At 36.7% G+C, this 72,089-nt stretch overlaps 5 protein-coding genes across 9 annotated transcripts in view; 1 reads left to right on the top strand and 4 right to left on the bottom strand.

Moving 5' to 3' along the window:
* The window catches only part of LOC306880600 (estrogen-related receptor gamma-like), a 13,506-nt gene extending 12,480 nt beyond the window's left edge, over positions 1–1,026 (top strand). The window contains exon 7 of the mRNA XM_079434227.1: positions 1–1,026. This exon is cut by the window's left edge and continues 1,207 nt beyond it. The gene's annotated coding sequence lies outside the window, so the exon portion shown is untranslated.
* An 18,740-nt stretch (positions 1,027–19,766) lies between these two features.
* On the bottom strand, positions 19,767–27,478 carry LOC306880572 (fasciculation and elongation protein zeta-2-like). Of its 5 annotated transcripts, XR_013785088.1 has the most exons (10): positions 27,206–27,467; positions 26,206–26,314; positions 25,988–26,104; positions 25,720–25,861; positions 24,248–24,513; positions 23,531–23,606; positions 22,647–22,712; positions 22,507–22,534; positions 20,761–21,832; positions 19,767–20,491 (listed from the first exon to the last, which is right to left on the bottom strand). XR_013785088.1 is itself a non-coding variant. In XM_079434185.1 (9 exons), exons 1-8 carry the CDS (start codon positions 27,430–27,432, stop codon positions 22,524–22,526), a joined length of 1,014 nt encoding a protein of 337 aa, XP_079290311.1. In that variant the 5' UTR covers positions 27,433–27,467; the 3' UTR covers positions 19,767–21,832; positions 22,507–22,523. The 5 variants fall into 5 exon arrangements, 3 of the variants coding, with proteins under 3 accessions (XP_079290311.1, XP_079290310.1, XP_079290309.1); XR_013785087.1 differs by lacking the exon at positions 22,507–22,534 and having other exon boundaries at positions 27,206–27,478; XM_079434185.1 differs by having other exon boundaries at positions 19,767–21,832.
* Positions 27,479–28,081: 603 nt separating this feature from the next.
* Positions 28,082–43,527, bottom strand: LOC306879864 (WD repeat-containing protein 26). The gene is made up of 14 exons (XM_079433085.1): positions 42,969–43,527; positions 41,643–41,742; positions 37,765–37,821; positions 36,434–36,570; positions 36,139–36,236; positions 34,990–35,146; positions 34,772–34,910; positions 34,475–34,615; positions 33,208–33,327; positions 32,974–33,119; positions 32,808–32,886; positions 32,081–32,210; positions 31,806–32,000; positions 28,082–30,335 (listed from the first exon to the last, which is right to left on the bottom strand). The coding sequence occupies exons 1-14, from the start codon at positions 43,172–43,174 to the stop codon at positions 30,310–30,312; spliced, it is 1,731 nt and encodes a 576-aa protein (XP_079289211.1). The 5' UTR covers positions 43,175–43,527; the 3' UTR covers positions 28,082–30,309.
* A 2,207-nt stretch (positions 43,528–45,734) lies between these two features.
* Positions 45,735–59,573, bottom strand: LOC306880405 (adenylate cyclase type 3-like; the record flags this gene model as incomplete). The annotated part of the gene is made up of 20 exons (XM_079433893.1): positions 45,735–45,911; positions 46,724–46,848; positions 46,970–47,096; positions 47,182–47,298; positions 47,395–47,541; positions 48,388–48,546; positions 48,632–48,713; positions 49,171–49,442; positions 50,231–50,347; positions 51,362–51,449; positions 51,568–51,729; positions 51,806–51,903; positions 52,778–52,849; positions 52,924–53,092; positions 53,181–53,339; positions 53,899–54,026; positions 54,189–54,300; positions 55,414–55,547; positions 57,688–57,837; positions 58,941–59,573. The coding sequence occupies 20 exons, from the start codon at positions 59,571–59,573 to the stop codon at positions 45,735–45,737; spliced, it is 3,228 nt and encodes a 1,075-aa protein (XP_079290019.1).
* A 2,574-nt stretch (positions 59,574–62,147) lies between these two features.
* On the bottom strand, positions 62,148–70,189 carry LOC306880009 (basic leucine zipper transcriptional factor ATF-like). The gene is made up of 3 exons (XM_079433271.1): positions 69,870–70,189; positions 67,409–67,513; positions 62,148–63,056 (listed from the first exon to the last, which is right to left on the bottom strand). Exons 1-3 carry the CDS (start codon positions 69,933–69,935, stop codon positions 62,853–62,855), a joined length of 375 nt encoding a protein of 124 aa, XP_079289397.1. The 5' UTR covers positions 69,936–70,189; the 3' UTR covers positions 62,148–62,852.
* Positions 70,190–72,089: the final 1,900 nt, after the last annotated feature.

Below are 72,089 nucleotides of genomic sequence, written 5' to 3'. Positions count from 1 at the left end.
GTGTAGCTACATCATTCACCTGATTAGCATAATAGATAATGGACTAATGAAGGATTTGTTTTTGTCTCCAGATGCTTATTTAGATCTGCACAACTAAAGCTGATTGCAGCTTTTATTTATTCCATAATTGCCATGTTTTACCACAGGAAACTTTTAGCTCACCAAACTGGAAGGTTCTTGCGCCATAGCAATATTTGTTCTCAGCCATTCACGGAGATGTGAAAGTATCTTTTTGGTGCAATTCTGACTTTTTTTTTCAGAATTGCATGACATTAGCTTGCAGTTGCATGTGGAAAAGTCTGAATTGCAAAGTATAAACTCGCAATTCTGAGAAGTCGGTACTGCAAGATATAAACTTGCAAAAGTAGTGACTTTCTCAAAATCGGACTGTATAACTTGAAATTGCGAGTTTATTTTTCATAATTCTGAGAAGTATAAACCTATAAATATCACGTAATTTTGACTTTATTTCACAGAATTGCGTCTTTTTATCTTGCAGTTCTTTTTTTGTGAGCAGTGTTGGGAAAAGTTACTTTTGCATTACTTTCACGTTACTTTTTAAATATGAGCAGGGCTTGATTGTTTGTTTGTAATATAAGAAGTTCTATTTATAGTAAATGTAAAAGCCCTTTCACACCAAAAAGTGTAATGAATAAACCTCAGGCTGAAGGAAAAGTAAATTTACATCTGTACAGTAGAACGCAGGAGAAGGTTCAACACTCTTCAGCATAATTTAATGTTATTCATTAAATATGAATAACAGAGCAGACTGATCTCTACTGTGTGATAGTCACATCTGGCACGTTCTTCCTTCAGTCTCTGAGGAATTCTGCCTCTGTTATTTACTGTTCTGTGTGTGTTTTTCACTATTTCTGCTTGTGAAGGTTTGTGGATGTTGTACGACACTTAATTTTGTCTCCTCATTATCTGTTTGATTATATGCAATAACTTTTTTTTAAATAAATGTCAAAAATGACAAATACGTTCAACAATAATGCATTAAACAGTGGACTTCACTTTCATTCTGACACTGACTTGAGATGTTTTTCCAGCAGGAATGAAAACACTTCTGTTTGGAGAGCAAACACCGGTCAGGGTTATATTCACAAAAATCAAACTGATTATTCAGCCTATGAGCTGCATCACATTAATTTGTGTTCAAACACAAAATGTCAAATTATATGATTTATTTGTAGATTATGGAAGTCTGATTGTTTTCTTTTGAAATGAAGTACTGCATGACAAATATAAATAAACATACACAAGCATATATTTGACTTCAAACGCCGAGATTAGTGAATATTCATGTACCGTAAAATGAATTGAAGTAAATAATTACTTTGTGTTAGATATCATGGATCCGGTGTGTTTTGGCTATGCGCCATGGATTTAATAAGAGTATTTTAGGTGGTTACAAGGGTATTCTGGGTAGTTAACTGGTCTGTAGATCCATCTCAAGTTCCTCTCTCAGTGTAGGACTTTTTTCTCTGAGAAAGAGAGATCATTGTAGCTTTATGTCTATGAATAATCAAGCTAATCGATGCAGATAAATTAGCAGGCTGTCAGATTCTCCACCTGCATAATTTCACAGGCCATCAGAAACCATCAACACATTAGTGTCTCCTCACTGAGAGACGCCACACGAGTCATTAATGAGGCTCGGACAAAAGTTGCTTACACTGGAAGAACCCTGCTAACAGAATGAAAATCCAAGTGTGTGTGTTGAGCTTGCAGGACAGATCCTGCTCTGAATTTCTGAGACTATCTTTTTGTAGCTGGATTTTGTTTTTTAATGTATATATATATATTCTGAAGATTTTGAGTTGTGCATATCTGTTCAAAACTCACTGCTTTTAACCTTTTTCAAGCCTGGGACCCTGTTTGGACAAAAAGGGACCCTCGTTATGTGTAAAATTGAGTGTTACATTTTAAGCGTGGCTTATAATTACAAATATTAATATTAAAGTTTTTACATTATTATGACACTTACAATGCAATAATAATACACTGAGATGGACACTTGTAAAATAACCTTGGTTGAAGTTTATTTTTTTATATATAGTAGTATTTTTCATAAATTTTATAAAATTGAAGTTTATTTTTTAAGTGTATACACACACACACATATATATAGTCAAACCAAAATTTATTCAGACACCTTCAACATTTTTCACATTATCAGTTTATACGCTATAGTTTAGAAAATGGTAATAAAATATGACAAGAACTATGTCAGAACAAATTCATCTGGATAATGTCAGTATGTAAAGCATTAGGTTAAATAGCTCTCAGCTGTTAAATTGAAGTACACAATTAGATAATACCAATTTAGGTCAACCAATTACCAAGCAATGCTTAATATTGTTCAGTCTGTGGTGTAAAAAGGTCACAGCAATTAAAGAAAAACACATGGTTCGGTCAAATTTTGGTCCCACATTTTTATCAGTTTAACTGGTAGTCCACTGTATGAAGAATTTTTGGGTATAATGTGTCACAGTTTACTTTATTTTGCTATCCTCACATGCATAAATTAACTATAGTGTCCTGCACCAATACAAATGTATATCTGGTAATTTTTTGGTTTTGCTATATATATATATATATGTGCATATCTATATGCATAAGTCATTTTAAACACTGCAATAGGCCTACTACATGAAAATAAGACCCACTTTAGGGTCTCTTGCTAACGTTTTAGCCTAAAATTAACACAGACTTCATTATCCTGTGTGTGTGTGTGTGTGTGTGTGTGTGTAATATATAGCCATACACTCAGGATAATGAAGTCTGTGTGTAATTTTTAGGCCAAAACTTTAGCAAGAGAAAATAAGTGGGTCTTATTTTCATGTAATAGTGTAGTGTTTAAAATTATTTATGCATAGATCATTATTTTTAGTCGTAAATGGAAAACCGCTATTCTAAAAGCCGAACATTGCTGGTTGATTTAGCAAGGAGGAGAGGGGCTCATATGCGCTGTTTTCTGTCAGGCTGTAAGTGAATCAGTCTGTGATTAATTACATCTGCAGATGAGTGCATTAATTCACTAATAAAGCCTCGATGTCTCAAACGCGGCCGGGCGAAACATGAATACTGAGCAGGGAATTAATGGATTAGCATTTCAGCTTCATGATAAATGAAATCCGCTTGGTTTGATATAGTGAGCGTCTTACATCAGGAACTGACTCATCCAGTGGCCTCATATATCTGATCATATGTCAGCAGATTGATTATATCTCATGAATATTTCAGTTTAATACTTGATGAAATTACTAGTAAATGTGATTCGTAGGCTAAATGTTAAGGCAAAATTGTTTAAAGAAATTGTTGAAACGATGATTAGGCTACTTTAATTCTGTATTTCTCTACATCGCTTTATTATCACAAAGACTGCAGAGACCTGGGGCTCGTTCTTCGTACGTCGCTAACTCAGTTAGCTGGATTTGATTGTTGACGATTTGATCTTGGATTGTTTGGTTCTTCAACGCTCATCCTGGACTTGCTGTCATAGCAACAGGTGCGCAAGCTTAAACCTGCTCGGGAGCAGGCTTATTTCATGTAAACAGGATTAGATCGCGGCTTTATAAGCGGAGGAGATAGGGAAGTCTGTCGCAGCCATGTCTTGCCCGTTTTTACGAGAGCAACCTGTTGCGGAAGGTGCGAGGATAATTCCCAGAGCTTTTAGAATTAATCGCGTTTTGCGACACAGACAGGATCCATTAGCACAGCGCGATAGTGTACTTTTTGAAAGATATCGTTTTTCACGTGAGGGTGTCATTTACATAATAAACTTGTTAGAACCTCATATTAAAAGTTCTACTCGTCGGAGTCGGGCTTTAACCACAACACAAACGGTGTGCATCGCGTTGAGATTCTTTGCGAGTGGCACTTTCCTGTACACTATTGGGGATGCGGAGAACTTGGCCAAAAGTGCTGTCTGTCGTGCCATTCGTAAAGTTTACCTGGCGCTAAAGCAGTTTTTAGGTGTTTTTGTAGTCTTTCCAAGCCACTTAAGACCCCAAGTTGTAAAACAGAGCTATTTCGCAATTGCAGGTACATTCTACTTGTTAATGAAGATCGTATGAATATGACCACACTAGTAAATATAAATCGATTGTCCCCCAGGCTTCCCTAATGTGATTGGTGCCATAGACTGCACACACATTCATATCAAGGCCCCACCAGGCCCCAAATGAAGGGGATTTTGTGAACCGAAAGGGGGTTCACAGTATAAATGTGCAGGTGAGTTAAGTATCACTATTCTTAATGTTTTATATTGGTAATATATACAATGTATTCCATAAGTATGCAGTTGATTGACTACAATGTCTTAGATGGTGTGTGACTCTATGTGTCATCACAAATGTGGAAGCCAAATGGCCAGGATCTGTGCATGACTCAAGAATTTTCAGAGAGTCACAGTTATGCACATTATTTGAACGTGGTAAGGATATTAATGTCATGCTCACTGTATTACACACACACACACACACACACACACACACTTATTGTGGGCCTAACAGAACTGCATTTTACCATTGTACAGGTGATTACGATGGGATCCTGGTTGGAGACAGGGGCTATGCCTGTAGGCAGTATTTTATGACTCAATTCCCTGACCCCAACCCTGGACCACAAACCAGTTACAATGCAGCTCTAGCCAGGACAAGGGCACGCATTGAAATGACCTTTGGGCAACTAAAGGGAAGATTTCAGTGTCTGAAAAGTCTGAGGGTTGCACCTGACAGGGCATGCGACATTGTCGCATGTGCTGTATTACACAACATTGCCACCATTAGAAAGGAGAGGACCCCTGTGGTGGAAGTGCAGCCTGATGATGACCTCCAGCCAGTGCACTTGGAGCAACCTAGTGGCAGAGCTGCACGGGACAGGATTGTGGAACACCATTTTTTAGAATAATTTAATAAAAATTAAGACAAATAAAAATAAAAAAAACAGACAAGGCAAATATGGATTCAATGACTTTTATTAGTTGTTCTTTGAGAGAAAAAAAAACAAATTAGGGTCATCTTTTGCCTGCAAAGAGATATTGTTATGCAAGGTCAACAGTAGTGCTCTGAAATGTGAAATGTTTTAGTACTTACTCTGAAGTTCCTTTTGCAGCAACTCTATTTCTAGAGCAATTTTCTTCTTCATTAGCTCTTGGAGCTCCATTTCTCCCCTCAGTTTTTGTTTTTTTAAATGCAAATATTCAACCTTATGCTGTAGGCTACGTTTATAGAGGGAACGGATGTCACCCTGTGCCATTTGCAGAGAAAATAAATTAGACTCAACGCATACAAAAAAAAACAATGCAACGCTGTCCACCTCTGTATCAGTTCTCTGTGCAGACTCCCTCTCTGCAGGCCTCTGTGCAGACTCCTGCAACTCATATTGCGGTCAAAAATATAAAGGACATTAGTTGATAAGTTTATAGGGTATATTATATAGTGCATTTTTATGTGTAGTTATGCACTTACAGGTACTTCCTCCAAAGGACACTCATCCGAGAGGGTCTCTTCACTGTCCTGTGCAATGAAAATAAATGGTATGACAAAGTGATACGGTGTCTCCACTATTGATATTGATTTCACTATTGAGAAAAACAAAAAAAAGGACAAGTCCACTTACTGCACATGCTTCAGCCACCACTTGCATGGGAACAGGTAAAAGTGTGGGCGTGTTATATAAAACTGCACAGAAATAAATTAGTCCCCCCCATTTACTCAAAGTAGGTTTAACTGCCTTCCTTTCATGTCAATGCAATTCAGCACTACTCAAGATTTACCAGTTGAAGGGTGTAGCTGACATTTGAATTACACCAAATGCAAGGTAGCTACCAATTATTTTACAGTAGCCTATACAAAGTGAATTAAAAACCTCTTTACCAGTAATGAAGGTGCTGCTGCTACTGCTTCCTGGCTGTGGGTCTAAGGAAGAGCTGCTCCCAGGGATGCCCTGAACATTGGGTCGGTTCACATTTAACTCAAGGGCCAGCTCTTCTGCCAGGGTGTGACGTGGGGGTGCAGGACCACCGCCTGTTTTTTTTTGCTCTGCCTTTTTCCTAGTTGCTGATATAAACAAGCACATCATTTCACAGTCGTTTAAAACAAAAACAAAACAAAAAAAAAGACTAAGAACAACATATGTAGTTAATTATTACCATTTTGTAGAATATTCTTGTATTTCACCTTTACTTGTTCCCAATTTCTAGTGGGTCCTGTGGAGGCTCTAATATGAAAGATTAAAGTATGAAATTGTTTAATGTACATATACTGTCATAACTGATTGAAAACCTCTAACACAATCACTACTTACGCATTTAATTTGTCTGCAACTTTTTGCCAGCCCTCTCTCCTGGCTTTTGCAGCCTTTGAGGTGTTCCCTGTCGTTTTTATTAAATTTTGGAACTCCCCATAGCCCTCCATCAAGAGTTCTTGTTCTGCCGCAGAGAAAAAGTGGGCGCGCTCTTTGGCCATTGTGGGCAACCAATAACAGCGTTGCTGATCAGTGTTTCTACTATCGATACATATCCCCTTTTAAACCAGCGCATGAACGCGCAATTATCTCAGATAACTCAATCCAGCGATACTAATCATCAACAACAGGTGTGTTCGAAGAACCCAATTAGCCGGATCATGATTAGCACGATGACATAATCTCGGATGTCTCATTTGATCTCGGATGTTTTAAGCAACGTACGAAGAACGAGCCCCTGATGTTTGGCGATCACTTTAAACTGCACTATATATCTATGATCTGCGCGCTAATCTGCACTGTCTCTAGTGGTGGAAATACGCCACTACATCAAACCGCAATATTCACTCACTGTGCTTGAACGCACGTCAATCAATCAAAAATATTGTTTTTATGTTAGTATTTAGTATCTATGCTCTTCTTGGTGTCAACCTTTTCATATTTTAGTGAAGTGAAGTGACATACAACCAAGTATGGTGACCCACACTCGGAATTCGTGCTCTGCATTTAACCCATCCAAAGTGCACACACACAGCAGTGAACACACACACAGCAGTGAACACACACCCGGAGCAGTGGGCAGCCATTTATGCTGCGGCGCCCGGGGAGCAGTTGGGGGTTTGGTGCCTTGCTCAAAGGCATCTCAGTCGTGGTATTGAGGGTGAAGAGAGCGCTGTACATTCACTCCCCCCACCTACAATCCCTGCCGGCCCGAGACTCGAACCCGCAACCTTTGGATTACGAGTCCGACTTTCTAACCATTAGGCCACGACTTCCCAAATTTTCATGTTTCAGTTTCATATTTTATGCTTATTTTTAAGCTTTTTTTATGCTTACTTTTTATTTAATTTTTGTGTTCACTGGGTCACATCATAATGACACGGTTTTACTGTGGTAACTGATCTCTCTGTCACCTCCTGTTACCATAGAGCTCAGGAGTACAATTACAGCTGCAGAGACACCTTACACACAGACACAGTTTCTGTCCTTTCCCCACTCACCTTGAAGCGCCTGCACAGACCAAACGGCTTCACTGAAGAAGTGTTTTCTGAATGTACAACTGCAAAATGTTTGAGGTCAGCGTTCACAGTTGATGTTTGAGGGCCTCGTTTCATGTCACACACACTTCTGGGGTCCCTGAACCCCCATGAGAGGAACCACGGAAACAGACACCAGTGAGTAACACTCCTCCTGTCTCTCTGTGATGTTATTCTTACCGTAATTTTTGTTTTTTGTTATGACATGCTGTTAATTTGACCTCTGAGTTTGGACACAGGTGAGATGTGTGCAGCTTTATCATGTTTCTGTTGCATCAATGAATAAAACATTTTGCACACGTGCTGTGCGTCATTTGGACTAAAATAAAGAGAAGAAAACATCAGTCCATTAGATCAAACCTTGTTTCTGCTAGGTAATAAAAAGTAAAAATAACTGCAACTTTATATTTTATATATAGTTTATAACTCACAGTTTAGACTTATTCTGAGATATAATCTCAGATTATATTACAGTTCTGATTTTTCCTAACATTCCTGAGTTTATCTCAGTTCTGAAGTTTATATCTCGCAAACATGAGTTTATATCTCTTAATTCTGATATTAAATCTCACAGTTCTGACTTTTTCCTCTTTGAGATATAAACTTGCAATTGTGAGAAAAAAAGTCACTGTTAGGCCTATCATTTTATTTATTTATTTTATAAAAATTGGCTTTCATATTTATATGTACATCTCAAAAAATGTGAATATTGTGAAAAACTTTTTTTGTAACATTTCAAAAAGTGAAACTTTCATATATATATTTTACATTCATAACATGTAAAGTAAGACATTTCAAAAGTTTTTTTGTTTTAATTTTGATGATTAGAGTTTACAGCTCATGAAAGTCAAAATCCAGTATCTCGATATATTAGAATATTTAGTTTCATTAAACGACCATCTCTACAGTATAAATTAAGGGTATCTCTTGTTCTTTGAAACCACAATAATGGGGAAGACTGCTGACTTGGCAATGATCCAGAAGATGATCATTGACGCCCTCCACAAAGAGGGTAAGTCACAGAGGGTCATTACTGAAAGGAGTGGCTGTTTACAGAGTGCTGTATCAAAGCATATTAAATGCAAAGTTGACTGGGAGGAAGAATTAGGTAAAGGTGCACAAGCAACAGGGATGACCGCAAGCTTGAGAATACTGTCAAGCAAAGCTGATTCAAACACTTGTGAGAGCTTCACAAGGAGTGGACTGAAGCTGGAGTCAGTGCATCAAGAGTCTCCACGCTCAGACGTCTTCAGGAAAAGGGCTACCAAGCCACTTCTGAAACAGAAACAACATCAGAAGCATCTTACCTGGGCTGTGGAGAAAAATAACTGGACGGTTGCTCAGTGGTCCAAAGTCCTCTTTTCAGATAAATTAAAATTTTGCATTTAATTTGGAAATCAATGTCTTGAGTCTGGAGGAAGACTGGAGAGGCACAGAACCCAAGCTGCTTGAAGTCCAGTTCGAAGTTTCCACAGTCAGTGATGATTTGGGGTGCCGTGACGTCTGCTGGTGTTGGTCCATTGTGTTTTATCAAGTCCAGAGTCAATGCAGCCGTCTACCAGGAGATTTTAGAGCACTTTATGCTTCCATCTGCTGACAAGCTTTATGGAGATGCTGATTTCATTTCCCAGCAGGACTTTAGTACCTGCCCACAGTGCCAAAACCACTTCCAAGTGGTTTGCTGACCATGATATTACTGTGCTTGATTGGCCAGCCAACATGCCTGTCCTGAACCCCATGTGGAATCTATGGGATATTTTCAAGAGAAAGATGAGAAACAGTCGATCCAACAATACAGACGAGCTGAAGGCTCAATAGTGCCTCAGCAGAGCCACAGGCTGATCGCTTCCATGCCATTCCTCACTGATGCTGGAGTTTGTGTTAAAGGAGCCCCGACCAAGTATTGAGTGCATAAATCAACACACTTTAAAGAACTTGAACTTTTCTGTTTTGCAAATCCTTTTTTTTTATTGATCTTAGGAAATATTCTAAAATTTTGAGATACTGGATTTTGACTTTCATGAGCTGTAAGCTCTAATAATCAAAATTAAAACAAAAAAACTTTTCAAATGTCTTACTTTACATGTAATGAATCTAAAATATATATGAAAGTTTCACTTTTTGAAGTAAGTTACAAAAAAATGCAGTTTTTCACGATATTCAATTTTTTTTAAATGTACCTATAAATGCTAGATAGCATTATTATGGACAACTGTCTAACATCCTCATCTGAAAGAGATATAGAGAGCAAACGTGTCTCATTACGGAGATCTCTGGCTATGTGATTACTGCTAAGAAAGATCAGGACGGATCCTCTGTGAAACTAGAGAGATGTGACATTCAGCCTCTTATCAGCATTCAATAGAGTACTGCATACACTATGAATCACTTGTGTTCAAGTCCTCCTGGGAAGTTTGTATTTCTGATTTGGGAAATCATAATTACGACATCAGACGCATTAACATCTAACTTCAACAAAATTATTAAATAATATGCATCAGTGTTCTGTGTGTGTTGTATATCGTTATAGTGCACACTACTAGCATAACTGTGACCCTCTGGACTACAAAACCAGTCATAAGGGTCAATTTTTTTAATTTAAGATTTTATATATCGTCTGACAGGTGACCAAATAAGCTTTCCATTGATGTATAGTTTGTTATATGACACTATTTGGCCGAGATACAACTATTTGAAAAAATAATAATCAAGATATTGAGAAAATCGCCTTTAAAGTTGTCCAAATTAAGTCCTTAGCAATGCATATTACTAATCAAAAATGAAGTTTTAATATATTTACGGTTGGAAATGTACAAAATATCTTCATGGAACATGATCTTTACTTAATATCCTAATGATTTTTGGCATAAAAGAAAATCAATCATTTTGACCCATACAATGTATTGTTGGCTGCTACAAATATACCCGTGTTACTTTTGACCACATGACTTCTTATGACCGTGCTACTTATATTTTGTGGTCCAGGGTCACAATCTTTTAATGTCACTTGGCAAGTTTTATGCAATATATATATATATATATATATATTATATATATATACTGAACAAAATTATAAACGCAACACTTTTTTTTTTGCCCCCATTTTTCATGAGCTGAACTCAAAGATCTAAGACTTTTTCTATGTACACAAAAGGCCTATTTCACTCAAATATTGTTCACAAATCTGTCTAAATCTGTGTTAGTGAGCGCTTCTCCTTTGCCGAGATAATCCATCCACCTCACAGGTGTGGCATATCAAGATGATGATTAGAAAGCATGATTATTGCACAGGTGTGCTTTAGGCTGGCCACAATAAAAGGCCACTCTAAAATGTGCAGTTTTACTGTATTTAGGCGGACCAGGGGAGGGGTCTGAAAAACCAGTCAGTATCTGGTGTGACCACCATTTGCCTCACGCAGTGCAACACATCTCCTTCGCATAGAGTTGATCAGGTTGTTGATTGTGGCCTGTGGAAAGTTGGTCCATTCCTCTTCAATTGCTGTGCGAAGTTGCTGGATATTGACAGGAACTGGAACACGCTGTCGTATACGCCGATCCAGAGCATCCCAAACATGCTCAATGGGTGGCATGCCCGGTGAGTATGCTGGCCATGCAAGAACTGGGATGTTTTCAGCTTCCAGGAATTGTGTACAGATCCTTGCAACATGGGGCCGTGCATTATCATGCTGCAACATGAGGTGATGGTCGTGGATGAATGGCACAACAATGGGCCTCAGGATCTCGTCACGGTATCTCTGTGCATTCAAACTGCCATCAACAAAATGCACCTGCGTTTGTTGTCCATAACATACGCCTGCCCATACCATAACCCCACCGCCACCATAGGCCACTCGATTTACAACGTTGACATCAGCAAACCGCTCACCCACATGATGCCATACACGCTGTCTACCATCTGCCCTGTACAGTCAAAACCAGGATTCATCCGTGAAGAGAACACCTCTCCAAAGTGCCAGACGCCATCGAATGTGAGCATTTGCCTACTCAAGTCGGTTACGATGACGAACTACAGTCAGGTCGAGACCCCGATGAGGACGACGAGCATGCAGATGAGCTTCCCTGAGATGGTTTCTGACAGTTTGTGCAGAAATTCTTTGGTTATGCAAACCGATTGTTGCAGCAGCTGTCCGGGTGGCTGGTCTCAGACGATCTTGGAGGTAAAGATGCTGGATGTGGAGGTCCTGGGCTGGTGTGGTTACATGTGGTCTGCGGTTGTGAGGCCGGTTGGATGTACTGCTAAATTCTCTGAAACGCTTTTGGAGATGGCTTATGGTAGAGAAATTAAGATTCAATTCACGGGCAACAGCTCTGGTGGACATTCCTGCAGTCTGCATGCCAATTGCACACTCCCTCAAAACTTGCGACATCTGTGGCATTGTGCTGTGTGATAAAACTGCACATTTTAGAGTGGCCTTTTATTGTGGCCAGCCTAAGGCACACCTGTGCAATAATCATGCTGTCCAATCAGCATCTTGATATGCCACACCTGTGAGGTGGATGGATTATTTTGGCAAAGGAGAAGTGCTCACTAACACAGATTTAGACAGATTTGTGAACAATATTTGAGTGAAATAGACCTTTTGTGTACATAGAAAAAGTCTTAGATCTTTGAGTTCAGCTCATGAAAAATGGGGGCAAAAACAAAAGTGTTGCGTTTATAATTTTGTTCAGTGAATATGTGTGTGTGTGTGTAATTTCAATGTTTTCTCACTGACAGGATCTCAGAAACTCTGGTCTTAAAGAAGATACTGATTTTCTCAATAGTAAATTAAACTTTCTTTGTGTGTTGTTCAGCGGATCACTCTCATTCCTGACTATAAGTATAAATATTTTCACTCATAACTTCTGGAAAGAAATAGCGCAGACACTGAACAAGGCTGAATATTTACAGTGTGCATGTGTCGAAAGGCTGTATGCATGCACTAATTGTTCTCATCATAATGGAAGTATTCTCTGTGCTTTCAATCGGATCTAAAGCAGTGCTCTGTTTTGTGTCTCCTGGCTGTGCTCTCAGGTGTGGAGCCTCCCACTGCTGCCGGCGGTCGGCTGGGCGCAGGTGCAGGGGGTTCGCCGTTCTACCGTGAGCTGTGGTTCATTGTGCTGATGGCTGGAGTCGTGCTATTGCTGCTGGCTATCATTCTGGCTATAGTTTTACAGAAGGCTCTCAATAAACCGCCGTTCACCAGAGAACGGCCGCCCCTCGTACCAGTGCCGCTCCAGCGCCGCAGCCCGCTGGCCGTCTACCCACCCAGCAACTCCTACCTGGTGAGGACAAAACATCCTTATTTTACACTTTGCAGGTTTGAATAGGCAAGCGGACAGTGTGCGGATTAAAGAAGCCGAAAGATTCAAAATATCCCATATGCCAAAAGTCGGAGGAAATATACAAGGAAGCATTCACCAGAGCTGGGTGGATTACTGACAAATTGTAATAATCCGTTACTGATTCCAAATTTCATGACAGAAATTGTAGTTAGTATGTAATCCATTACATTACACATTTTAAGTAATATAATCAGAGTACTTTTAGATTACTTTCGACCTAACTCGTTTATCACATTGATTTAAAATAGGATAATCTTAATGATATAAAAAATACAAAGTATGAGAAAATATCGTATATTCCATTTGTTGTTATCAACAACTTAAAGTGCATTAAACACTAGGTTATATTACATCAAGGTTTCCCAAACTGGGTTTGTGAAGGAGTTTATGAGTTTAATGAAAAGCTAATAATTAAATCATAAAAATGTTCAGTTAAAACTATTTTAAAATGAATAAAACACTAACTGAAAAATGAAATATTTTATTTGTTTACCTGCATGTCATGTGACCATGTCACAGAACCAATGAACATGCAAATGTGATACTTCATTATTAAAATATTTCTTTTAAAATCTCAGGTGTAGCCTACTTCAAGTAATTATATTAGGTGAAAGAAAACAGGTGAATTTGTGCATTTTAATGTGTTTGAAATGGTCTGTGTAGCCACCTGATAGACTGAGATCTGTGTGAAGGTCCAGAAAACCAGAAGACTTTCTGACTGTATAGCGGTGGGGTTTTAGAAAGGAAAATTAAAAAGATGAATAAGGGAGACTCAATAAATTATGAATTATTTTTTGTGTAAATAATATGTAATCCATAATAATAATAATTCATTACATTATATAGTGCTTTTCTGCTTTTTCCAAGCACTCAAAGTGCTATACATTGTCAAGGGTATCTCCTCGTCATCACATTAAAAAGTAACTGTAGTCCGATTAAGAGGATTTAAAATTTAATTTAATCTAATTACTCAATTTTACTAAGTACTCGAAGTAACTAAGTTTACTTAGTAAATTTACTCTAAATACTCTAAGATTACCTAACCCAGATTGCATGTAGGCCTAATCAGTTATACTCAGCTCTGGCGTTCACACAGAACCAGTTTTTGCATTCCATTTGGACATTTTTGACCTTTTCGCTTTTGTATATTGCTCACATTTCCATTAAGTTATGAAAGCTTTTTTTAATTGATTTTTTATTGTGAACATTAAGTTTTTATTTTATTTTGCAAACATTATAAGAACATTTTGAATGTACGTTCTGAAACAAGTAACAAGCTGTAACATACATTTGATGCCTGATGTATAAACAATGTTTACAGATTAATACTGCTTGATAACTTTGATCAACGTTCTATAAATGTTACTGGAGGAATGTTTGTTTATAACTTTGGAAGAACCTTGTCAGAACGTTCTGAGAACATTCTCTATTAGGTCTTAAAGATATTTCAATTTAAACGTGATAACTGATGTCTTTGACTAGGGAGCTTGCGATGTGTGACTTGCTTTACACTCACATTTATCGCATTTATAAACAAAAAAAAGCTTTTCTTAGGGAATTCTGTTCAGTGTCCTTCTGAAAGGTGTTTGTCTGTGAAATAACACTGACAGGTTTGTTCCTCACAGTTCGACACGGTTCCAGAAACGGTGGGATCTCCGAACAGCGTCACACTGAAGGCCTTCACCATGCACATGGAGGTCAGACATTTATTTACATGCACTAGCGGCACCTGGTTGAAAAAGAAAAAAATCACCCCAAAAATAAGCCGTCTCTGCATATAGACTACACAGTAATATGGTAACAGGAGGTGCAATTTTAATGTACAAAAAAAAAACATTTTAAATCAGCGTTTTAATATCATAGACATGGTACTGTTTCATTATCTATATCTTTTGTTTTCATAATTTTGTGTTTTTGTATTTTCCCCCCAAATATATCCATAGTCTTTCTTAATTTAAATTTTAGAATTATCTTACTAGCTGAAATATAATTGAAAACAAAAAACTTTACAAAATTTTATTTCAGCCAGTGTTTATTTCAGGTGATTAAAAAGTATTTAGTTTTAATTAATAGTAGCTCTGCTTTAAACAAACATTTATCAAATAATATGGATCTAAATTAATGTAAATCTAAAATGTAATTCAGGTAATGGAAAAATATTTAGTTTAAGGATTAGTTTAGGATATAACCATGCTTTTAGCATATTTATAAAATAAATACTACATCTAAATGAACAGAAGTTTAAAACTTAACCTAATTTCATCTTGAACCTTTTTTTTTTTATATATATTAATATAGTTGTAAATGCAGTGCTTTATTTTACAATTCTGTCAGATGATGAAGAATTGCTGAAGCCTCTTCTCGTGTTCTTGTGTTGTTCAGGAGGTGATTGAGAGTAAAGTGATGGAGGACGATTGTTCGGCTGAGGGTGAGGGGGGTTTGGTGACAGTCTCAGGTCTGTACACACAAAACCCTTTACAGCGCAGCGTCAGCCAGCTCATCGACAAGAAAGATGAGGAATCATGGGAGCCGCACTTCAGACGCCTCGACAGCGGCCTGGTGAGATCATCACTCACTTCTGCTGGACAAATGCTTTTTCTTCTGAAACATGATTTGGATAACCTGTCATATGTTTTGTCAGTTTGAAGGTGAGGAGTTTGTGGACACCATCAAAGGCTTCAGCACAGTCAGGAAGGAACACACCATGTTCACCGACACCAACCTTTGACCTTCATTGTGACCTTTAACCCTCATCTCATGTCATTAGCACTTTTTCCAAACATCATCTCAGAACTGAGCTGTTTTGGTGAAACAGAACAGCTCTGGGACTCTATGGACTTGTACCTGTGATACCGACAGGAGGAAACCGGATTATACAAAAAAAAAAAAAAAAAAAAAAAAAAAAGTTCACACCAATTTGAAACCACTGACTTGAGATGAATAATGCTGTATGATGGCAAACAAGCATAGTTTAACATTAGCTTAGAAAACTGCAACTTCTTTGCTGAAACACATTGCTTTTGCTTTATTTGAAAAAAAAAAAAAACACAAAAAAACGTGTTGTAATTTTATGATGAATGTAATGTTTAAGCAATAAGCACAAGACCCTACTTCATAATAAAAATATTAAAGACAAAACTTTTCATTAAAACGTATTATTTTAAAAGTCACTATCCATAACATTTAAACAGACGTTAATATTTGATCTCTGCTAAGTAAAGGACTTTTTGTAGTAATAAAATAATACATACATTTTTTTTTTTTTTTTTTTCAAAACAACTTTCAAGGGCTGGATTCATGAAACATTAAGAATGAAATTCTTAACTGCTATTACTTTCTAACATAATATTCTCAATTCTGAAAATGCTTAGTCTTAAAGCAAGATTACAGCCAATGCTATTGCTTTTCAAACACTGATCAATGTTGAGATACTTAGTACGTTTCAGATAAATGGAAAGAAAATATCCCAAAGAAAAGAAATTAAGTGTTTATTATGAATGAAGGATGAATGATGCATTTATATAGCGCTTTATTGTGTGTTGCTGTACACCCAAAGCGCTTTACAATCATGTGGGGGGTCTTTCCTCAACCACCACCAGTGTGCAGCATCCACCTGGATGATGCGATGGCAGCCACAATACAACGGCGCCAGTACACTCACCACACACCAGCTACAGGTGGAGAGGAGAGAGAGTCATAGAGCCAATCAAGTGTATGGGGATTATTAGGAGGCCATGATTGATAAGGGCCAGTAGAGGGAATTTGGCCAGGACACCGGGGTTACACCCCTACTCTTTACGAGAAGTGCCATGGGATTTTTTAATGACCACAGAGAGTCAGGACCTCGGTTTAACGTCTCATCCGAAAGACGGTGCTCTTTTTGACAGTATAGTGTCCCCATCACTATACCGGGGCATTAGGACCCACACAGTGCACAGGGTGAGCACCCCCTGCTGGCCTCACTAACAACTCTTCCAACAGCAACCTAGTTTTCACCGGAGGTCTCCCATCCAGGTACTGACCAGGCTCAACCCTGCTTAGCTTCAGTGGGCAACCGGTCTTGGGCTGCAGGGTGATATGGCTGTGGCGATATCACCCTATTACTTTTTATCTATTTGCATCTGTAGATTTCATACATCTTCAATACATAGCTTTAATGGCTGCGAGTTTTATTCTGGTGAAAATGATTTGTTTTTTTATTGGTTGTTGACAGGATTTTCGCATTTAAAAAGAGATCCAATATCCCCCCTCTCTAAAAGACTTTAATATGCAAGCCGAATTCCAGAAATGTTGGGACTTTTTTACATTTGAATAAAATGAAAACTAAAAGAATTTCAAATCACATGAGCCAATGTTTTATTCGCAATAGAACACAGAGAACATAAAAGTTTAAACTGAGACATTTTACAATTTTATGCACAAAATGAGCTCATTTCAAATTTGATGTCTGCTACAGGTCTCAAAATAGTTGGGACGGGGGCATGTTTACCATGGTGTAGCATCTCCTCTTCTTTTCAAAACAGTTTGAAGACGTCTGGGCATCGAGGTTATGAGTTTCTGGAGTTTTGGTGTTGGAATTTGGCTCCATTCTTGCCTGATATAGGTCTCCAGCCGCTGAAGAGTTTGTGGTCGTCTTTGACATATTTTTGATGCGCCAAATGTTCTCCATAGCAGGGCCGTTTCTAGCCATTTTGACACCCTAGGCGAAATCCCTATTAGCACCCATCCAACTCCCACACCCAAACAAGATAATCAAGATTACATACAAAATAACATAAAACTGATTATGTAAACACTCAAATCTTAAATAACAACATTGATACATTTACAAATTATATTTGTATATAGGTTAGCCTATATATAATTTCTTTTTCAGACATCAGTTTCTTGTCACATTCAAATTGGTTGTCATAGTAACGACAATAATTTATGGAAATTCAGTGCTTTGTGAGCGCCACAAATCTGAACGCATTAGGCCTATTTGTAAATTGACTGTTAATATGAAACATTTTGCACAGTTTATTTCTGTGATACCATTATAGCCACTGGATGCCTGAGTAGCATGTAACAATCCCTAGTTGCTAAGAAATTGTAATCACACATAAATAAATTTTATTCCATTTGGATGCATGTTTAGATATTATCAATGGCTACTTTTTGACTTTATCTGTTTTTTTTCAATTGTTTTGTGTCAGTTATTGCATTATTATTTCAGTCAAACGAACCTATAACACCATTTGTTACCCCAAACTACATATGACTATAAAAGCCTGAGCAGTGACATAAAAGTAATCAGAATGCAGCTACTTGTTCTTTTATTACTGTTTTATTTACTATTGACGCTTTTATAAATATGACAACTTTTGTTTCTAGCGTTTGTGCATACGTACACTTTTATGATGAAATCTACGGAGAGTTTTATACATGAGGCCCCTGGACTGCAGGCAGGCCAATTCAGCACCCGGACTCTACTACGAAGCCATGCTGTTGTAATAGCTGCAGTATGTGGTTTTGCATTGTCCTGCTGAAATACATATCCTCTGGAGGGGAGCATATGTTGCTCTAAAACCTATATATACACCTTTCAGCATTCATAGTGCCTTCCAAAACATGCAAGCTGCCCATACCATAAGCACTTATGCACCACCATAACATCAGAGATGCTGGTTTTTGAACTGAACGCTGATTGCACGCTGGAAGGTCTCCCTCCTCTTTGGCTCGAAGGACACGGCGTCCGTGATTTCCAAGAAGAATGTCAAATTTGGACTCGTCTGACCATAGAACATTTTTCCATTTTGAAACAGTCCATTTTAAATGAGCCTTGGCCCACAGGACACAACGGTGCTTCTGGACCATGCTCACATATGGCTTCCTTTTCACATGATAGAGCTTTAGTTGGCGTCTGCAGATGGTACGGCGGATTGTGTTTACCGACAGCGGTTTCTGGAAGTATTCCTGGGCCCATTTAGTAATGTCAATGACAGAATCATGCTGATGAGTGATGCAGTGTCGTCCTAGGGCCCGAAGACCATGGGCATCCAACAAAGGTCTTCGGCCTTGTCCCTTATGCACAGAGATTTCTCCAGTTTCTCTGAATCTTTTGATGATGTTATGCACTGTAGATGATGAGATTTGCAAAGCCTTTGCAATTTGACGTTGAGGAACGTTGTTTTTAAAGTATTCCACAATCTTTTTATGCACTCTTTCACAGATTGGAGAGCCTCTGCCCATCTTTACTTCTGAGAGACTCTGCCTCTCTAAGACATCCCTTTTATAGCTAATCATGTTACAGACCTGATGTCAATTAACTTAATTAGTTGCTAGATGTTCTCCCAGCTGAGTCTTTTCAAAATGTCTTGCTTTTTAAGCCCTTTGTTGCCCCCGTGCCAACTTTTTTGAGACCTGTTGCAGGCATCAAATTTGAAATGAGCTCATTTAGTGGATAAAAGTGTCAGATTTTTCCCTTTAAACATTTATGTTCTATTGTGAATAAAATATTGGCTCATGTGAATTCAAAGTCTTTTAGTTTTCATTGTATTCAAATTTAAAAAAACCTCCCAACGTTTCTGGAATTCGGGTTGTATCAACAAAATCAAACAAATTTTCAACCTGGCATTCAGATTTCTCTTCTGGAAATGTATAGTGCATTTTTAAATTAGATAATGCCATACTGGATCACTCATTTGAATATTTAAAAAGATTGTAAAAAAAAAAAGTCCATGTACTTAGATTAATCAGCAGAGGAAATATGGTGATTTCCATTAGTTACATTTTTTAAAATGGTGTCAAAATTAATGAACAAATGTATTAGTTACCAGTGTGAAGCAACCCCAAGACAAGTATTTTATACATAGAAAAGACAACAGTAAAAAAAAAAGTTTTACTGAAAGACAAATGCACAGCAGGTTTGATGAACAGATGCTTTTATTTGAAAACTGCCCTGCTACATAAAATGCATTGCTTATAAAATGGACCATTAATGCTGCATTAAAAATAAGGTCAGTTTCAATGTACAAAATGTCATGCATTCAAAAAGGCAGCGTTTCATTATTGCTTGTATAAATATATAATCTCTAGTTATTATAGTACGTGTACCCTGATTTACTGTGCACTGCTAATGTTTCTCAGAATCAGGCCACGACCGCCCGACGACACCAACAAGAGCTGTAGTTCAATGCTTCCCGCTAACGTCGTGCTATACAAAACCGTTCCCTTTGACACCAATTGAAAGTGCATGCAGCCTTTTACTTTCTGAACGCTTTACAAACATGAAAACTATTTCTACCCTTTAATCAAACCTTTTGATAAGTTTCAGAACAGACTGATTTAGAGACCTGTGAGAAGTCCTCGCATGCAGAAACTGCTGAGTTTAAAGGAATAATTCCCTCAGAATTTCAATTCATGTTCCAAACCTGTATGACTTTCTTGCATGGAATAAAAATTAAAGACAAAAAGCAACTGAGCGGCTGCGGAAGATTTGAAATATGGCACATGATCCTTATGGACTTCTTTCATGCACAGAAGAAATAAAATCATACAGGTTTTTAGAGTGAAATAATCCTTTAAAAGGAAGTTCATCCAAAAATGAAAATTAGCTGAAAATGTTCGCAACCTCAGGGCATTTATCTCACTTGCTCACCAACAGATCCTCTGCAGTGAATGGGTGCCGTTAGAATGAGAGTCCAAACAGCTGATAAAAATATAATATCACAATAATCCAAATTAATCCACACATTTTGTGAAGTGAAAAGCTTCAAATCTATCATTATCACTTAACAAGACATTAATTGATGGTCTGGAGTGGTGTGGATTATTTGTGATGTTTTTATCAGCTGTTTGGACTCTCATTCTGACGGCACCCATTCACTGCAGAGGAACCACTGGTGAGCAAGTGACGTAATGCTTAATTTCTCCAAATCTGTTCTGAAGAAGAAAAACTCATCTACATCTTAGATGGCCTGAGGGTGAGGAGCTTTTCAGCAAATTTTCATTTTTGGATGAACTATTGCTTTAAGGTCGAGCATCTACAAGACTCTACAAAATCTCAATCTCTCCATCAAAAAATGACATTCAACTTTTATAGCCACACATACAAAAATATCACCTCCAAAAACTAATAAACAAGAGACAATCATTTAATCTTCTTACAGGACCTTAGTGAGGACAGACAGACGTGTTTCTCTCTTTATGAGTGTCTCAGCTGTTCATACCTTAAAACCAGACATCTGATAAGTCAAACATGTCCTTCCTCCACTGCTGAGATCTCACAGATTTCACTTCAACTGGTAGCAAATACTCGTGCCGTTCACTCCTAATCAACTCAATATTAATACTGTTACAGAGAAATGTTAGAAAGCTGGTCGAACAAATCAAAAACAGAGTTTGATAATCTAGTAAATGGCAATGAAATAAATGTTGTGTTTTTAAAAAAAAAGTACCACTAAATCTGTTCAGCATGACTTAATTATTTCATTCCGATATGATAAACCTTTAGATTTTGCAGCTACATAAACTTTTCCTACACAAACATTTGTACCTGCCTCTGCGGGAGAGATTGCTTTTAAATAATTTCATTCTATGATTTTCAGCCATCAGCATCTTAAATCTCATTTCATCTGATGGAAAGATCAAAAGAGGGAAATCTTGCATCTAGATCTGCGCTAAAAACAAACTGAATATGATGCAAACGTGCATGAGTTACGACAGCTGCTCTGTGATAACTGGTGGAATCTGACAGTAAGTGAAATGTGAGCTGCATTAGGAAATAAACTAAATACTGCACTCAAGCTCCCACCCACAATAACATCTACACAAAACAAAACACGTTCAGAGTGAAAAATAAATGCCACTAGTGGGTCAATTGTGTGCATGATTAGACAAGAACATCATCTGGAGAGATGCAGATGATCAGATGCCCGACGTACCGATGATATTAGCTGCTTTTCAGCTCCAGGAACTCTAAGTGGGACACAGCACTGAAAAAACAGACATGAAAAGATAGATCAGTAAAAGCCTGAAATATATTACACTAATGGTCAAATGTTTAGGATCAGCAAGTGTGTTTTTTTTTTTTTGGTTTGTTTAAAGAAATTAATTATTTTATTCAGCAAGGATGCATTTAATTGTTTAATAGTGACAGTAAAGCCATTTACTAAGCAGTAAATCAGTATATTAGAATGATTTCTGAAGGATCATGTGACATGTGAGACTGGAGTAATGATGCTGAAAATTCAGCTTTGACTCACAGAAATAAATTACATTATAAAATAAAAATGACTGATTTTACTGTATTTTTGATCAAATAAATGCAGCCTTGGTGAACAGTAGTTTATATTGTTGTGTTTTGCTGTATATTGTATAATATTACCAGCGCAATTTCTTCCTTATGAGACAAATAATGTTCACTAACACATCACAGAGAAGACAACAAATAACACACACACACACACAGATGACAAAAATCTATTTTACATACACTTGTGTGTCTAGGAGGGTTTACTTATCTTTGGCTTAAATATAAAATTATCCCCTGAAGTGAGGGGAAAAATCCCTTTAGGGATGTCTTCATTTGAAATAACAACATATAAATAATTTTCTTGTCATTTTAGTCTGTAGTCATTACAGTTAGCGATATATAAAAGCAACACACCTCTTTCACCTGTTCTCTCACACCAGTGCTAGAGGTCAAATGCAGCGAGAGCAAAAATAAAACACATAAAACACACAGAAGATCAATGAGGCTCAGACTGACGGTGATGGAGACTGATGAGTGATTCAGATGTCTGATACCTTTGAGGATGTAGTCGGTGAGAAGAGCAGGAACTGTGTCACTGTCCTCACGCATGGCATGAAGAACTACAGAGAAACACAGAGACACATTTATACATGTACAACACGACACATGCACACCCTCAATATATTTCACATCAATATTTTTAAACTGATTTCAGAAGCAGTAACATTTTTAAACTAAAATAATAATAATAATAATAACAATAAAGTAATTTATAGAATTCAAATAAGCACTACAACTCAAAAGTTTTTTTGTTTTTGAAAGAATTTATTTGATCAATATTACAGTTAAAACTATTGTGAAATATTATTAATTTAAAACAACGGTTTTCTCTGTTTTAATGTTTTTAAAATGTTATTTATTGCTGTGATGCAACAAACATTTCTGATTATCATCAATGTTAAAACAGTTTTGCTGATTCATATTTTTGTGATCAAAATTTTAAAGAATTCTTTGATAAATAGAAAGTTGAAAAGAACAGCACTTATTTGAAACAAAAACTTCTGGTAAAATTATAGACAGTCTTTACTGTCACTTCTGATCAATTTAATGCATCATTGCAGAAAAAGAAAAGTATTGCTAAAAGTATCATTTCCTTTCTTTGCAAAAAAAAACAAACAGCAAGGATGAACCACTGAACCAACTTTTGAACGGTATTGTATTTTTTAATACAATTGCATATGTAAATAATTCTAAATTAAATGTTTAAATTATTAATTAATATTTAATGACAATCATTTATACTGTTCCAAGTTACAGTTTGAAAGATTGTGTGAAGTTACAGTATCTGAAGTGCCTGACCAAAGTCTCATTTGTGGTCAGATTAAAATGAAAGTACATTTGTTATCAGATCACTTTGAAGGGATGTTAATAAACTCACTCTTGGTCAGGATCTGCAGGTCTTCAACAGACGGCGCTCCGTTGCTCCTGTCGTACGGGATCACCGTAGTCAGATACTGAAAAACAGACAAAGGTGTTCAAAAACATAAAACAACAAAAGTACACTTTTATAGATTGTGTAACCAATTTTTAAAAAATGTCAGAACATGTACAAACAAATATAATAATTCTAGCGCTGGGCAATGATTAATCGTATCCAAAATAAAAGTTTTTGTTTATATATATGTGTGTACTGGGTATATTTATTATGTATATATAAAGACACACACATACGGTATATTTTTTGAAAATATTTACATGTATATATTTATTATATAAATATATTTAATATATAAACAATGTATTTTTCTTATACACACACACATATATTGTGTACACAATATATTATGTACACAAATCTTTTATTTTGGATGCAATTAATCGCGATTAATCAATGCCCAGCGCTAAATAATTCTAATACAACAGATGTGTTTAAGATCTGAGAGACTTTCTTTGTGCTGATTTGGAGAAAAAGGTTAGGTTGCCCTCGAATGATTTTAAACATGGCAAAATGTGTAAAACGAAGCTGCAGTTGGACTGATATTTGAAAGCATTATGAATTCAGCCAAATTATTGTTCCAGTTCTACTGCGATCTATGGAGATTTCTGTGGATGTAGATTTTATGTGGGCTTGCTAATGAGTAATTAGCACCCTTACGGTTCCTGGCACATGCGAGCGGTTGGCTCTCTGTTCAGCGCCTGAGGTCTTTATCTTCCTCTTTTTCTTCAGCAGCTCTCGATGTTCTTTCTGTCGGTTCTGCATGCCGATGAGTGCTGAGATGAAGGTGTTCTTCACCTCCTTCTCATAGTCCAGCTCCTCCCTCACCGCCAGCTGATCTATCAGCTCCTCAGAGAAACCACGGATCTGCCGCTCCACCTCCTCCAGACGCTCCAGCAGCTCAGACACGCACAGACCACGCAAGCCTGAGACAGAGACCAGCGAAAAGATCAAAGTCTGAAGTCATTCAAACACAGGCTTACTTCCATTTCTACAGCACCGTTATTTCATAACACGCTCATTGCGACATTCCAGTTCTGTCGGAGATATAAAAGATACGTGTCAACTTCCAACATAACAGCCCTCAAAAGTACTTAAACAGTTACCATTTTGGCAAAATAAACTAGTAAAATACGCTAATGCAGAGATTCCCGAACTTTTTTAATCAGCTGAACCTCTCAGACATTAAAGAAGAGAATTTATGCTAATATTTTAAGAATTAATGACACATTTGCATGCTCACTTTTCTCTGATATTGGTTAACGGTCAGATGGCATGCAAGTAAACAAAATATTTAATATTTTTTATTAATTATTTTATTTTTAAATTACCTACATATGGGGCTGCATGACTTGGCAAAAATATTGTAATTATTTTGTCATATATTGTGACTGCGATCTGAAATGCAATATGACATTTAATCTCAAATGAAAACTATATATCAAAGTATATTTATAAATTATATATCAAAATAGAAAGAAAGATTTCAATTAATTGTGCAGCCTCTTAATTTAAATAAATACAATTTAATCAATTAAATTCTTTTGATCAACTCACAAACCCTCTGCAGCTATTTGGGACAAATATTAACAGTCAAACACAAGTACAACAGGCTCATATAATTAACCATTTTATACAATTATTTAAGAAAACGGTCAGGAATAAAGAACTAAGACATATTAAGAGCAGTGAGAGGTTTTCTAGTTTTCTATTGTTTTGATGTTTGATCATTTAGAAAGACTGACATCATTACATTATATTTTTGTAACGACTTGGATAAAATCCATACTTAATATTTATACAATAATCACTTAATTATCTAAGCAAGGGTTTCCCATAGTGGGGGTTCATGAAAGAACTCGCAGTGGATTCTGAGTTTATGAAAAACTAAACAATTATTAAATATCTTATATGCAAATAATGTAAAATAAAATTTTATACAAACATATTTAATATAAAATTCAAATAAAACGACAAAACGATTGTTTACCTGCATGCCACATGACCATTAACCAACACAGAGAACCATGCGAAAATGTTAATTTATTGAATTATTAACTTTAAGTAAATATTTTAGGTCAAATAGAGTTGGCTGACAAAAAAAGCTGTGAATACACACATGCAGTACTTACGCGCCTCGTAGCTGCTGCTGGATGTGGAGTGTGTGAGTGTGTGTAACTCATGCGACATCAAGGAGAGGTCAAACTGAGACGGACTCTCGTGATCCTCATCATCTGGAGACTGTTGCATGATCTCTTCAATCTCCTCTATGACCTGATTAACACGCGGGTTATGGAGTGAGTGTCAAAGAAAACGCATAGCAAATATATCATTATGAAAATTATTATTGCATCAATGACTGGCCCTCGCTTAAATAGTCTCAAAGTGGATATATTGTACCTGTTCTGCAGTAAACAGCGGCTCCTCGTTCACACATGAGATGATGATGGTGTGCATGTCCATCTGATCTCTGAGCTCCTCGTCATCAGAAACATCAAGATTATTGACCTCCACCCTCTGAAAACACACACACACACACACACACACACAGTGTGTGAGATCTGTCTGCCACGACTGAAAGAAATGCATGGATGAATGGATGGACGGCCAGATCTCACCTCCTGAGGTCGGAGGTTCAGCGTGGGCAGGTGTAGTGAACGCGTGTGAGAGGTTTTCCAGTCCACTGGCATCACATTGCCGTAGTTCTCCGTCAAAGTGTTCCATATCCTGCCAAACAACAAGAAAACAGAAGAATAAATGAGAAAGACAGTATCTACAAGATTTCCTATATACAAGTTTTAGCTTCATACTCTTAACCCTGTAAAGCCTGACATATGAAATAAAAGTCAGTTCCAAATGGAACAGTTTATTGTACCTTTAGCCAAAAAAAACTTTGCATACATGTTTGTTTGTGAGACATATTTGATAAGTCAGGCTTCTGATATGCAAATATATGCAATTTGATGCAGTTGCTGATATTTATACGGCCAAATATAAGCTTAAATTCTGTTAGATTGTAATGTAAATCAATAAGATTTAGCAAACAGTATAGCAGACAATTTATATAAAATATAAATATCAGCTTACACACTTTATCTCTTAGTATCATGTCTCAGTAAGATGATACTAATATTTAGTTTTATGATCAAAGACCTGTGGTTTCAAAACATAGTGCAATGCAAAACAATACTGACGTTTGAGAGATGAACAAACACACATTCATTAAACACTGTTGCATTATATTCACATCTTAATATGATTTATTCAACAACAACCCCCCCCTAAAAATAAAAAATAAAAATAAAAATATATATATATATATGGATGGATAATTTAAATTTAAGTTGTAATAGCACGGTACCTTTTTTGTAGAAAGATTTTATGAAATTAATATGACCTTTTCAAAATACCCTTACAAAAATGGTACTTTTCCAAGAATACCATGGTAAATTATGGTACTTTATTGTAGTGTAAATAAATAAATCACAGCCAAATTATGAAACCTGACCACTAATTCTCCACAATATCGCGAGCAATTAAAACTGGAGCGAGTTTAAACATATTAAATACTATATGACATGCTTTGTTATAATATTTGAGTATGTTTTTGTCACTCACTCGTCATCGCGCAGCAGCTCGCGCTCACTCACTGCACTCACAGAGACGCTCGTGCACGCGCTGCTGGAGTACGGGAAGCTCGCGCTCAGCGTCTCGTCGAAGGATGCGAAGCTTTGGGTCTGCGGTGAATCATCCGGTCCCGCGGCCCAGCTGCTGTGCGAATCTGCCGCTTTGAATTCGTTAAAATCCTCCCAGTCTTCATCGAGCGGAGCGACCGGGGCCGCCATGACTGTGGCGGACGACGGCACACAGAGAACGCGCACGCACTAGAGGACGGAGGGGGCGGGGCGACGCTGCCACGCAAACACACGTAATCAAAGCCGCTTTTAAAAACTTATTTAGGAGGATCTAACGTATTTGAAAACTTTGCACCTGTAAGAAAAAAAAGTTATTAAAACTTGCACTGTTTGCTGTCATTTTGGTGTTTTTTTTATTTTTATATATAAAATATTTATTCGTTCGTTTATGAACTTATGTTGCCTAGCTATATTATTTTTACGGGGTTTTTTTTCGCTGTTTTTCGAGTTTACATATTATTTTAATATTTTTTTTCAAATTATAAAAATAATGGAACATATCAACCTAGAAACGCAATCAACAAAAATAAAATTAACTACAGTTTATAAAAAAAAAATTCCTTTCTTAATGGTATTATAAAAGCAGTATTCTTTGTAGTCTAGATTCTAGTATAATTTAAAAATCATTGTACATGACGGTAATTTTACAGTAGTACCTATACTATTACTATACCATGGAACCACTTTTTGAAGTACTTTCTGTAGAGGATTATTCTCGTCACAAAAGTAACCAAATATTCTGTAAAGTGTTAGGAATTGGTCGCAGTTTAACCCATGCAGGCCAGATGAAATGCTTCAATATGTTTCAAAACCCTGAATGCTTTATTGAAAATATGCATACATAACACATCTCCTACACAACAATACAAAACAGTACAATCACTTTTGAAATAACACATTTAATGCAAATGGATGCCCTTTGTACAGGAGCAGTTATCATGAAGGAAACCTCTCTCGTGTCTGATTCAGTCAAACATGAGAGCAACACACCTGCGGTTAGCTGGAAAAGAGAGACCCTCTTGCATATGGTTAGTAGAGTACACAAACCCCACAGTACAAGAGTAACAATACTACCCCCATCATCATAAGCATTATTAATATGTCCACTGCTGTAACCAGCAGGCGTGGTTTTAGTTCTTTAAAACAACGAGGAGGAGGAGGAATAGCCAAAGAAACTGCTCTCAGATCAGCTAAATCAACAGCAAAGATGTGTCACAGTGCACAAGCATTAGCCTGGTCCGAGCAGCGACCAATTATTGAGATTTTATTCGATTCTGTTTTGCTTATGGCACAAAATGGTCCTCAAGTAAACAGGCAAAAGTCAATGAAAACCAAAACAGGCAGATGTTGCTGACCAATTCAAAGCCATTCGATATCAAAACTGGAACAATCATCCATGAATTGCTCTCAAATAATTGCTTTATGTTGATTTAAGTTGGCGAGGATAAAAATGTCTCTATAATAAAGTGACGTAACTTTAGAAAAGTTTTTCTGGATAATTTGGATTTCCGATTGAACTTCCACCTGCGAGGCAAAGGCCGGAGCGTTTAGCACCATCTTATGACTGCGGAAAGCATATGCGGATGCCATTAAAACTATGGTTAATGCAACTATCTTTTTTATGTTTTTAAATGGAAAGGCGGCTAATAAAGCTTAAATAAAAGATTTTAAAAAAGAGGAGACAATTTATCTGGTTATAGTTTAATATAATGATACAGAGAATAAAGTCAACCAAAAAAAAAAAAAAAAAAATGAAATATTGTAAACCAAAAAAAGTAACAAAAACTTCCATAAAAACAGGCAGAAAAGCATTTCTTTTCAAACATTTAATATCAGTCCATAGCAAATATTTCTCTCCAAAAATGGGATTCAAAAGCCGGATATTTGGTGTAAACAGCTCAGGGAAGGTGACCGAGTGGATATAACTGATCTAGCGTACAGGATGAAATCGTTGTGGATATGTAGTGCGGTCAGAGATGGTTTATTTGAATGCTGGTATGGCTGCTGCGAGAAACATTATACGGGGCTCTCAGCTCAAACGTTGCTGCATAGGTCATTTATACGCCACAAACTCCTCATCAGGAGCCGAATATCTGATTGACAGTTTGAGTGTCACAGTATCTTTCTGTTTAAAGCTGTGCGTTTGCCCTCAAAGTCAATTTAAATTTCTACTAATATAACAAAGTCTCTCTCCTGAACGCCACATCTAAGGTAAGTGGTGAAAACAAGGAACTTCGCTAACAGCTTTCTTTTTTTTAAAAAGGAAAAAAAAAATACAAAATGGTTCTCAAGTTTTTGTTCCACAGATGAAGGTCTCTGAGGCTTCGATCAGATTCTGTTAAAATGATTCGTACGGCTAAACAAGGGACACACTCACGCTGTGTGAAAACAGTGCCACATGCGAACATACACCAACTTTAGGCACATTTGAACACTACACACACACAGGGCTGTGCTACAGGAGGGAGGCTGAAGCAGAATTCAGTCGAACACTCAAACTCTCAGAGATCTCTGACCCCTGCTGATGTATGGGAGTCCGGTTGAAACCAATGCATGTGATGTGCTCTGAAAGATTAAAAAAACAAACAAACAGAAAAACTACAGCACTCCATCATCAACACTAAAGCCCAAGCTGATCAACTGCTAAAGGAACAAAAGAGAGAATTGCTAGGACTAGGATTTCTTTTCTAAAAAAGTGCTTCCTCCTCTGCCGCTGGAGGATCGAGAGCGAGAGAGAGAGAAGAACATTGAGTGTGAGTTTATACACTCCAGCTCTCATCTTCAGGCCTAATGAAAGGATAATAATGGGAACCGCCACAGGAATCCCGTGGAGGGAAAGAGATCAGATCCGTCGGTATGGAAGCGGGTCGGATCAGCGTCAGGTCTCTGCTGCCTCCGGACTCTTGAAAGCGAGGCTCTGGATCTCTTTCACGTTTGCACTCGTGTGTCGTTGTGGAGGAGGACAATGCTGTAATCATGTTTTTCTCAGTTGGATTTCGCGACAAGTCATCTGTTCCAGGGCTGCCATCAACTGTCCATACTGCTGCAACTCTCTGAGAAAATGAGAAAAATCGCCTTTTATTCATCGAAAGTGACAGTACAGACATTTATAATGACACAAGATTTGTTTCAAATAATGCTGTTCTTTTGAAGTTTGTATTCATCAAAAATATGAAGCAGCACATCTGTTTTCAACATTAATAAATAATCAAATGTTTCTTGATCAGCAAATCAGTATATTAGAATGTGACACTGAAGACTGGAGTAATGATGCTGAAAATTCAGCTTTGCATCACAGGAATAAATTACATTTTACAATATATTCAAATACACAAGTTATATTAAATTGTAATAATATTTAGCAATTTTACTGTTTTTTACTGTATTTTTGATCAAATAAATGCAGCCTTGGTGAGCATAAGAGACTTATAAAAAAATAAAAAAAACTACAAAGTTCTGAACAATAGTGTATAAAATAAGAGTGATTTAGACTCACACACAAAAAAAAAAAATTAAGATATGGTTACTTGATTTTTTTCCAGACTGTTTCTTGGGAGAGTGATGTACTAACAAAAGTCATTATTATGACAAAACAGTGCAACTATTCATTGGTACTTCAGTCACATCAGAACAGTGAAAAAAAAAAAAGTTTGACAACAATTGGTCTTTTGCAAGTCTCATTCTCTAGAAATAGTGCAGTGACAAAATAGTCTGTTCCTTATACCAAAGACGACGCTAGTTAGTTTGGCATTCATGACAATAATACGTAACGCACTACTGGCTGAATGTCTAACAGCCTCAAATAAGATTAAACTAACACAGTAATTAAATAGTTTTTCAAAAATGTTTAAAGCCAACATAAAAAGGAGTCACAACCCATTTTATTTCTGTAACATGCATTTTAATATGAAACGGGACATTCAATTAGAGAGGACATGTAAAAAAAAAAAAAAAAAAAAAAAAAAAAAGTAGAGTGGTATTTTCTTATTATTGCAATGTTACAATAAAATAACTCAGTAACTCAATATTTTTAAAAAACATAAAAAAAAAATAAAAAAAAAACCCCCAAAAGTTCTCATTTATTTATTTATAAAATATACTGGATTGTGAAGAGTTTTATACAGCAGGTGGTGGGAAGTAAATTTAAAAATAACAATACTAGTTTTAAAATTTTAAAATGATTTTCCCAAAAAAAACAAAATACTAATGGATAACATTACATATTATACAATTATAATTGTCTATATGACAGGTATATGGAAGTCAGGAAAAGTGTAAAAATATCAAAATAAGAATGTTTTTTAAATGCATAATACATGCACAATGAGACCAGGAACGTGTATTAAGTCGTGCTCATTTTAAGGACATTATTGAAACTCAATAACGATTGAGAAACTCAATAATAAACTCAACTTAGATTATAGATGTTTGTATTACCATCAATGAATCTGAAGAATGGAAGCTCTAACTCTCAGTGTAATTACACTTCCTGTTTGTTCTGTGATTGGATAGCATGTCTGTACCATTGAGGCCATCCAGTTCTTGTGCGTCCAGGAAGGGTGCGGGTCCCCAGATTCGGACTGTGCCGTCGTCAGAAGCGCTGGCCATAAGACTGGGAATACAGGGGTTCCAGCTGACACAGTTCACTGTGCGCGTGTGTCCCGTCAACTCCACGATCGGCAGCTCGCTGCGCTTGTGCCAAATATATACCTTATGATCTGAGAGACAGCTTGATTGAGTGAGAAAGATTCATATGAAATGCACCTGAAGAAAGAAGCTGAGAAATAAACCAAAGTACCTTCACTGCCGCTAGCGATGAAATCCTCGTTGTGTCCACCAAAGCAGGAGTGAATGGTGTAGAAACCCTGTGTCACACCCTGATACTTCCTGACCAACACACGGTCCTGTAGGTCCCAGAGATGGACGCCCTGCGTTACGAACAAACATGACATTTGATTAGGACAACAGTGCACAACAATGCAATTTAAAGATGGTAAATAATATACGGAAAACAATATTGCAATACAATTTAATTGAAATAATCTTAAAAAAAAAAAAAAAAAATTTAAATGAATTTTTAAAATGTGAAAAATAATTTTAGGAATTGTTAATAATATTTTGTAATTATTATTTAATTATAAAACATGAAAATTAATTCATTTGAAAAGTTAGACATTTTATTTTAATAATTAGCAATCATTTTTAAATTACATAAGAAAAAAAAAAAATCACAATTAAAATAAAACATTATAAAAATATTATCAAAAATAACAGAAAAATTTGAAACAATTTGAATAATTAGCAATAGTTGACAATTATTATTAAATTATATAAAACAATTACACCCTTTAATTGAATACTGCTGTAATAAAATACAAAAATCCCAATAATTAATCATTTGAAAAATGTAAAATATAATTTTAATTATCTTTTTTTTTTATTAATAAAAACATGAATTAAAAAATAAAGTAAACATTTAGGATATTGTAATACTGATGTAACACGTTTGAGACACGTACGCTTACCTGAGTTGCTACATTTAACAAAGCTAATCTTCCATTCTTAGAAACAGTGAAAGACATTATAGGATGATCCTCCTGAACTCTAGAGAATGAACAGAGAGAGAAGCGAAAAGTCAGACAGTTTCCAAAACTCAGGCGCGTCTGATCATCAAGTTGAACAGCTGCTCACATGTTTCTGTCTGTTAGGTCCTCGAAACTGTATCCACGGATCCTCTGGTGCGTATCAGAGGCGAGAACAGTCCGGCCGTCAGCCAAACAACACAGGCACTGCACACGCACACCTTCCCACGACTCCAACAGGTTTCCTTCAAGATCCTGCCCAATCACAACCAACAAATCAGTACTAAAGGGTAGCCTGGCACATCCTGACAATCAAATCTCTTTACAGCCGTTCTGAACTTACACACTGGTAGAACTGCCCTCTCTGTCCTCCTGTAACGAAGCGCTTGCCGTCAGGGTTCCAGGCCACGCTGGTCAGGCTGTCCTCATGAGACTGACTCATCTTTGTCCGCAGTTCTCCTGTCTGACCACCAGGTGGAAGAAGAGAGTCAGAGGTCAGAGCTGAGTAAAACATGAAGTCTAAATCTAAAACACTTGAGTGGAAAATCATGATTAGCCAATAAGGTTTTTTTTTTGTTTGTTTATGTAGATGCTGTTAACCTGGAGATCAGGGTGGCCAATTGCCAAAATAAAGCTGATATTTATTACTCGATTTAATTTAAAAATAAATAAAATAATAACAGTAACACGACAGTAACAACATTTAACACAATATTTAAAATAAAATAAAGTATTTAAATAATTTAACTTGAATTTAAAAGAAAAATAGAACCAGAAATTAATAATTTATTCATTAATAATGCAATAAAATTTAACACATAAAAAAGAAAATAATTTTAAAAAATCTAAAAATAATTTTATGAATAATTTTTAAGAAATATTTAATTATTTAAAAAAAAAAACTAATTTAAAAGACAGTACATATAAGGATAGCATTGCTGCTATAAAGTTATAATGTTTGAAAATAATTTGGAAATTAATATATATATTTTTTTAAATTAGCTTTTAAAACATTATATTATTTTTCAGAAATATTTTAATAATAATTATAAATACATTTATATTCTTCCATGGCTGAAAACCTGAAAAAAGTAAACATCATACTAGAGATTTTGGATATTGTAATACATTGACAATGTATGTTTTATATTTTCTCTTTGTCACTGTCAACAAAAGCTTAAAACAAAAACTGAAGAGCAAAGGTTGTGTTTTAAACACCTAGTAGATAATTTCCAAGTAGCCACAGTGAATGATGGAAAATGTCAAATAAGCCTCATGTGTGGCAGTTTTAAACTTCCTATCATCCTTTAATTTCCTATCATCTTTACACCAACTGTACATCAGTAAGCAATACACATACACTACATTATAGTCCACATCCACCATTACAATTTATAATACTTTTAAAAAAACAATTAGTTTCTGCCATGATTCTTCATTTGACACAAAATCCTGAGCTCAAAGAAAATCTGGGTAACTATGTGTTCATGTGTGCTCTTCATCTTACACAATCATGATTTAAAAGCAGCATTAGATCAGCCCAGATTTGGAAAATCTCTTGCTAGAATCCCAAAAATGCACATAAAAAAAAAAAAAAAAAAAGTGTTTACCTGAACGTTCCATAGCCAGAGCTCAGAGCAGTCGTCAGGACCGCAGGCGATCAGGTAAACATCATCAGGACTCCAGGCAAGATACGACACGCCATACGCGTGACCCTCCAGAGTTCGCAAAAGCTTCAGCTGATGCGAGTCCTGTGTATGAGAGAGCACATTCATTCATTTATTACACCATTGAAAAGTGTCAAGGTTAACTCAAAAAAGTGACGATGTCACTTCAAAATTTGCCAACTTTCAAGATGCTCAAACAGACAGAACGTTTTGTTGCGTGTGACAGACGTCTTCACTCACCGGCTCCACCTGCCAGATAATCACAGTTGTGTCTTTCGAGCCGGTGGCGAGTTTAGTGCCGTCGTTGGAGAACTTGCAGAACCAGACTTCATTGCAGTGCTCTGTGAGGATCTGCTGTGTGTAACAGGGAAACTGTTTCCTGCAAACACAAGCACAGATGATACATGTGAAATTTCTGAGGACGGAGGGGCGCGTTAGAATGAGTAAATGTGGCACACCTGCTGCAGACGTGATCCAGCAATAAGGACACGGAGTCCAGACTGGAGTCCAGCTTGGTGTTGTGATAAAGGCAGCGATCTCTCTGCATCTCCACGGCCTGTCTGAGCAGCGTCTGCAGCCGCCGAGGGGGCAACATTACAGAGGGGGGCAGGTACGCTAAAAAAACCCCACAATTATAAATACAGACATATGATATGAAATAATAGAAAACAGAGTAAATAGCAAAAGACTGTCTATAAACTTGAGAAAAACTGCCACCACACAGTATGAGCTAAATCTGACAAATTCTCCATTCTGGGATGCCCTTAATGATTAAAAATGGTTTCTAAAAATAAAGCATTCTAAAATTGCAAAACATTTTATTTTAAGTGTCTTAAATCATTTATTATAAGATTCATAATATATTTCATTTTAATAATAAAATAATTATAACAAATCATATTAATTTTATAAATATTATTTAAATTAGCAAAACAAATGCCAGCAGAAGTACGGGCTAAATCTGACAAAACTTCCATTTTGGAATGCCCTTAAAACATAAAAAAATTAAAATAAACCATTCTAAAATTCAAAGCGTTATTTTAAGGTGCCTTAAATCATATAATAAATATTCTACAACTTATATATCTTAAACAGAAAATAAATTATTCATATTATTATTAAAATTAATAAATTAAAATAATAAATTACACAAATGTAATACACAAATATAAATTACAATATAAATAATATTTAGATATTTTTGCAAAGTTAGCATTAATTGCTTACTCTAATAATGTTTAATGTGTAGTTACATGTACTTACTATAGTAATAATAATAGATTATGCTTAATTACACGCAACAAACTCTGAACCAAACACTATAATAAGTACATGTATTTAATTAATATTACTCAGTACTTAGTACAGTGTCTAATTGTACTCTATAAATGTCACCTTGAAATAAAGTGTAATCACTATTCTGGATTCTAGAATAGGCAGAAAGAATAGAAAAGGCAGAAAAATTAATGACAGTGGAAAAACAAAATAAACCAAAACTGGGGTGATATATTATGCATCCCTAATAAAATCTATATCTGCGGTCTACAAGTCTATGGTATATCTTCACTTATACAGCCCTGTAAATGTTTGTGTGCTTCTACACTCACTCTGGAGTTTGTCCAGTAATCTACATCGTGATCCAGCACCTTTTCCCTCCCATTCAGCCTTTGCCTTCAGATCCTCAGGGTGACTGCACATTAGATACCTTAAAACACACAGCCAATCAGAGTGAGCCATTGACAGCTGTCACAGCCAATCACAGAGTGATTACCATTTTCTTTAGAGAACAATAGTAGAAAATTTGAAAAAGTATAGCAATAATATATACATTTTTCATGACAGAAGTTGTTTATGAGTATCAATAATGGTGTGTATGTTAACGCGGATGTATGCATTTGGTACCCGCTGAGCACGTGGATACGATCTGTGTTGTATTTGAGCGGAGTCAACTCTCCTCTCAACACCTGCAGAGCTTCCAGAACTTTTCCGTCCTCCAAATACTCCAGATACTTCTGCTGTAATAGCAGAAACTTCATCCGCTAGAGCCAAAAAGAAAAAAGATTCAGTGACTCGTTTATCAAATGTGTGGCTGAATAGTCCACTTTACATTCACACAACAGTCACAACTAAACACATGGTTACAACTAAAATGGTATAACATTAAATCTGAGCCCCCTTTTTATTTCCCTGTCTAAATACTGTAAAGCTGATATAAAGCCACCCAGCTTTATATCAAGCCGATGTAGAGCTGCTTTGACACAATTTGCATTGTTAAAAGTGCTATACAAATAATATTGACTTGACTATTGACTTTTAAGGACAAACATAGTGTGAATGCAAAGACAATTGGGTTAAGTAGTTTCACTTAAATCAGCCAGTTTTGTTTTAAGAGGAAAGACTCTGGTCTTCACTCACAGAACTACAAACACTAATATGGGCAGTAGTGGTTATCAGTGGTTTTGACAAAGGGGCACCCAGTTAAAACCTAAATATGACTAATTTTTTTCCCCCGTTGCACCATTGAAATTACTCTATGCATAAATTAAAAATGTATGGAATAATGGTTGAAATAAAACAGCAGATTGTGAATTGCATCAATAAGCTTATTTTCTTTTACCTAGTTGATGTTGACATTTACACTCATTTCCATTTTAAATACAGATAATTTTATGTGAATAGATTACTTTTATGTAAATAAATGGCCCTTCAAAATAAACCCGATCTAAACGGCGTGTGCATCCTTCATGTGCATGTCAAATAAAATCAAAATAAAATAATCTTGTTTTTGTATCAGTATTTATTTCTTGACATTAATTTCCAATACAGCTTCTGAATGTTATTTACATAAAAATAATTATGTTATTTCAAGATAAAGTATCAAACTTTTATTTTATTTTTACAGCGAATTATGTGAGGCAAATTAAGCTGTTTAGACTCTCATTCTGACGGCACCCATTCACTGCACAGGATGAGCAAATGATGGAATGCTAAATTTTTGTTCCCATGAACAAACATTTTAAGCAAATTTTCATTTTTGGGTGAACACATAGTGTAACCAAATTAAGCACAGCGATAGCTACAAATTAGCTAGTTAATAAACCTCTATTGTCAACTTTGTGTTTACTCTCAAGTAAACGGCTGGTGCAACCATAGACAGGATGATCACTACAACACTTGTTCCAGATGAAGCTTTCAGTATTAAGAGTGCATGCGGGTGAGTCCAGTGCTCTTACCACAATAGCGTTGGGTGAATGCATCAATGCTTTCAGCTCGTTGAGGTCATTTTCAGCCTGTGTCCCACAAAGAAATAAAAGCGTCAGTTCAGCATTTTCATCCAGCATATTGGGGGGAAAATATCACTATCAACCATATAGGGTTAACTAAAACATTCAAGCTCAGTCACAAAAGTAATTTTAACTTAAAACAAAAATGCTTTAAATTAAATAAAATGGGCCCCAAAAATTATCTGGACACTCCAGTCATGCTTCAACAGTCTGAATGTCTTTGTATTAGATTAGCAAAACACCAAAGGTGTCGTGTATTTTAAAGAAAGATCAAAAAGCAAAAGCAAAACACAGATTTGAATTCTAAAACAATACATATATAGTTTAAAACGATGATGAAACAAATTAAAGAAATAAAATTATGACATTGATTCCTGAATGCGCTATCACTTTAAAATTCATCAGTATTTTCTGCACAAAAACCCTTTTCTAAGACAAAAAGCAGAAGTAAGTTTTTAAGTTTGCCTCTATAAACTGATGGAATCTAGGAACAAATTAGGTGGAAAAATAGGATTCAGCTTTGCCACTGTTAGTTCAGGGAGGCAGAAAACAAGGAAAAGGAAAAGGAAACCCAAAACCCTGTCAGAAACGGCTGCTTCAGCAGTCCAAACAGCTCCTCAAGCCCGAAGCATGATCGAATAAATGTGCAAACAATTTCTAGAGTTCGTCTTATCCCACCATGAGCTCTGAAAAGCATTATCCTAAAGGTTGAGCATGACTGTTGATTCTGCCTGACATCTTAGAATAGCTTTGAGGGTTTTTAATATTACAAACTCTCAGAGATTCAGATAATCTTGCCTTTTCCTGTATGAAATAACATAACTGGATTGTTTATTTCCACTGCAGTCAAAAATTTTAAAATAGACTCTTTTCTTTCATTTTAGTTATGACGTGAACAGGAAAAGACCTGCAATCATGTTCTGAAAAATCCCACTCAAGCTTTACCAGAGACAAGAATAAAAATCTATGCATGCAAAACCAGAAGGAATTAAGCTTTTTTTATGACCTTTCACCGTCCCCTCATATCTATACCAAAGTCTCTTTAAGACAAGTAAAGTCATAATTTGTCCCTCAATGTGAGTAAGACATAAGAGGTTGTGATGGACTTCAGGAGAAACTCTGTTGACCACCCCCCACTGACCATCGACGGCTCAACCTTGGAGAGAGTCGGCAGCACTAAATTCCTGGGGGTGCACATCTCAGAGGATCTCACTTGGACCACCAACGTCACGTCACTCAACAAGAAGGGACAACAGCGCCTACACTTTCTCCGCTGGCTGAAAAGGGCAAGACCACAACGATACAACGGACAGTGAACACTGCCGCAAAGATCATCGGTGACCCTCTCTCCTCCGTCCTGGATATTTTCCTTGCACGATGCTCCAGCAAGGCCTCCAGCATCGTGAAAGACTCCACCCACCCCTCCCACAACCTCTTCCAGCTCCTACCATCAGGTAGAAGGTACCAGAGTATCAAAGCTCGCTCTGTCAGATTGCTCAACAGCTTTTTTCTCCAGGCTGTGAGAGCTCTTAACTCCAATCTCCCTATCCCCCTCTGACCCCCCCACTCACCCAACTCATACAAACCACCTGTAGTAACGCACTCAACCCACTATATGCACACTAGACACTTTCTATAAACACTCCCTGCTACAAAGACTCAATAAAAAATGTTTACTTGAGCATTGCACTACAAACCTTTTTGCACTATGCGCTGCTTCCCACAAAATCTCTCTTTAATCTGCACAACAATTTAATGCACGAAACATATATACAATTTTTATTTCTATCTTTTTGCACAATTTCATGTACAGTATATGTGGGAAGTCGTGGCCTAATGGTTAGAGAGTCGGCCTCGTAATCCAAAGGTTGCGGGTTCGAGTCTCGGGCCGGCAGGGATTGTAGGTGGGGTGAGTGAATGTCCAGCGCGCTCTCCACCCTCAATACCACGACTGAGGTGCCCTTGAGCAAGGCACCGCAGCATAATTGGCTGCCCACTGCTCCGGGTGTGTGTTCACGGTGTGTGTGTGTTCACTGCTGTGTGTGTGCACGTTGGATGGGTTAAATGCAGAGCACGAATTCCGAGTATGGGTCACCATACTTGGCAGTATGTCACTTCACTTCATATGTAAAGTTCTTGTACAGCCTCAGTTTGTGTATGTCTAGGCAACTAGTTATAGTATATGTATAGTCAGATGCTCTTTTTTTCTTTCTTTCTTATACTTGCATTGTTGTATGTTTATCTTATGTTTAACTAGTATGTAGCACCGTGGTCCTGCGAGACACGACATTTCGTTCCACTATATGTCCACACATGTAGCAGAATGACAATAAAGCTCAACTTGAACTTGAACAAGTCATGTCACTCGGCGGCCATCTTTGAAACACCTCTTGGGGATGCAAGTGCAGCTCCCATCTCTTTGAATGGGGAAACATCAAATTCTCCAAAACCGTTCACTAATCTTACGATTAAATTTCATATTTGAAATCACCACAGAAATCTGACAACTGCATCATAAATGTTGTTTCTTTTGCTCAAATAGTGTTATAAAAAGCTTATATTTCAGGCTAAATCAGCCTGAGTGCACGCTGACTGTTTCTATAGCAACTAAGACTTCTAAGGGCAGTTGCAGTGATGCGCTGACTTTCCCGATTAGCGATTGGCTCTTTCATTCATTGAGCGTTGCATTTTTCCCCATTCAAAACTATACGAGTGACACGTCTTGGGTATTCTTTTAGCTGTGTCTCATTTAGAAGGAGATCGAATCCTCTGTAGGCTGCGTAAGGAAGTGTCCTCAACCTAGAATTAAAAACAAGACGGCCTTCGTAGGACGGGAGGAAAAGTAATTTGAAAACAAAAAATGCTTTTACTTGTTTTATTTTGCTCATTGTTTGAGGAGCTGCAGCGTACATACAACAGACATCTGTTAGAGAAAAAAAGGAGGAGGATATTAAGAGCAAAGTTTATCCGTTTTTACTGGAGGTACTTTAAGTTAAGTTGAAAACACCACCGCGCTTGTGTGACGTATGCACCCTTCGAATGAGACCTCCGTCAAATTTTATACATTCATTTGATTACCACCATATGGATACAATTTGTATTTTACAAATGCAAAAAAATGCATTTTATGGAACTATTAGTGTTAAAATGAAATAAATTATTGAATTGCTAAAGTTTTATTAATTCAACTGATTATGTATCCTTTTTTTATTATTAAAATGTATTTAAACCATTAAAACTGAATTTGAAAAATTAAAATGGTAAACAGATTTTGGGGAAAAAACTAAATGAAATTTGGAGGATAATATGGATTTCATAGTGCCCTGTTAATTGTACTTCAATAATGTGAATATTTCCAAGTGTAATAAGATATTTTAATCAGGAAAAAGTAGCCACTTTATCCACTAGGAACTGACTGGATTGGTGAAAAATGGTTGGTTAAAACATTTTTTAGCGCCATGCCAAATACCACAAGTGAAAAATAGAAAAAGTAAATAAATAAATATCAACAACAAATAATAAAACGTTTGTTAAAACCTAATCTTTGATTAAAAATATCTCCGGCCTCACTTCATCAAACCTATCAATAAGACCCAGAAAAATTAAGACTTTTCATAAGAATAGGAAAGTGGTGGAAAATCAGCCAAAAAAACAAAGACTCAATTTTCGTTACTATGTGCTGCTGCTGACGCATCATGCAAAACAAAACCAAGGGATGTAATTAAGAAAGTACTGGGCATAAAATTGTCAACTTTGACCAAACCAGGATAAAAGTGACCATCTCACCAAAATCACGACATTACATATGAAGTGTGCCATAAGCTCACCTTGTCCCATTCACCTTCCATGACGTGGTTCCGGAATTTTGTGGCTGACGGATGCTCCAGTCTACAGCCAGATTCCTGCATCAACAAATCCACCGTCTGACTGGAAAGAGACAGAGAGACCTCACACACATGAGCAGTGCATTACAGTGCATTCAACACTTCTCACTTATCTGACCTTTAGAGAAAACCATAACTGAAGCTTGATCGTTTCTATTTGCCATCTTTGAGTTAAACAACAACTAGCAACTCAAGTACTTGCTTGTAAAGCTTGCATCCCGTCTGACATAAAAAGAAAGTTAAAAGACCAACTATCAACCACTGAGTTCCTAACATATGTATTAACCGTTTCATAAAAGCAGTAACACTCTCAGGCCTTGCTATATTATGAAATTAATCACAAGATGAAGGGATTCTGGGGGTATGTACCTGCATCACTCGGCCACATCACAGCTGATATCAGTACTCTTTATGTGTGTCATATTGCTTTATTATGGAATGTAATGGTCCTATTCACAATTTGACATCCATGTACATATATTTTTAGGTGAACAAAGACAGAAAAACACAGACGAGCTCAAACATGCAGATGAAAATGATGGCAGTGATTGGGACGCTCCAGACAGGTGAAGGCTTCAGTGTGAAAGTGTTTTGAATGCAGGGTCTGACAGAATGACGTAATGCGAGTGTGTGTGTGTGTGTGTGAGGGGGGAGGGGATGGATGTTTTCAGTTTTCTTGATGTTTTCGGTTCATCTTGTAGTCTAGATCTCGGACTTGTGTGCTCAAGCACGCGTATATGGACTGTGATCGTTCTGGATTCATGTTTTGTGGTTTAAATTTGAATAACAGCTGATGGCTTTAGCAGATCTTCACTAAAATTAGATTCAAGCTTCTTTCTAATGTAAACCAGCTGCTACACACACACACACATTCCACAGCCGCCATTAAAAGACAAACACACAAAATGTCATAATGATTTGATAATGCGTAGACACACATGTAATAAATCAGCAAAGGGATGTTGATTTGTAATGAATTCATCTGTACTTTTGACACTATTAAAGATAAAATATGTTTCTGGGCCCGACAAATACTTGACACAGACAGCTGTCATCGCATCTCTCTTTGTGCGTAACTGTATGATAGGCCTATTCTGAGTTAAATTATGGATAAATGTATCTAATTTTCTCGGAGGTTCTGACTGTCACTGAACGCGATTTTTAAAAATCGACGTCGCGAGCTCGCTTCGTTGATCACATAACGGCTGCGAAATCCGCGATCTGTCAAACCAGAACCGACTCGGTCCGGTTGTGTACCGCGACACTTACTTCAGCCCTAAGCTGTGCAGATGCTGTCCGATGAGGCGGATCACGTCCTCCTCCGCCTGAGACAGACGCTTCTTCTTCTTCAAAGAACCCGAACCAGTCCCGGAGGCCCCCGAAGCTGAGCCTGCGTTGCTCTGGAGGCCGTTGGCATCTCCGTTCTGCGCGCTGGCCGGGTGGTTCTGCTCCTGTCCGGTCCCGTTCGACTGCATGTTGGTGCCGGTTCGGCTGAGGTGGGTCGCTGACGGAAGGCCCGCTGAAGCCCCGGGCTCTCCTACTCCCTCCGCCGCCGAGGCTCGGTGCTTCTTCCGCGGGGGCGGCGACGCTCCGCCGGTGTCCGAGTCGGAGCAGGAGGAAGCGGAGGCCAGAGTTTCCTCACCGAGAGCGGCCGTGGTTAGAAGCCGGTGAAGCCCGGGGGAGGGGAAAGAGGCGTCAGGCTCCCGCGGTCCAGAGCGCGTTCCGTGCGAGGCTTGTTCGTTCGTGTTGTTGTTGTTTCTCTCCAAACAGCTGCAGATCTAATGGCGTCCAGACGCGCTGACGTCACCGGACATTCTCCTGCTGCCTCACTTCCGGACGGCGCTCCCGCCAAAAGGGGGCGCACGCAGAAATTTACCACATAATCAGACTAATAATTCATCAATAATTATGTTCATTTATAGAGACTTTAACAGATTATCAGAGCACTGGATATATTAAAATTCTATAAACATGTTTACGGTTGACAATAGCCCTTAACATCCATCCATCCATCCATCCATCTATCCATCCATCCATCCATCCATCCATCCATCCATCCATCCATCCATCCATCTATCTATCTATCTATCTATCTATCTATCTATCTATCTATCTATCTATCTATCTATCTATCTATCTACCCACTCATCCATCCATCCATCCATCATCTATCCATCCATCCATCCATCCTCCATCCATCCATCATCTATCCATCCATCCATCCATCCATCCATCTATCCATCATCTATCCATCCATCCATCCATCCATCATCTATCCATCCATCCATCCATCATCTGTCCATCCATCCATCATCTATCCATCCATCCATCCATCCATCATCTATCCATCCATCCATCCATCATCTATCCATCCATCCATCATCTATCCATCCATCCATCCATCTATCCATCCATCCATCCATCTATCCATCCATCCATCCATCCATCCATCCATCCATCCATCCATCCATCTATCCATCCATCCATCCATCATCTATCCATCCATCCATCTATCCATCCATCCATCCATCTATCCATCCATCCATCCATCCATCCATCATCTATCCATCCATCCATCCATCTATCCATCCATCCATCCATCTATCCATCCATCCATCCATCCATCCATCTATCCATCCATCTTAAAATATTTCTTCAGACTACTCGCTCAGTCTAGATAATGCTAAACCTTTTGTCAAAAAGTTTTCAAATTACACAAGATTTCTAACCTTCAAATGCCGTGTTTTTACATTTTTCACCAGACTTTCACTTTTGCATTCATCTCTAAACTACTAGTTATTAGTCTTTTGTTGATTATTAAAATTCAACAAGAAGCTACTAAAATCGTCTGTTTAATGTACCCTTTTAGGTTTTTATTGGCTGTTTAATGTGCTTTCTTAGTCATTAAATCATTTTTCTCATTCTGCCAACCAATAAAACACAGAGAACAGCATAAAGAGCTGCTAAATCCACAATCTACAAAAATCCGCACATTCTGAGACATGATTAGGATCTGGGGCCAGTTGCATAAACGTAGCCACCATGTTAAAGAACTAGTTTGACCAGCTAGCAGTTGCAAAGGGGTAATAAGTCTTACATTTCCAATACAAATAAGACCAATCTACCTTTTCATAACTGAATTAAAAAAGTTATGACCAGTCTTGAAGAAAAAAAATTTGATGACTAACTTTTAAGACTAGTCTAAACAGTGTATGCAACCGGCCCCTGATCTATAACCAAGAGTTTCACAGAGTACATGAAACAAACTAAATGTGAAATGTGAGTTTATAAAAAAGTATTAAATATGAGTTAGCCTGCTGGGTTTGAGGTATAGACCTGGAGATGGTGATTATTAAAAATGCCACTGATTTAAAAAAACAAAAACATTCTGACTATAGCCTATATCAATTAGAATATTGTCCCAGTGTGATGTTCTCGGGCTAAAGCTGTAAAAAATAAAAATATGGAATAAAAACTCTGTCTTCTGTTGATGCTGTTGCAATAGAATACGAAATTATTAATGAGATGTTTCATGCTCTGTTGAAAGGATGTGTGTGTCTTTGATCTGACAGAATTTGAGTAGTGTTTTTAGCTCCTGATTGTGTTTGTTTGTAAATATACAAATATTTTCATCATGGTCTACTACTTTTTATGGGCTTGATATAGCTAACAATAACATTTTCAATAATTACAAATAGTTTACTGTAACATTCTATCAGCATTTTTTAAAACAGAGAGTGTATAAAGTATGCAATAGACCAAATGGTGTATTTTTGATCTGTCTCAATGATGGAACATGTGTTTAAAATAAAGCAAACAATAGAAATATTTCAGTTAATACAACCTTTGGCTGTTGTTTGTAATGTGTAATTTTTCAGAGTTGTTGTCTATTGGGTAGTGCATGTGCTGCAGACTTGTTGAGCTGTAGCGCTCATTTGGGAGTCTCCTTTTTCCACTGTTTCTATTAATAAAAAGTGGAAAAGGCCCCAAAAAACATAAAATAAAATGTCAATGTCCTTCTCATCCTCAGTCTTCTCAGGATTTGTCTGGTATTTGATGTGGTAGAGAGACTGCGGTCGTCTTTGTGACATGTTTGTCTTTGCCCTTCATAAAGAAAGTGAGCAGTTCTCCTTTTCCTTTTACATAGATGGGTCCTCTTCTGACGAAACGGAAACCGTACTCCTTCAGGATGTTATAGCAGTCCTCCACCACCTGAGGAGCACCAGCACCAGAAAAACACAGACGTCTGCATCAGAGCTGAGTGATACGATGTATAATCATTGCCATTAAGATATTTTTGCATCATTACATGGTCTCGTGACTCATAAGTATTAGAGCGTTAGGACAGAGATGTTTTGATAGCATCTCAAATTACATTTCTGTTGCAAACATCGCATTAGAGGATAAAATTCAATTCAAAATTGATTAAAAGATCATGACTCAAAAATGTTCAAGGAGGTCTCCAGGTTTTATTTGATTTATGTAAATTTAATGTACATAATTATTAAACATAATACATTAATTATTTAATGTAATGTTTTAATACAAATACAAAATGTATATTAACATCAATTATATATTTATATAGTAAATAATAAAATAGAATTATTATAAAAGATACATATATATATATCTTCTATAATATAATTATTTTAGAAGTATATATAATTGTATATATTTAAAATATACATCCATCTATTCTCCAAACCACTTATTCTCTATAATGTCATGGGTAATTAAAATATACATTTAAATATTTTCTATAAAATTGTACAAATATTTAATTTGAAAAGGAAAATTGTTTATATATTTTTATATTGGTTCGGCATATAAATAATGATGATTAAATAATGATTAAATATCAGCTTTCCTTTGTTTTAGTGAAAAACAGTGTGGAGAACGTGGAAAATATTTGTCAAAAGGCTTAATATTTAATATTAAAATATTGAAAGAATTGAGATGATATTGAGAAGTTATTTAATTTATTTTTAAATACATTAAAAAAAGTATAAATCTTATATCACCTGTATGTTACCCATAACCCCAGTGGACTCCATACGACTGGCCACATTTACAGTGTTTCCCCAAATATCGAAATGAGGTTTTCGAGCGCCAATCACTCCAGCTAACACCCCCCCCTTATTTAGACCTGACAATAAAACACACACAAACAACATGGTCAAAAAAACATAAATATAACACATACTCAACTATATCGTTATATAAGCAGAAGTGACATAGGTCTGTAGTTCGGTCAGACGTTTGCTGACCTATGCGCAGCATGAAGTTATTGAACGACTGTTTGTTTAGGTTTCCAAGTGTGACTTTCATAGCCAATGCAAAGTCTGCCAAATCAGCGAAGTGTTGCCAGCGCTCCAGGATGGACTGATCCCCTATCTGTATCCCAAACACATAATCAACATCAGTAACACAGACTACATTAGTGTAAGTACTATGTGTTAGCATGTGTAGTGCAGCTGACCTTACGGTCGGCGTATCCGTTAGTGTTGCTCTCCGGAGTCACGCCTGATGCAGCCATGTATGTGCTACCGATAGTCTTGATCTTCGTAATGTCCCGAAACTCTGTGCGATCCAGAAGCTACTCCGAATAAAAAACACATCATATGATTTTAAAGAGAACTTCTGCTGAACAAATGATGACATATGAAGAAATAAAGGACAAAGAGACACTCACACTGTCAAAGTCAGAGATGATCTCATTCAGGATTCGGAGGCATTCTATTCCTCCATTGTTTATACTCTCCTCCGTGTAAAAATCAGAGAAGTTGGGAATGGAGGCGAACATCACGCCGATCTCATCATACGACTGACTGTAAAGTTCCTGCAATAAACAAATAAACATCAATATGCACATTTATTAAGGACCAAACTTATTTAAAGATTACTCTGAAAGGAATAGACAGGAATTGTTTCTACCACGGGATAAAAAAAAGGTAATTGCAACTCTTTTAATTCTGATTTATTTTTTTTTACTTGCAATTCCAAAAAGCATCTGAACTGTAAGATATAGAATGCAAGAAAAAACTCAGAATTCTGAGAAAAAAATCTAAATTGTTAGACGTAAACATAATTCTGAGAAAAAAAGTAAAAATTGCAAGATGCAAACTTAGAATTCTGAGAAAAAAATTTTTAATTGTGAGATGTAAACATAATTCTGAGAAAAAAGTAAAAATTGCAAGATGCAAACTTTTAAATTGTGAGAAAAAATTAACAATGAGATGTAAACTTTGAATTAAGAGAAAAAATATAAAAAATGCAAGATGTACACTAAGAATTCTGAGGGAAAAAGTCAGAAGTATGAGATATAAGAAAAGTTATAAACTGATATAAATGTGCAATTGAAAAAACTCAGATTTATATGTAAGCTTAGAAAAAAATTGTCAAAATGTATGCACAAAATTCCAAGAAAAAAACTCAGAATTCTGAGAAAAAAGTCAGAATTTGAAAAGGTAAACTTTGAATTATGAGAAAAAAGTAAAAATGAAAAAGGTAAGTTCAGAATTCTGGTATGTTAAATGTTAACTTAGAATTCTAAGAAAGAAAAAAAAACACAGGATTGCGAGATAAAAGAAAAGTTATAGTTATAAATGGCTATAGATATAAACTCACAATTCTGAGGTTAAAATTGTTAGTCGATGGCAGAAACAAGCTTCCATACTGTACATACCTCATCTCGCATCTTGGAGCCCAGGAAGTGTTTGGCCACGTGTTCAGGAAGCATGTTAGTGACCAGTGCCTCGTTATACGTTCTCATTTCATACACTTTCTCCTTCTGATCATGAACCTCGATCTTCCACAGAAACAGTTTACGCGACTGTTTTTCCACCTGGGAGAGAACAAAACATACTAATATTTGCCAAAAACAGAGTAGAGGAAATAAATGTGAGTTTTTAAGCTATTGTTGGACATACGTGACGTGCAAAGTAGTAGAAACTCATCATCATGATGATAATCATCACAGTCAGCAGATATCTGGTGGGAACTACTGAATAACTGAAGAGTCACAGAAAATAATGGAAAACAATTACAGGTGTCAGACAATTTTTGTGAGTGGTTTGAAGCACAACTTCCAGTTTAACTGGGTGAAAAATACTCTATAAATACGCTCGAAAAGTGCTGTTCTGTATTTAAATTAAGTCAATGTAACAAAAATATTAATCAGCACAACTCTTTTCAACACTGATAATAATAAAAAATATTTCTTGAACAGCAAATCAACATATTAGAATGATTTCTGAAGGATCGTGTGACACTGAAGACTGGAGTAATGATGCTGAAAATACAGCTTTGCATGACTGGAATAAATTACATTTTAAAATGCATTCACATAGAAAAGACTTATTTTAAATTGTAATGATATTTTACAGTATTCCTGTTTTTACTGTTCTTTTGATTGCTTTTCATACTTATCGTCCATGTACATCTGAACGCAAACTCAAGCTTGTCTCACCTGTAGTCCAGGTAGCGAATGAAATCGTAGATGTCATAAATGTACATCCAGCTGTGGATGTTTACGGCACCTGTTGCTATGGTAACCAACAGCATGAGCGCCAGCTTGACCACATGGCTGAGCTGTACGAGCATGGTGGTTGCCACGAGCGACAGCACTGATATGTATCCGTAGTGTTTGGGGTTCTCTGCGCATCCGCCGTCACCCAGAGACTCGAGCGTCACGCCGGATGAGGAGTTCAGCAGCACGAGAGGGGGCTGAACACAGCTCAGCTGAAGAAAAATGATGAGAAAAACCCTGAAATTGATATATAATTTACTAAATAATACTTGGAAAATGCAATTCAATGGCATTTGAAGTCAGGGGTCATGACATCATACGAACATGCCAGAACAAAGTATGATTTACACGGTCAGTAATTGTTGAGAAGTTTTTGTGTCCCTAAGCTTCACCCTGAAAGCAGTACCACGCCCCTCTTAGCCTGTTCAGTCCCTGTTAGCCCCAAGCTCCACCCACCCAATCTCAAGCCAATTAGAACTATCTCACAGACTTTATTAGCTGCACCTGTGGCCACAGCTTGCCTTTTAGTTGCATGTGTTTCTACAGTGCAGAGGACTGAGTTTTACTCCTTTCTGTGTTTTTCCTGCGTGTGCGTATATGACCATGTAAGTGCCTGCCTTTGTATGCTGCTTAAATATTTTGTATGACTTAAGTTTGGCCTAAATGTGTTTATTCTCATGCTTGCTCTAGTTCCTGTTTGGGCATGTGCTTTAGTTATTTAATGTGCAGTTGATGTAATATTGTGGTTGCCTTGCACCTTATTTAGCACTGTTTATTGGTAAACTAAAACTCTGTATATCTATTCCCTTTATAGAAACCACACGCACATCTACATGCACAAAACCTCCTTGGATGTACAATAAACTTTCTTATACCTGGTTTGACTAGACTGGACCTGTTCTTACCGACAGCCCCACTGGCTTCAAGGTAGCTACCTAAGCACCTGCTACCTCCTTTTCAGTAATAATAATTTGGAAAGAGGTGAAGTCTCTTGTCTCACCATATCGGCAACCTCAGCCATGGTCAGAACAAATATGGCAGCCATGGCCCATGTGTTACGAGCCCAGCGTGTGCGGTCGATCCACTGAGAGAAAGACACCAGCCTCCGGGGGAAGACCTGATACACACACATCACAGTGATGCATAGATGGTCTCGCGCTCTCTCACAAAGCGCTGCTATAGTTAACTAAAATTATTAAATGTAGTTTTTGTTCATTGAAAGCTAAAATAAAATATAAATATTAGATGGAGAAACTTAACTTAAAATTTAAAGTAGTAAAATGACTAAAACTAAAATAAACTCGAATGAAAATAAATTCAAGCTAGCTGAACAGATATAAAATCAAATACTCTAATATCAAAATGAGATTTAATTGATAAGATGACAAACTTTGAAGGACAAATTTGGCTAATACTTAACCCCAAAGTAAAAAGACAAATATCATTTACGTTTAATATAAATAATTCATATTTAATGTTTAAATGTCTATTTTTAGAATATTAAATAACAAACCACATTACTGTAATGTGAAGATATAATCTTTAAAGTTTTTTTTTTACGTGTTTGGAAATGTAAAAATTATTGAAATTGTAAAGTTGTATAGGTCTTTATTGTACAGCCATTAATGTGGGATTTATTCTTACAGTAGTACAGTAAAAATAACAGTGAAAAATCTAATGAGAATCATCCCTTATAACAATTATTGCCAATGATGGGGAGGATCACAATGCTAAAATGTTTAAAAACAGGCTTTATTTTTATTAAGCCAAATATCAGTTCTTTTTTTGGACTTTACATTTAGTCATTTAGCAGATGCTTTTATCCAAAGCGACTTACAAATGAGGACAATGGAAGCAATCAAAATCAAAGGAACAATGATATGCAGTTAGCTTTACGCAGTACATGTAGCAAGGTGTTTAAAGTTATATAATAAAAAGAAAATAGAATAGAAAAATAATAGAGCAAGCTGGTGTTAGAGGCCTTTTTTTGCTTTTTGTTAATTGTATAAGAAGAAAACAAATAGAATAGAGAAGCTAGTGTTTTTTTTTTTAAAGAAAACAAGCGGTGAAGTGAATTATGACAAAGATGTTATGAGATCCACTCAATCTACTTCTGTGATGTTGGACTTACTCGAGAAAAGATGGCTGCTAGTGAACACAGAGTCAGAATCAGCAGTAACAGCTCACCAACAGCTAGAGTCACATAATTCACAATCAGCCTGTCAGAAATCAAGCAGATATGACATTACACAAGAGACGTGCCAATATCAATAAAATATTATATGAATTATCCATTTATTATGTATTAGTGATTAATTATTTATGATCTTCACTCACTGTGGGTCTATGAGCATTTCCATGACTGAAGTGAAGATCAGAACGACACAACAACAGCTAAACGCAACTCCCGTCTGTCTCTCCTTCTCTGCTGAGTAACGAGACTCCAGATCAGAGTCCTCAAACCTCAGAGATAGAACCGACGTCTTCCTCTCCTCCTGACTGAGAGAAAGGCGGTGATGTGACACAGGGGCAAAAAGAAACTACTGGGATTGAAGTAAGAATAAATGGTCATTACGTCGTCTCTGTCTCTCTCTCCAGCAGAGCTTTATGCAGCAGCTGGTACAAATGCTCGTCCTCCATCCCTTCATCAGCCATATTGGCCAACTGCAGCTGCTTAAAAACCACACATATGTCAAAGATCGAGAATGATAGACAGACAGACAGACAGATAGATATAGGTAGACAGACAGACAGATATAGGTAGACAGACAGACAGATAGACAGACAGACAGACAGACAGATAGACAGATAGATAGATAGATAGACAGACAGATAGATAGATATAGGTAGACAGACAGACAGATATAGGTAGACAGACAGATAGACAGACAGACAGACAGATAGATAGATAGATAGATAGATAGATAGATAGATAGACAGACAGACGGACAGATAGATATAGGTAGATAGACAGAGATAGATAGACAGACAGACAGATAGACAGACAGACAGACAGACAGATAGATAGATAGATAGATAGATAGATAGATAGATAGATAGATAGATAGACAGGCAGACAGATAGATATAGGTAGATAGACAGAGACAGACAGATAGACAGATAGATAGACAGACAGACAGACAGATAGATATAGGTAGATAGACAGAGACAGACAGATAGACAGACAGATAGATAGACAGACAGACAGACAGACAGATAGATAGACAGACAGACAGACAGATAGATAGACAGATAGATATAGGTAGATAGTCAGACAGACAGATAGACAGATAGATAGACAGAGACAGACAGATAGACAGACAGATAGACAGACAGATAGATAGACAGATAGACAGAGACAGACAGATAGACAGAGACAGACAGATAGACAGATAGATATAGGTAGATAGACAGAGACAGACAGATAGACAGACAGATAGACAGATAGATAGACAGACAGACAGATAGATATAGGTAGATAGACAGAGACAGACAGACAGATAGACAGATAGATAGACAGACAGACAGACAGACAGACAGATCTCACCTGTGTCTCTGACTCCTCAGGTATGTTCTTTACTGACGTGTAGCTGCCGCTGGGTTTTGTGGTGTTGATCACCTGAAGAAAGTTTCAGATCAGTTATGGATGAGAACAGCAGATCAGAGAATAAGAAAGAGGATCATGATACGCACAGTGCCATTGGTCACTCCGTTTGTTTTGGGAGTGTCTTTGGACACAAGCACCAAATACGTGTCGATGCCTTTCTCCAGAAGATACTCGCAGCGTTCTCCTCCATTGCCCTCCTCCAGCTCAAACTCATCTCGCAAACAGTCCTTCGTGTTCTGAGAGATATGCACACGCCTGCAGACACAGCAGAGAGAGAGTCAGCTGCACTGCAATTCACAAACAAGAAACTAATGATTTAAATACAGATTGTAGTTCATCTCACCCCGGGATGCCTCCTGACTCCATCTTGTTTGCCACAGTAACATCAGTGGACCAGACATCAAACTGCCAGCGCTTCTGTCCCAGGACTCCACCCAGTACGGTACCCGTGTGCACACCTACACGCATGTCCACTTCCGTCTGAGTTTTTTCACGCACATATCTGAGCATAAGTGAGAAGCAAATGGGCCAATAGGAATGCCTGCTTTCTAGTTGTTTCATTATTTTATTTAATTATAATATCTATATTCATATCTTTAATGAATTTTTAAAAAAAAATAATAATAATTTGTACATATTTTTTTATTATAATAAAAAAATAATATATAAATTATTATAATTTTATTTTTATTTTATAAAAATGTTATGCTTCGGATCCCTCGAAGCATAAAGAACATAGGCCGCAGCAGAACTCTACTGTACTTTTATATCTAGACTTTTAGAGATTGTTGTGAAAGTGCAGCATTAAACCGATGAAGTCCCTCTTATTATTCATATTTCAACAAATTCATCATAGTGTTTCTGCAAATAAAGCTTCTTCCAGTTCCCATTCACTGTAGACGAAGCCCCTCCCATTTTGATAAGCTTTATAAGATAAAGCATCTCACAGATGGCATAAATTAAAGATAAAAAACCCTCCCATATGCCATGTCCTGTAGATAAAGCTCCACCCAGTGATTGGGTATTGCAGGCAAAGCCCCACCCAGTGGGCATGTACTCACGAGATGGCCTCCACCATAGACAGGCCCATCAATATGGAGCAGACTGCATGATCTTCACGGTAATCCGGCAAACCGCAGATACAGTAATAACAGTCTCCCAGAATCTTGATCCTCAGCTGGTGGTGTTGCTGTTAAAACACCATGAGAGTGGAAGTTACAGTGTTTTTTGTATCCTTAGTACTGGTCATTTTTGTGCACAAATTCCCTAAAACTTGTGAATTTGTATTATTTGTAGCCTTTTCTTTACAAGGTGGATGTACATAAATATGTCAAATGTGTGTGTTACTCACTGCTGCTAGTTTGTCAAAGCGAGCAAAGAGCTCGTTGAGTAGCTTGACAAGTTCTTTTGGAGTCACGGCAGAAGAGAGCTGTGTAAAACCTACGATGTCTGCGAAAAGGATACTGCAGAGAGAGTGGAGATGTTAGATCAACACTGCAGTGTGTTTGAAGAGTTTGAACAGCCTTGTCAACTTGAAATGAATGAATGAACCTGTAATGTGAAGTATTTGTGAATGAAACATGATATTCAGCAATAAAAACATTGCTTAGGTTTATTATAAGACACTCACTTTTGTGATCTACTGGTGTAATGATGTAAATTACAGGACTCAAAAAATGTATTTATGTATTTGATTTGCATATAAAATGACCATACATTTGGATTATACAGATTTAACACAAACACACTAATAAACTTAATGTGAAGCATATTTGTCAGTCATACATAAATTAAACAGGAGAGAGAAAGGTAAGATTTCTACACTCAAAAAAATCATGGCAGTTTATTATTAACTTTGCATATATTTTAATATATTTAAATAATCCTTTTTTCAAAATGCATGCATACAAATAGCTTAGAATCAGCATAAATCTTTTTATTGTGAAAACAATTACATTTATTAAATTAAAAATTATGGCTAGCTGTGGAACAATAAATTTTCAAACAGTTACTTCAATGAATTAAAAACAAAGTTACTAAAAACCAAACAATTTTTGTTACTTATAATAAAATTAATCGGCTGGTAGCCAAGGCAAGATTTCTCATTTTCATTTAGGTTATCTTGATGTACTAACATAACTAAAATTGATTAAAAATCTATGAAAACTATATTTAAAATAAATAAATAAAATTAAATTAAAAAAATAAAATTTTCTAACTTAAAATATTAATAAAAACTATATAGCATCTAAAGTAAGTAACCATGATAAAAAATATATAAGAAATTGGATTTATTATTAATAAATATATAAACCTGGTTATTGCATATTTCAAATGCATTCTATTTATCAGCACTAGTACAGAAATCATATCTGTATCTTACATTTATTTTTGACTGACAAATATGCAGATATATACTGAATGAGTCAATGGATAAATCTGAGTGAATCTTTTGGTGAACGGACTCAAAAGATTCACTGAAGTGAATCAAAATCAAGATGCGCTTAATAATATATGAAGGCAGGATAACAATCATGGAGTGACCATGAGTGGTTGAGTTAGATTGAGTGCTTTACCTGACGTTTTCGTGGCGGTACATGTACATGGTGTTGAACTGCTGAGCATCTGATTTCTGATTGGCTTCTTTCTTCATGCCCTGAAGCATCTCATCTGCTATGTGCTTCGGCAAGATGGACAACAGCAATTCCTCCTACACATGCGCAAAAACATACAGTATATATCAAAATATGTGATTATGCACTTTTATTATCAATAATATAACAAATAAAGAATTGCAATGTCTTATGAATATTCATCAGATCTTGTGATCTTTGCTAGATTCAAATTATATTGTATATTTCTATGAAGCTTCAAAAGGTGTATTTAAAGTCTGAAACATTGTCCTCGCTCTAGTTCACGAGCAGAAGAGCGATGTGGGATTTCGGGAGTTTGATCACAGAGTGCATTTGTCTCTTGATGCCGTTGCCATAGTGAGTTAAACCTGCCATCCGTGCTCTGATTGGCTGGATGCACTCAACTCCCAGAAGCCCTCACTGCTGCTATGGCATTCTGGGATTGACAGGGTCTCTGGAGACCATGTGACAACATGAGCAGGACGGACAGAAAGAGATGCTGACAGAAAACCGTTGTACAGATATATTGGTGTTAGCGATTAAGGATTCCATTAACACTTAATGGCAAATACTTTTAGTGCCTAATATGGTACATGTTGTCAACATAAATGGGGTAAGATGTCACATGGGAACCTGACATTAAATTGCAGAATTTAAACAGTAAAATAACGATGAAACAAAGTAATTCATAAGCAAAATGAGAAACGTAGCACAGTTGAGACAACTAAGTATACCATCAAGTATACCAAGTTGATTTCACCATAAAAACAATGTGGTGCTTTGAGCGGTCCAATATAGCTAAATTGATGGATGCCATAGGTTTCGGGCAGGACTCTCTGTTAGTTGACCATTAGGAGATAGTGGGACTGCTTTGAAAAACTGTTTCAAAAAAGTTAATGTTTGCAATTTAAAAAAGTTTTCAGATTTGTGATGCTACGGCGATACTTATACACATACATCACAAAATCCTCCTTTGAGCCATACATTTAGCTGTAATGCAGTCAAAATCCACTAAAACTAAAACCATAAAAACCCTTACTTAAAATTAACATTAATTCAATTAAAAAAATATTTTATTTCAGCTAGTTTCCCAAAGCATTATTTCTCTTTTTTATTTAGTTTAATTTGTACTAAAATAATAAAACAACTAAAACTGAACTTAAATATATAATTTAATATGTATAGTCTTATGCAGCTATTAAATAAACAATTTAATAAATATATACATTGTTATGCAGCTCTTAAAAAAATATTTAATATATAAGTCTTTATGCAGCTATTAAAATAATTAATAAATATATAAGACTTCATGTAGCTCTTAATTTATAAATACGCAAGTCTTCAATCTTGCATTTGTTAAATAATTTAATAAATAAAGTCTTAATGCATCTGTTAAATAATTAATTTAATAAATATAAGACTTTGTGAATAAAAAAGTATTAACGAAGCTATTAAAAATAATTGAATGAACATTCGTACAAAATAATAATAAATGACGTATTTAAGAGCTCTGTAAAGACTTACATTTGCATGAAGACTTTTATATTATTTATTAAATTATTTATTTAATAGGTGCATAAGGACTTCTATAATGACTTTTATGCTCTTAAATAAGTCATTCAATAAGCCTTTGTGCATTATATAATACATAATACAAGCCTTTGTGCAAATATTAAATGAATTGTTTAGTAAATATCAGTCTTTATGCAGGTCTCAAATAGCAAATAAATGTTACTTTTTGGGGGAACTAATGTCTGTATTGCACTTAGTGAGATATGTTTTATATATAAAACAAATCATAAAACTAGTTTTAGTACGTGCTGTGTGACCAACATAAAATAATGTGTGATGGCAAATTTGGGCTCTTGGGTCTTTAGTGTTGCTGCTGTCACAATAACAGTAGCCTGGGGATTGACTTCATTACTGCAATAAGAGTGACAACAGAACACAACCCGCTCTGTGTGTGTGTGTGTGTGTGTGTGTGTGTACAGTGTGTCCTTGTCTCTATTTCTGCTCAGATGTGCCAATAACAGGTAACAGGACACAAGGGCCCCAGAGCAGAGCTCCACCACTGAGCCCAATTAGAGCATCTCGGTGCGTTCTTTACTCACACATTCAAACATGGCACAAAATCCCTACAAAAAAGCATCCGGTGCACTTAAAAACCTTTTTAATTCAAAAGAAAATTTGTATTTGAGAAAGCATTTGTGCATGTACCTGTTGTTGACCCTGTTCCTTCAGCGTAAGATTGACTTCCAGAGATTGTTTGGCCTCGAGGAACGCCGTGCGGTACTTACGGTCGGACATGAAATATGACATCACGCCCACCAGCACAGCAGCCAAATACAGCATCAGATTCGCCACCAGCTTTGAGAAACAACACACTCATGTCACTTTTGTTTGAATATTCACACTCCAGCCACACAGAACATGGATTTATTTAGTTGTCCGAGTGATGTTTTTGAGTCTGACCCATGACGTCAATGTGAAATCATCATATCAGATCCTTCCATGAGCTCAATGTGCATGACATGTTGCTCCCACAACCCTCTGCTGTCATGCATTACAGTTTTAGAGACTATCATCACCGCAGTACTGTTTGTAAGGGTTTAGTTCAATAAAAACACTTAATTTTTACTACTTCAGTTCAAAAGTATGGGGGTTATTTTATGCTCACTGAGGCTGCATTTATTTAATAAAAACAAAATACAGTATAATAATGTGAAATATTATTACAATTAAAAATAACTGTTTTCTATTTTAATATATTTTAAAATGTAAATTATTCCTGTGAAATTTTCAGCTTCATATTAGTGCTGTCAAATGATTAATCGAGTGTGTACTGTGTATATTTGTTTTGTATTTTTACTATAAAATTTGTATAATGTAAAAATTATATTAAAATATAATGCAAAATAAAAAACATTATTAAAATATTATATAAAATAAAATACTATTATAGATATTATAATTTAATACATTTATTTAATATAATTTATTTGATTATTAGTATTTTTATATGGTTAAGCATATATTAATATATCAATTATATTATTAAAATATATAAAATACAAATATCATTATAGAAATAATATAACACAATTACTCAATGTAATGTATTTGTCACCACATGAAGACTATTTTTGTACTGTAGTAATGATATTAGATTGAACTTTCATGAACACCATGGTAACAAAATTCATACCATTAAAAAAAAAAAAATGTAGGCCTACCTTAATATGGTATTTATTATGGCAAGTGACAATTTTTTTTCTCCAGTCTGTGTGTTATGCTACATTGCGGGGACTAAATGTCCCCCACTTTTGACATTGTGGGGAACAGGTTTTATGTAAGGGGTAGGTTTAGGGGATAGAAAATATAGTTTGGTCAGTATAAAAGTAATAGAAGTCTATGGAAAGTCCCCACAATTCACAGAAACAAACGTGTGTGTGTGTGTGTGTGTGTGTCACCTGTCTGATCAGCACTGTTAACTGCAGTTTGTCTTGGTGTCTCTGCGCTATAGTGAATCCCAGGAGCAGTGTGTGCGCGCAGCACGAGAGCGCGCTCAGGAGCGCGATGGGCGCGAGCGGCAGCGGGAGCGTGAGGAAGAAGGAGAAGAGGAAGAATGTCTGCCATCCGACGGTGTCACCGGCCGCGTAAAATCCCGCGAAGTTCAAACTGAAGTAGCACAGCACGTGGACCGTGATGAGCAGCCAGAGCGCATACGGTACAAGGCTCCTAGAAACGGACTCCGGCAGCAAACGGAACCGGCACAAAATATAGAGCAGGATATCCGACGCGAGCCCACCTGCCGCCACCGCGAGCGTCTTCAGTTTATCCTCAGAGTAAACCACCGCGCACATGATGACGACATAACCGTTAAAGAGAGCCGCGAACACGATCAGCACCAGTAACGTCTCCTGCCGCTGCCGCAGAAAATACGTCTGATAAACTTTCTCCAGAGACTCCGGCGTAAACTTGAGACGCATGAAACGCGGCAGAGACAGCGAGCCGCCACGCGCCGCCGTTATCTCGCGCGCGCCTCCGCCAGTGTGCGGCTCCGCCACGGTAACCGGACCGTCCTGAGTCCCGTTCACCGACATACTGAGGCTCTAGTGAAGTTTGAGTATAATACTGCCGTCTGTAGATGATCCGTCACGGCTGTCGGAGTTTATTCCGCTCGGGTTCGAGTAGAAACGCACCGGAGAGATTCAGTCTGTCATTCCTTAATGATCCCGGCTCCGTTTCCATGACAAACACATCTCCATCGGCTCTTCCACATCCTTAAAATGCAACAATAACCAGAAAAGAAACAAATTTAAGCTCTAGTTTCCATATTTATTTTATATTTTGTTAAAATTAAAACTGTCAAACGATTAATCGCGATTAATCGCATTCAAAATAAAAGTTTTTGTTTACATAATATATATATATGTGTGTACTGTGTAATATATTAAATACACACACATATGGTAGCTATTTTGAAAATATTTACATGTATAGGCGATATTTATATTAATGTAATTTATATGATATTTAAAATATAAACAACATATTATTCTTACATGTATGTATATATATGCATGTGTGTGTTTTTATATATTATTTATACATAACAAATATACACAGTACACTCAAATATTACATAAAACTTTTATTTTGGATGTGATTAAATGTTTGTCAACACTATATAATAACATTATTCATATATTATAGCTTAATGTCAGCAGTCGTTATGAGCTACTAAAGCTAACATTAAAATAATAATAATTTAAAAGTACACATAACAACATTAACTAGAGCTGTCTAAATGAATATTAAAAACACAAAATATCATATCTACATGACTTTTTATTTTTGTGTGATCTCACTCTTATTATAACGTTAATGATAAAACAGTAAATCTTTCAATGTTATAACATTTGACAAATAAAAAATTATTGCGCAAATTTGTATCTTACCTGATTCAACTTGTTTTTTTTAGGCTACCGCTGTTATATGTGGCAAAATACTAACATTTCTTCACATTCTTTAAAAAAAAGAAAAGGCTATAAAATTATAAAGGACTGAAATGAACTGAATATTAAGTGATATTTACAATTACTCCTTCCGGTTAAAGGCAGATATTTCCATTTGTAGGTTGGTAAACAATCCATATATCACTGAAGTATCCACAGTATCCTCACTGATCCTTCTTCTAACTATCGCATACTTCATCTCTCTCTCTCTCTCTCTCTCTCTCTCTCTCTCTCTCCTCTCTCCCTCCCTCCCTCCTCTCTCTCTCTCTCTCTCTCTCTTTCTCTCCCTCCCTCCCTCCTCTCTCTCTCCTCTCTCTCTCTCTCTCCCTCCCCTCCTCTCCTCTCTCTCTCTCTATCCTCATCTCTCTCTCTCTCTCTCTCTCCTCTCCTCCCTCCCTCCCTCGCTCTCTCTCTCAGCTCTCTCTCTCCCTCCCCTCCCTCCTCTCTCTCTCTCCTCTCTCTCTCTCTCTCCCTCCCCCTCCTCCTCTCCTCTCTCTCTCTCTCTCTCTCTCGCTCTCTCTCCTCATCTCGCTCTCTCTCTCTCTCTCTCTCTCTCTCTCTCGCTCTCTCCTCTCTCTCTCTCTCTCCCCCTCCCTCCCTCCTCTCTCTCTCTCTCTCCTCTCTCTCTCTCGCTCTCTCTCTCTCTCTCTCTCCTCTCTCTCGCTCTCTCTCTCTCTCTCTCTCAGCACAGTGTTGCTGTAACCAAACCCAACTCTTTCCAGGTTGCTACAGTGTGTTCTCTTGTGAGTATAAGGCTCATGCCTGAGGGAATTACAGAAGTTTTCCATTCTATAATATGCTGTAATGATCCACATATTTAAGGCTACTGTTTATGTTCATGTAATAGTAATGATCATTTCTGTTTGTATACAAATTTTTTCACATAGAGTCATTATTCAAGAACATTCATCTTCCAGAAGCATCACAAATTTCCATGCTGGTGGTCCCACTGGTTGCTCTTTTATCGCACTTTATCATACTTCACAGGTATGCTTCAGTGACAGCAGGTATGTAAATAGAGCTGATTTGTTTGCATGCATTTCAACTTTATTCCCCAATTAAGTTAATATCCTCTGCAGGGACGCTGGATGGCGCTGTTGTCCTCAAGGCCACTCGTACACATGGGGGCAGCAAACTCTTAGATTTGATTTGTTTGAACACAATGTGTCCTGTAACTTGTAAACAGGAGAATGCAAACATAAGATATTTTATCCTTTATATAGCCAGAAGAATCCCATTGAGACATCACAATCTGTTCTCTCAGGGAGACCTGGTTATGATGAAGGCATATATTGTTGTAGACCTATATTGTTTGATAAAACAAAAATTTCTACAACAATCAGTTACTATATGTGATTTAATTTACCATTTTCTTCCAGTGCCTTTATGTTTATTGTATGAGATTTTAGGAAAAAATGGCTGGTCAGAATTTATTTAGAATTTATGAATAAAATATGGAAAAAGGTATAGGAAGAGCACAAGAAAATGCGGGCTCAGTTTAATATTGATACTGGATAATAGCCTAGTTTCTAAACACATGTATTTATTAGGATGACCAAACATACTTGTGCTTTCTGAAAATAAAATATTTCATGCATTATACTTAGGCTAGAATATGAACCATTTACAACATTTGTTCATGATAAATGAAACAGAGATGACTGTGTATTTTACATGTTTTAATTTTTCCACAGGTGATCACAGATACAAATTTTCCTTCCTCCACATTTGAGATATAGCCTAGGCTTAGTAGGCTAATGCAGTAGTTTGTAAAACTTTAGAATATCCCAAAGGGTTTAGAATAAAAAATACTCTAGAATTGTGTATAAAGTACATTCAGAATGTTTGACCAATTCAACATCTTAAATGAGTCATAATAGAAAAACATTCACACATATTATCTGTGAATAGGATGAACAATCAACATACTTTTTCGTAGAATCCGGTGATCGTATAAACATTTCACAGAAATAGAATAAAATAAATGATCATATGAATCAGTAGAGTGGTTTCTAATAAAATCTAAATGAAAAACATTCATTGTGTCATTGCCATGCACCTTTGCAAGTAGCCGGCGTTTAACTCTACAGATACTTGCATTTTACAGACATACGTTTTTGTTCAAGGAGCTGGGATTATTTTATTTTGGACAAGAAAAAATCTAAAAATGATATTAAGATATCAGTGCCACAAAAATCGTTACATCTGGAGGCTTTTGTTTTATTTCTCTGATATTCAGTAGATGATTGTAAGAATACTTCAATGCCCTCTGATGACTCTTTTATGTGGTTCATGACTCAAACCAAAGTTCATTGACTGTCGGTTACAGGCTGATTCCGTGCAGAACTGCAGCGTCCTCTCCGGTCAGAGCGGGTAGTGAGGCACGCTGATATGCTGGTGAAACGCGCCGTGGTGTGCGCCGTACAACAGCTCCGTGGACGCACCGCTCAAACCCGTGCACAGCGGCTCATGGTTGCTCAGGACCGTGGACAGGTATTTGGCCTCTTCTGTGAGTCTTTTCACCTCTTTCCTGAGTGCCGCGTTTTCCTTCGCCAAATTCTCACTCTCCTAGAACACGAACAGAAAAGAAAATACATTTAATGAGCTCCAGAAGTCAGAAAGATTGAGATAATGCACATTTCCTGAAGAATATGTACACTGTAAGAATCAAATACGTTAAATTTACGGTAAGCTTTGGTTGGTTTGGTTTTCACTTTTCATAATGCATACCGTTTCCAAACAGCTTAACAGAAAATAACACATCACAAACCCAAAGGAACACCCCCCCCCCCCCCCCCCCCCCCCCTCTCATCTGCATTGACCTCGGACAGGCACATATCTGCATAAATGTCCACAGGTAAAATTTTAACTAGCCACACGTCTAATAATAATGGTCTTGAAATAGATGAGAGCATGCACATGCTTATTGGGCATTATTTTTAGGTACTCTAGGGGGTCATGATGGTTCCCGCTCAGCGACGTCACCGGCCTGTGTTCTGCAGCTCGACTAGCCGCTCCGCTGCCTTCCAGTCACTCTAGGGTAAAACCCCTCTGACAAGCGTCATTCAACTATCTGCCCACGGCTCATAGCGACACCTTACCAGAAATTACAGCTGAACACTCCCCTTGACGGCCCACGTTTCTCAGGCAGGCCTCAACTAAAAAACAGCATGAGAAGACACTACAGGAAACGTGTCATACGGAGGGAAATTTCAGCTTCCTGTTTATCAAGCATAGCCTTGAAGAGCGAAACCACATACTACACTGAACACAGAACAGTGAGTCTCCTTTACACAGAATGGGTACATGAGTTTCCTCTATAGCATATTCAACTTTAGACTTGTGTTTTTGTTTGTCAGTAGTAGATTATGAATTTATTATTATTTCATATTTTTGGATTAGAATAATTAATCTTAAATTAGATTAGTAATGTGCAATTGTGAAATTGTTGTAGAAACAATTTTCACTCAGAAATTGTTAGTAAATTTCACAGAAATTGCAAGTAACATTTAATTAAATGTGAAACTTTGAAGTAGAAAGTCTGAAATAATATTTCTTGTTAAACATACTCCAATAATATTTAACTTCTTTATTTTTTATTTATTAAAAAATAACATTGTTATTGTTAACTAAAACTAAAAATAGTTTTTGTTAGTTAAAATAAAGCTGAAATAAATAAAGATTTTTTTATTTTTATTTATAAAGATTTAAAATAAACTAATATTGAATGTTGTCTTGGCATTCAAACAAACAAACATTAATAAATAAGTCTAATCTAATACAAATATTAAAAAATACAAATGACAAAACAACTAAAAAACTTTACCAAAACTAAGAGTATAAAAATAAAAGGCAACTCAAAATATGAATAAATACTATAATAATACCGGATACACACATTACAGAAGTCATGCTTCAGTCATGATCTTTACTTGATAAAAGTTCAGGTGTTTACACATCAGGATATTAAGCATTATCAGTGTAAACACTCTCGATATTTATATCTGCTGATGTGTGACCTATATGTGCATTTCTCAAAAATTGTGCAACCTCAAATTCAAAATGATATGTGGTTCCTGGTAAGTGGTATGTGCCAGCATCTCCCACTCTGCGTTTAAACGGTTGAGTTCAGGGGAACTCGCATGAGGTCAGTGTGTGTGTGTGTGTTATCAGATCACTGATGCTGAGAATTGCAGCGGGGGCTGTCAGGACTGAGTCTGACAGCAGGTCAACTAGCTAATCAAACAACTCTCTTCCTGAGAGAAAACTGCTTATCGGTTTCCTTTGACATCTGTGTGTTTTCTGTGAATCAGACCCGATCTCATTTGATGAGTTGATTCATTCCAATGACTAGTATACACTCAGAAAAGTAGACTACAAAGCTGTAAGAGAGGCAGTACACAAACAAAAGCCAAAAGGTAGCTTATTTCTCTCTAAATGGCACATATTAGTACCGTAAAGTATAATTAGATTTTTAGCGTATGTGCACAGTCAAACACACAGCCTTTCAAACTTTATTCCATTTCATATGTTGCACGAAAGGAGTGCAGTATATATGGAACGCCAAAGGGGCCAAAAGTCTTTAAACGGAATGCGTGAAATTTCTAAAGGGAGATATTTTGTTAAAAAAAAATCCCTTTTCAAGAACAACAACGAACGGCTCATTTGGACTTGTTTTCCGGTGTTTGTGATATCACAAAGCGGCCCATTAGAATATCATTAAAATAAATCCCGCCTACGGAAATTCGAATGGTTGGGGGTGGGGAGAACGCTTGGTTGAGCACTGCACGTTCCAAAATCGAAACCCGGGACTCGTGTTTTTATATCACTGTATTTTTGAAGGAAAATTTTGGATGTCATTTTCATTTTATCTTGCATTTAATGTCTGATAAAGTAGCGTTTGTGAACGGAGCTCTGCTTTGTGTACAGCATTACCGGGGAAACCTCGCTCTGAAACACCGAAGCACCGTCTAAGCTGTTTGCCAATCACAACGCACTGGGACAGCTAACCAATCACAACACATTTCGTTTTCCGGAAGGCAGGCCTTCATCAAACCCGGAACTAATCGAGCTGTTTGTGTCAGATAATGTGTAATAATGTAAATTATGTGAAAAATAATGCGATTTTCGAACCACTAAGCATGAGAGCATATTCTATTACACCCCAAAACAAAATCAAGACTTTGTAAAAGAGCATAATAGGACCCCTTTAAGGTGTCAGTTTTTGCCTCACAATGCACAGTTGTATCATGTTTTTACCAAAGTATACGTGGTTACATATTAGTACCTAAAGCAGGGCTCGGCAACTTTGGTCCTGCAGATTTTAGCTCCAACCCTAATCAAACACACCAGCCTGTAGCTTTCTAGTGATCTTGAAGACATTGATTAGCTTGTTCAGTTATGTTTGATTAGGGTTGGAGCTACACTCTGCAGAAATGTGGCCCTCCAGTTGCGCCCAGATAGAAGCCTGTTGTATTTAAAGATGTAGTTCACTCAAACCTTGAAATTCATCCCAATGTTGTTTCAAATCTGTTTGATTTTTCAGTGCAACACAAAAGGAGAAAATTTGAAGAATCACATGCAATGGCCATAGCTGACTCCAAAAACAACATACAAATTGTGCTTCATGTTTGAAATCTATAGACCTTGGTGAAGGTATGCCATATATAATTTTGGACAGGAATGAAAACAAGGCTGTGAAAGATGAGAGTACAGTGCGTTTAATGGATTGTACTGTTGTCTAATGACATACCGATAGTTCAGCGGATGACATGTCTTTCCGAATATAACTTTTAGTAGACAAAAACTCCATAAAACAGTTTTGAAAGTTGTGAAGTTGTGACAGACAGTCACGCAGGCTTGGAACTACATGAAAGCAAGTAAAGAACTTTAATTGTTGGTTGAACTATCCATTTAAATCAATCAAAAATAAAGTTTTTTTATTGGCATCGATGGTTCCATGAAGAACCTTTAACATCCATGGAACCTTTCAAATGCACAAAAGCTTCTATAAAGTCATAAAAAGTTCTTCAGATGATTAAAATGTTCTTCACACTGAGAAACAAATGCTTCTTTTAAGATCTGTTCGCATAAAGGGGAATCAAAAATGCGTTTACTATGGCATCACTGTGAAAACCCCCTTTTTGAACCTTTATTTTTAGGAGTATATGATTTATTGTAGCTGATGTAAAGATGAGCATAACTGCAGTGGGTCTGTTCTGTTGAGTCCCTGGAACAGCGTGTGCAGCAATTAGAGGAGTGAAAGGACATGAGTAATACCAGAGGGAAACACCCATATAACACAGATGCTGAATGAAAGTGATAGAGGGTTTTGGCTTTGACTAAAAACCAAATGCGATCCAAACGGTTTGACGACTGTTAGACAGGCGTGTGCTCGAATGTACAGAGCACAGGAATTGAATGCATAAATGCAAAGCATAGCATTTTTGTAAGAATCAGTCATGCAGATTTGAGGACCGTTGTTGTTGTTTTCTTGATAAATTACAGAGAATTTACGAGGTGCACGGCCGCTCGATTCAGCTGAGCGTTTCACCCACGCAATGTAATTAATGCCAGAATCTGAAGCAAACAAGACCAGAGCCACAAGTGTGAAGCACGACAGAAGCCGTGACGCATCACCACATGGTCAGTAAAGCCTCATGTAAATACAGTCAGAGTCGATGCTGGATGCTCTTCTCTTGGATTTAGCTTCATTTTATTCTCATGTTTCTTAAAATGTTTGCTTGTTTTTACTAAAAATTGATTATTTTGTCTTGTTAAACTGTTGTAGGGTCTGTCTGTACCTTCCAATTGTTCCAAAGTCACAGTTTGCAGCACTAAACAATGCAAGTTTGTGGTTAATGAGAACGTGATTGTGTATCAGGTGTGTTATGGATGATGTTTCCAGATGAAGTTCTCACCAGGTGCAGATTGTCGGCTTTCTGCGTTTGTCTCATTCGGCTCTTCTGCGCCGCGATACGGTTCTTCTCTCTCCTCATCACCTTCCTTACGTCATCCGTTGAACCCTGAAAACCAGCAAACATCAGTTCATGTGTACATCAGCACAAATCTTTCATGACAACATGAATGACATTTGCAATCCTTTATATTAGACATTCTCTCAGATCAAGTCTTTTTGTCATTACAGAACACTTTTCAGGAGGGTTTCTGACCAGGATGTAGAGCTAATGGTAGGTTAATGAATCATACACAATAAAACCAAGTGCATGTACATGTTTCTCTGTTAGTTTTATTGATATACTATTAATTCATATTTTTAATTAGCATTTAATTTTTATATTTTCTGGTTATTTTAATTTTAGTTTAAGTAGTTTTATTGTGATTTTACTGCAGTTTTGTTTCATACATACACATTAGGGCTGTAAAATCAATTAATCACATCCAAAATAAAAGTTTGTGTATATATAAATAGTATAGTAATAGTAATATATTATATAGTATATATATATAGAACACACACACACATAAATATATATTAGACTTATACTTAAATACGCATATATATTATGTGAACAAATTTTTATTTTGGATTTGATTAATCGATAAACTACTAAAATAAACTACAGAACCTCAAATAAAATACTACTAGTTTTATTTCTGTATTAATTATTTTTTATTTTATAACTATCTTTTATTTTAGTTTAGTTTCAACTTATATTTATCTATGCATTTTATGTTTTTTATAAAGCTTTTTATGTTACTTGACTTCAGCTTTATTTCAATTACCGAAAACGATTTTAAATAAACATTAGTTTTAGTTAACGATAACAACACTGTTCTCCATTAAACGATTCTGCAGCAGAGATGGGGGTTTTTTCTTCTTATTCTTGTAGTTGAAAGAGCAATACTTTGGTTGAACGCTTCCTCCATAACTGCATGTTTTTCACATGTAGTGGCGGACAGGTGTGACATTTTCAAAGACAGAGGGCAATCTTTTCCCACAACCCCAGCAGCCCCTGAGCTCTGACGTCCTTTACTGAACCCACAAGAATCAGAGTGACTTTTTCCATATGAAAAAATCCCCACAATAAGAGACCCTCCAGAGGTGTGTGATAGTCTATGACTTGCTCTGTTTCAGGTTAATTCAGGGAAACTTCTGCTGTCACACCCAGAAGTTCACAGCTGAGCTACTTCATGATAGATTCATCTATGAATCTATCTATCTATCTATCTATCTATCTATCTATATCTATGTATATATACATCAAACTGCTTGAAAAGTGTCTTTCTTCAAAATAAATGGAACTTGTTTTGATATTTTGCTAATGCATTGACATTCATGTGTGGTTTAAGTGTCCAAACAGTCTTTGTGGTCACTGCTTGTAGACGCATGATGCATGTAAAGAAACTGAAGGAGGATTTGCACAGTGCTATGTCTGAATCATGCTCTCTCAGTGATAAACATCTCTCTCGTCCGGTGAGGTTGGAGAGGATGTAGTGGCCGTTGAAGTCAGATCACCTTCAGCTTGTATAGCCTCGTGCCATCTTAACGGCAGTTTCACAATCACTAACGTTTGTCAGACTCTCTCACAGCATGATGCTGTGCGCAGCTCTATAGTTAGAGTCAGTTACTCAATGCTAAAGCTGATTACCTTCATAAATATTGAAATAGCACGTGAACGGTTCAGAGGTTAAAATCACCACCAGCCTTATGACTTCCTCTCAGCAGAATCATAATCGTTCATACACGCGTGTTCATACTACATAGTGACATTCACACATCCCTCACAGACAGAGCTGGAAATGCATGTGGAATAATAAGTGGATTTAGGTGTTTAGATGTCATTCATATTTAACTTAATGTTGATTTTGTATGTTATATTCGATCTGGTTAGATGCATGTTGCATCATGTGTTTCAACATCGATTAACAATTAAATTCAATTAAATTTAATATAAATAAAGAAGCATGCATGAAGAATATATGTATGTATATATATATATATATATATATATAACATTTATATTTCATTCAATACAAAATCTAAAAATAAAACAATTTTTGTAATATATATATTGCATATTTTTACATAAATAACAATTAAAATATTTACAATTTGTTTACATTTGTTTTTTTAAATTGTGTTTATATAAATGTTTATATTTTATACATTTTATATACATTTTCCATTTTATATATATATATATATATATATATATATATATATATATATATAAACAAAAATAAATTATAAAAAAAAAATATTTTATTGTATTTTGAATTAATGTATTAAATTTGAAACACATTTATTTGTATTATTTATCATTATAATAATGTAAATAGAGTATTGTTTTAAATGCATTTTCAGGAGGTCGGTGAAGTGTGTATGTGTTTGCATGGTGCTGGTTGAGTCTCTCTTACCTGTTTATTGCCCGGTGAGGGGGATTTGGTGTAGCTGGTGTCGTTATTGTCAGAGCCCTGAGCCATGCCACTTCAGTCCCTGTGAAACCTTTGACCTCCTTCAGCGTCTGTTTTCCGCCGGTGTCTTTCTCTCAGCCTGTTTAACTATCTATCTGTCTATCTCTGTCCGTCTCGGGCTATGTGAGACTGCATGTGTTCAGAAGAGAGATGTGAACTGATCGCGGTCCACTGAAGAATGAGTAGAGACTGCAACACTCGCACTCTTTCTTTCTTGCTCTGCTTCACTCCCTCTCTCTCGCCCTGCCTAATTAGCAATGTGTGATGTGGTCGTAGTTAGAAAACCTCCACTGCACTAGACTGGAAGTCACATGCTTCCTGGAAACTTTGCATAAACCTTCTTATTCGCATCAGAGCTGATGAACCTTCACAAACAGGACAGAGAGACGGATGGAGTATCACATCATCTACACTCCACTGTGCACCAAAAGTGTTTATAAACTTAAGCAACACTTGAAAATATCCGCATGTCATTGATTTAGATAAGAAAATAGGAAATAAAATTCCATTAACTTTAAACAAAGCATACTTTTCAAGCAAAAACTGTTCACAAAAGAAATTGGTTGGGTTTTAAATGATAATACAATAGATATATTGCTGAAAATTAAGACATATTGTGTGACTTTGTGTTGGTGAAACATTATTGGAGCTGGAGAAAAGTAACTTTTAATACATCCACTAAAAATCACCAAAACATGAACTGATTAAAGGTCATTCAGCAACATATAATTATAAATAATAATTTATATAGTTAGAAATATAATTTATATAATTATAAGCGTTTAATTATAAATAATATTTATATAATATAATATATACATTTACATTGTATCATTTAGCAAATGCTTTTATCCAAAGTGACTTAAGGCCCATTCACACTAAGCACGATAACTATAAAGATATAGCTCTAAAAAAAATGATCAATATTAAAGAATAGCAGAGTGCACACCACAGCTATAACAATAAAGGCACAGAGAAACGATATCGTTGGAATCACTTTCAGAACGTTTTCTTTCCAGCTGATGAACAATAAAAACATTGACAGCCAATCAGAATCAATCCTGCTAATGAGCTCGAGAATTTAAAGCAGCAGACGAGCATGCGCTTAGAATAAACAGATGATATAATTTGCTGGTGTGGACGCCAATATCGTTATCTTTATAGTTATCTTTAGTTATCGTTCTTGGTGTGAACGGGGCTTTACAAATGAGGAGAAGCAATCAGCCCAACGAGTGAGCAGCAGTATAAGTGCTGTGACCAGTCTCAGTTAGTCTATCACAGTGCACATACTTTGTTTTTGTTTTTAATTTTGAATAGAATGGAATAGATTAAGTAATTGCTAGTATTAATGGGTCATCTACTGGCGAAAAAGATGTGTCTTTAGACGTTTTTGAAAATGGCTCGAATTGAGATAGGCAGGTCATTCCACCAGCTGGGAACAGTCCAGGAAAAGGTCCATGAGAGTGATTTTGTACCTCTTTGGGATGGCACCACAAGGCATCGTTCACTCGCAGAACTGTATAGTATATTGGTGCAGCGCCAGTTGTTGTCTTGTAGGCAAACATCAGTACCTTGAATTTGATGCGAGTGGCTATTGGCAGCAAGTGTAAACTAATGAAGAGAGGTGTAACGTGAGCTTTTTTCGGCTTGTTAAAGACCACTCTCGCTGCGTGATAGTACATGTGGCAAGGCCCGCCAAGAGAGCATTAGAATAGTCTAGTCTAGAGAGAACAAGAGCTTGGACAAAGAATTGTGCAGCCTGCTCTAAAAGGAAGGGTCTAATCTTATTCATGTTGTATAAGGCAAATCTGCAAGACCGGATCGTTGTAGCAATATGGTCTGTGAAGCTTAACTGCTCATCAATCACAACTCCAAGATTCCTGGCTGTCCTGGAAGGAGTTATGAAACCAGCTGTACAGAGAAGTTCTGATGAAGTGCTGGGTTGGCTGAGACCACGAGCAGTTCTGTCTAAAGCTGGCCGCACACTAGAGGATTTTAAGGCCGATTTTAAGCACGATTTGCACCCCTAAGGTGTGGCCCAATTCGCAGCTTGTCGCAAATGATTTTTTGTCCAAAACATCCTCTATTGTTTGGTGTCGTCATGATTATTTAACTGCTTCCGATTGAGACGGAGCGTCCCCGAACCCAAATAGTAAATATCAA

Source organism: Barbus barbus (assembly GCF_936440315.1).
Source record: "Barbus barbus genome assembly, chromosome: 14".
In the NCBI taxonomy this organism is placed as follows: Eukaryota; Metazoa; Chordata; class Actinopteri; order Cypriniformes; family Cyprinidae; genus Barbus; species Barbus barbus.
Note: the sequence above shows the minus strand (reverse complement) of the source record. Positions and strands in the feature narration are given on the sequence as shown.

Bases quoted from the DNA above. Each gene is read 5' to 3' on its own strand.
- LOC306880572 (XM_079434183.1), bottom strand. From the start codon at position 27,432: ATGGCGGCCCCGGTCGCTCCGCTCGATGAAGACTGGGAGGATTTTAAC. The intron at 23,607-24,247 runs GTAAGGGTGCTA...TCTGTTTTTCAG, and splicing joins GCTCGCATGTGCCAGGAACC to TATCTGACTACGGTGATCCC. The intron at 22,713-23,530 runs GTGAGTTTATTA...GTTTCTCTGTAG, and splicing joins CCTGCAGATCCTGACCAAGA to TTCTTCATGCCATGCGTGAG.
- LOC306879864 (XM_079433085.1), bottom strand. From the start codon at position 43,174: ATGCAGTCGAACGGGACCGGACAGGAGCAGAACCACCCGGCCAGCGCG. The intron at 34,911-34,989 runs GTGTGCCACATT...TTGTGTTTGCAG, and splicing joins CTGGATCACGTCTGCAGCAG to GAAACAGTTTCCCTGTTACA. The intron at 33,328-34,474 runs GTAAACACTTTT...CCTGGTGGTCAG, and splicing joins TCTGGCTATGGAACGTTCAG to ACAGGAGAACTGCGGACAAA.
- LOC306880009 (XM_079433271.1), bottom strand. From the start codon at position 69,935: ATGGCTCAGGGCTCTGACAATAACGACACCAGCTACACCAAATCCCCC. The intron at 67,514-69,869 runs GTAAGAGAGACT...GCTGGTTTTCAG, and splicing joins CCTCACCGGGCAATAAACAG to GGTTCAACGGATGACGTAAG. The intron at 63,057-67,408 runs GTGAGAACTTCA...TTCGTGTTCTAG, and splicing joins AAGCCGACAATCTGCACCTG to GAGAGTGAGAATTTGGCGAA.